General features: G+C 37.0%; 1 protein-coding gene across 1 annotated transcript; it reads left to right on the top strand.

The window, feature by feature from the left end:
• Positions 1 to 989: 989 nt before the first annotated feature.
• On the top strand, positions 990 to 48,386 carry LURAP1L (leucine rich adaptor protein 1 like). The gene is made up of 2 exons (XM_008689851.2): positions 990 to 1,965; positions 46,748 to 48,386. Exons 1-2 carry the CDS (start codon positions 1,663 to 1,665, stop codon positions 47,120 to 47,122), a joined length of 678 nt encoding a protein of 225 aa, XP_008688073.2. The 5' UTR covers positions 990 to 1,662; the 3' UTR covers positions 47,123 to 48,386.
• The last annotated feature ends 23,703 nt before the right edge of the window (positions 48,387 to 72,089 follow it).

Raw genomic sequence — 72,089 nt, forward strand, 5'->3', positions numbered from 1 at the left:
CCTGACATGAAATATTTCATTCTGAAGGCTTGTGTTCCCTATCTTTATCATTCCTAGATGAAGCTATACTAAGAACGGACTCTGAGATGTATCTGCCACGTGCTGAGTATGAAACCTGAGTGACGTTTGGGAACGGAGCTCACGAAGGAACAAGAACACAAATATTTATTTGTCCCAAAAATAGAGGAGCCCATATTTTCGAACATTCCAATGGAACCCCCAAATTAGAGTTTACTGCATTGAAAACAGTATCATCTACTTGAAGATTATTAACACAAACTCAACATTGAGTCAAACCTATAATCTGTGTAGCTCATAGTAACTTACTTGGTAGAAGTATCTCGTAAATAGATTGTATGCTTTGAGTCTCTTCTAAATGATCAAAAAATATATATATGGATAAAATATCAAAGACTACTTTTTCACTAGCTCTGTTCAATATTTTTTTCTTCGTAATTAAAAGTAGCTCAGCAACTTCCCCCCTTTAAAATCCACTCTTACCTCAGTAGTCATATAAATTATTCTGGCTATATAATTCTTCACTTCTTGCAGTGAAATACTGTAACATTTGGTAAGATAATTCTTTCTGGCTGTACGTTCCTACTGAAATTTTGGTGAGATAGTTTCATTTTTTTACTAGTGTAAAAGTAGGAAAGGCTTCTAAAGCTAGACTTTTGCTGAATAGGAAGATAGGGGGTGGGGAATGACACTACATTTAAAGTCAATCTTCTTCCTGCAACTTTTATTAACTGTTTTAAAGGTTGTGGCTATCGGGCAATTTCGTCCGGGAAACGGAAACTCTAACACCCATATTTAGGTACTTCCAACTAAAAGCAGTTCACGGAAACTGCTGCTAGCAACAGGGTGGGAAAATTTCTGTTGCTCTTCTTTCCTGTGATATACGGTACAAGGGTTGGCCCTGGTTTGGTCCACCTGCCAGCGGAGTTTAAAGTTTCCAAGGCTCGGAGGAACACAATGACTTGGATCAAACTGCCTAAATGAGAAGAAGGGCACTTCTGCTACAACAAGGAAGCCGTTAAACTCCTACTAAGCTAACCATCTCTTTTATGCGTCCATGCACACGACCGACCTCCTCTATCACTGACCAGGGATTATTTCTGACAATCCAGGATATTCCGAAAGCTTGGAGACATATGGCTGGAAAATGAAACGACCCTGGAGTGTGGCCACATCATTACTTTGTGTCGCGTGGTACCAGATGGGCAATCAGTGAATGATGCAGAGATGTGAACGGACAGTTTTATAATGTGAATTTTCCCCCCGTAAAGCCAAAACAGACTTCATTTCCCTCTCTTTTCTTTTGGTTTATAATACTTGGATTTTCTCCTTTCTGCAATATCAATTAAATCAGTTTGGCAGTGGGGTAGCCAAAAAGGAAGAGGATGAAGCGATCCCTAAAATCTTAGTAAGTGTCTGAGGAGCCACAGCACCCAGGAAACTGCGGCTGCGACCCGCCTGGTCCTGTGCGGATTTCAGGGTTGAGAACAGCGCAAGCGGTTATGGAGCGGACGGTGCACTCCATCCGCCGAGGATAGAGACCCAGACGCCGGGAGGGGTCCGCTCATTTCGCCGCAGCCTTGGAGGCCGCTGCTGCCTCTCATCCGCCGCGTTTCATTACCATTATCCTCGTCTGGAAAAGTCATGGAAGACGGCCCGCTGCCAGACCTCAGAGACATCGAGCTGAAGCTGGGACGCAAAGTACCCGAGAGCCTAGTGCGCTCGCTCCGTGGGGAGGAGCCGATTCCCCAGGAAAGGGACAGGGACCCCTGCGGGGGGAGCGGCGGCGGCGGCGGCGGCTGCAGTAGCAGCAGCAGCAGCTGCAGCTTCCCTCCCTCCTTGTCGTCCTCCTCTTCGTCCTCTCCAACCTCTGGCTCCCCACGTCGTAGCCACTGCAGCGCCCTGGAGAGGCTGGAAACCAAGCTGCACTTCCTCAGGCAAGAGATGGTGAGTGCGGTGCACCAGCTGTGGCAATGGGGCGGTCGGAAGATGGGCCCGCAGAGAGAGGGCGGCTGAGGCTGCAGAGCTGAGTGCAAGGCTCGTGGGAATGCGGGGTAGGGAAGCGCGCAGGGGGCGCGCGTCTGGAGGCTTGTTTACCCCGGACTTTGCTGGGTCGGGGTTTGCCAGGATAGGAGAGCCTGTTTTCCTCTGTGATAGCGCCGACTCGGTGCTTCAGACTCTGACCATTTAGCTGCTAGTCCGCAGCCTCTCGGGTACCCTGCCCGCCGGGGGTTTGCAGTCGCTAAGTCCATCTGGGGCCTGCTGTGTGCTGTTCACACTTTCGGTTCAAAAGGTGGCTCAGTCCTTTGCACTAAAGCAAAAATACTTCCTGGTTTGCCGAGAGGTGGCGAGGCAGTGTCCCTGCCAGCGATCCTTCCCAGCTCACTCTTCCACCTTCACCGCTGGTTACTCCTTTATAATGCAAAGCCCCCCGCCCCTTGGTGCAGCAGCGGCAGCTGTTCCAAGGCCACTGTTAAGCTGATTCTCCACAGCTGGCTCTGAAAACAATGGCCCATTCGTCCTTGATGGCTTTAGGAATAGCTTGTTTCACTGTTTTGATCCTAGTGAGCAGGTGATCTCCAGGCCCAGGGATTTGCTAATGACCACTTCCTATCCTTCCCCCCCTCAGTCCTCAATCTGCAATTGTTTTCTGTGTTGCTAGTAAACATTACTTTAAGATTAGGACAATGAGACTAGTACAGGGTCTGAGAATCCTTGTTATTCCGGATATACTTAAACGGAAAAAACTTATTTACTGGCCATGAGTTCTGGGGCGAGTCACTTGGCCTCTGTGAACCGCAGTTTATTTGTACAATAAACTGGTGGGAGGAAATAATTCCTTCCTAAATCCTTTGAAGAAAGTAACCACAAAGCAACAGCATTTTCTACCGGCCTGGAGTGGAGGAAAGTTGCAAGAGTGGTCTCAGTCAACCCAGAGGATGGTGAGGATTTTCTACATAAAAGATCCTGTCTACTAGGGCTTTGCATTATAAAGGAGTAACCAGCGGTGTTTCCCTCATTCCTCTCTTTCTGCATTTGGAACACTCAGGAGGTAATAAATTCCACAGCATAAAGTAATCTTGGCAAATAGATAAGTGTAAAAAGCCAGTCTTCAGAAATCATGTCCTGTGTTCAGAATTTTCACTGTGTTATCTACATAAAGGTCCCAGGATATCACTCTAAAAAAACCTATCTCAAGATCTTTAAAGTTGGTATACCTAAGGACTTTGGTTTTATATCTCAAGGATCCATTTTCTTCCTACTTGGAACGTTCAGATGTTGAAAGCAAATTACACACACATACAGCTCTACATGTATAGGTCTATATATATGTGTGCACGTGGGCATCTGTGTGTATACATTCAGCGTGTATAATGCAAACTAGTTTATTGTGTTCATGTTTCACTAAGTACACACAGGTGGTATATCTTAGTTGTTCAAAAAGTACCAATTAAGCATTTACTATGGGTGCTGAAAATACAAAATGAAAAAGTCAAGGAGCTTGTCTGTTCAGGGCTCTCAAATCTCTTGCACTCATTTGCCATTTATTATTTGTAGTAAATCAAATCAAGAGTGTGGAAGAACGCCAAGGGGAGGGGGAATCTGGTTATTTTCAACTAAGGACACTTTCTAGACTTACCTGTTTTTCTTAATGAAAATATCGTAGACGTGGTAAAAGTCTGTCTCTCCCAGCCAGATCTTGCCGTGTGTGATGAGGGTATATTAATAAATACATTTTAAAAAAGCAAAAGGAAACCCCAACAACAGCAGCAAGTTGCTAAATTGACTGTTTGTTATATCGTCTATGTGAAGCATCAGTAGCTACAGGAGTATTTATGCCAGCACAGATGTTTTGTGTTAAACTTTGTGCTCCACTGAAGGTCTCCAGGAAGAAAATAAAAACATTAGCCATGAGACTTTAGAGAAAAGATCGAGACAGGTATATTCCCCTGCTAGTGAGACCCGTTTACCCCATTTTACACAGCTCCTTTGGGTGCTAGAAACCCCAACTTTAGCATGACTGGGAAGCAACAGATTTGTTTGTATGTAGACTTGGCAGTTTTGTTATAAACACTGAACAGATGCAGTGTTGCAGTTCTTCCTGTCTCCTCCTCGGATCCCCACGTAGAGAAGTTAGGGAACCAGAGTGGAATATGACCTCTGCGTTGTGATCTTTCCGTTCTTTTCTGCCCTGTGCTGTGGGCACTGAGTTAAGCTGCTCTGTATTATGCATGAGTCCACATTTCATGTTTATTACTTTTAGTTGTCCACACATTGTTTTTCTGGATTGTCTGGAATTACCAGGTTTGGGGCCTGCCCTCGGAACTCCTTCTTAAGAAACACCTGAGCCAGGCACAAACCTTTCTGGAGACTTCCAGGAATTAAGCCTCCCTTCTTTTCTTATTAGTTAGATGTGTATACCATTGACATAATATTGCATAGGCTTGCAGGGAGGCCGTCTTAACACAAACTTCTGTACATACACATGATTTCATCATTGTCTCTCATCTCCTTTATGGCTTCATGGAGAATTCCCTTCACTCTTATTTGTGATGTTACAGTCAATGCTCTTAGAGGTCTGAGAGATGCAGTTGTAATAAAGGCAACTTGGAAGAGATTGAAGAGGGGGAAGAAACTCTGTTGCCAGACTTCTTAATGGTGAAACTCTTATTGACAACATAAATAGCACCATACATAATAAAGCTTGCGGGAGGGAAAATATTAGAAAAGAAAATCTGCAGGTTTGCATTTGGTACAGGAGGCCAGTTTAAGGTAATGATCAGGATGTTTGGGGGAGGAGGCAGATTTTCTAGTATGTAAGCATTTTTATTTTGAATTTAGAGATAAGGAAATTTGATAATACAAAAACAAATGCAGAGATATACATAGGAAACTTTTAACGAAATTGGAGAGATGTCAGGCTTCTTGTGTAAAGTCTGCCCAATATATGTTCACTACTTTTCCTTTCAGACTGTTTTAATATTTGTCATCATTTGAGTCTAAAGTTGTACGGGGAAAGAGGAAGTATTTTCATCCACATTTTGCAAGTGAGATCTTTGTGGCTTAACAGGCCAAGGTCACACAGCTAATTAGTGAATAGAGTCACAACTCGAACTCTTAACCTGACTCCGTGTACTGTGCTTTTCCCCTCATTCCAGTCTGCATACGGATCTGTGATAGCTCAGCACCCCCTAGAGTACTAAGGGACGAAGAAGAGAAGTTCTCAGGATGCATGGGAGGGGTTGTTTCAGATACAGGTTCATTCAATAATCAATGATTTATTGAGTGCCTACTATGTGCCAAATCTATCTCCAGACCTTGGTAATATACAACAAAATGGCTACTTTAAAAAGTTGATTTTTTTATCCCACATTCCCAATTGTTTTCATCCATGCAAAGACTGCTTTTACAAATGTTCTTAAGAATGGGACTTTCAGCATTGCTTATGAAATATTACTCTAAGTTTTCTAGTATCTCATGATATCCAAAATATTTTTCTAATAAATGTAAATAATCTCTGTCAAAACCTGGGTTTTATCATTTAGTAATAATTTTACATTACACTTTGTAAGATGTTCAGAGAGTTTTACTGTTATATCAATATGTCTGTGAAAATTATTTTCATCAGTTTTTCTCTGAAAGAAATTTCAAATTCGCCTAAGAAAAAGGCAATCACTAAAGGATCAAAATCTGGAATTGGCAGGGGTCTAATGCACCCTTCCTAGTTTGCCTTCCAGATAATTACTGTTCAGAAAATCAAAGAGGAGTTTGGCATGAAGTATATACTACCGGTTGATGCCACATTCTGGTTCCAATCGGTTCTGTATTATGTCGGGATGATTACTAATCTTTGGTAATACAACGCCATTATGAAAACTATGGAAACACTGTGTTCTGATTTCCATATTTTTGGCAATTGTTTGCACAGCAGCTGGGTAGTATATCTAATAGAATAAACAATCTCAAGCGAGTTACTTATCCTTTCTTACTATTAAAGCATTCAAATATCCCACCCAGTTCCTCCACTCTTGCTTTAATAAATTGTTCTGGGCAATTCCCAAACACACATACCCTCAGACAAATACTAGCACATGATACTAGCAGAACAGAAATCCCAATGTCACAGTTTTTATGAGTGGTAGATTTATACTTGGTTTTTGGTACTTTCTCTTATTGATCTCTTCTATATTTTGCCCCCCTGTTAAATGGCTTGCTGACTTTGTAATAAAAATGAAAGTTTTTTGGGGGTGCCTGGGTGGCTCAGTTGTTAAGCATCTGCCTTTGGCTCAGGGTGTGATCCCAGCGTTATGGGATCGAGCCCCACATCGGGCTCCTCTGCTGAGAGCCTGCTTCTTCCTTTCCCACTCCCCCTGCTTGTGTTCCCTCTCTCGCTAGCTGTCTCTCTCTCTCTGTCAAATGAATAAATTAAAAAATCTTAAAAAAAATGAAAGTTTTTTTATATTCCCTCAAAAAATATTTTCATTAGGGGCGCCTGGGTGGCACAGCGGTTAAGCGTCTGCCTTCGGCTCAGGGCGTGATCCCGGCGTTCTGGGATCGAGCCCCACATCAGGCTCCTCCACTATGAGCCTGCTTCTTCCTCTCCCACTCCCCCTGCCTGTGTTCCCTCTCTCGCTGTCTGTCTCTATCTCTGTCGAATAAATAAATAAAATCTTAAAAAAAAAAAAATTTTCATTAAATTAACTTCACAATTGCTTTGGATATGTTCCTGAGTAGGCTAGGAGGTTTCTATCCCTTGTTCTATCATTCGGTCATTTTTCATAGCTAGTTAGTTTCAGTAATATTTTTACTATTTTATCATTTGATGATTTTTTTTTTAAGTTGGATAAAAATCTAAGAAAAACCCTTAGGTATATAATTGAGAAGCTGTAAAGTGGAAAGTACCTCCCTTGATGAGTTCACAAGATAGTGGGAAAGATAAAATGGGAATATAATTTGGCCAGAGAAAGATTGCAAACTGACATGTCAGCAGGTGCACAATGCCATAGCAGAGGTCAGACATCAGTGTTGAGGTGCATAGGTAAAGCTGAGGAAATTTGTGACAGTGCCCTGGACAAGGACTCAAAAGTGCTGATAATGATGCAAAGGAAGGGCTTAATATTAGGGATAAAGACATCAAGGAGATGAGGAAACCGATTCCTAATAATGGCTTCTTCTGTTATTACGCACAGGGAGCGCTAATTATGCTCACTTAAATCTGACAAAAATCTTGTTGAAACAGGTTTCCTTACACCGCGGCTCCAGAACTGACAGCAGTGCACACGAAGGTAGTAATGTCATTTGGCTAGAAACACAGAGACACGATTTAGAGAATTTATACCTAATTTGAAAACAGTGACATTTCCAAATCTGAGGAGCCCTGCCCTGTACCTAGGAATGTCTGTTGAATTATTGGTGCATACTTAAAGAACACTTCCTGACCAAAAAGAATTCCTTTCCATTCCAGTCAAGTTGCACAACCATGCTGGCTTGATCTTGAGAGACCACAAATATTGTGAGATTTTTTTTAGACTGATTATGTTCATTTCCATGGCAGCACAAAAAAAACATAGTTTTAACCTTCCATTTTGTAATTAATAAATCACAATTAAACAAGAATTTGTCATATGTTAAGACTTTAGAGTTTTGTTTGTTTGTTTTTAAATACTACTTCTGAAACCAGCATTTATTGCTAAAGTCTCTGGGGTCCCTGATAACTTGTTACTTTTTTGTTGTTTTTCTTTGAAGGATGTTCCTCTTGTTCTTCTTTAATGGTTATTCTTCACTACTTAAGGGGTTGGGCTTCTGGTTTGGTGGACCCTTCATGGGTTTGCAGCTAGACAAGCTGAGATTCCAGTCAAGTCTAGAGCAAGTCAAGATACAAACCAGCAGGGCCCAGCAGGCTGCCAGGGCCCTGCACCCCCTCCCTATGGAGACTCTTAGCCCCTCTTCCCTGACCAGAGCCTGCCCGGCTCTCAGTGGCCCTCTTTCCAAACTTGGCTCTTTCACTCCTTGGTGTCTGGCATTGAGCAAGTTATATAACCACTTTAGGACTCAGCTTTCTTGTTAACATAGGGAGGAAAGTATCTCTATTAAGGCATTTTAAGAATTCAGTGAAATAATATAAGAAAATCAACTACTACAGAGGCATTCAGAAATAGTAAGGACAATGACAATAAGAGGTATTATGTCCATGGCACGGCTGTTCTGTTGATCTTACACCAGTAGCCGCAGATGGGCAATGTGGTTTCGGGACTGATTCAAATTTAAGCATTTCCTCTACTTGACTATTATAGCACCTCCCGTGTCATCACATGTTCCCCAGAGACTATGTTTCTATACAAAAGCAAAAAAAAAAAAAAAAAAGAAAAGAAAAAAAATGTTCGTGGGCTTTGCCTAGCTTCAGTACAACTGGAAATCTTGATTTTGATTTCAGACTTTGCATTTATGAAGCAGATACTGTGAGCCAAGCACTCTGCAGTGTATAGTAGCCTAGATTAAATTACTGTGGAACCAAATTTTTGGTTTAGCCTAGGAAGTCTGCAAACTGAGACTAGTATTTAGTTTTTTTACAATGAAAGCTTTCTATGGGAAAAGCACTATGTTAGTTAAACATTTGATATGCATTATCCTACTGAAACCTTATAATAATCTTAAGGAAATATAATTTTAGTATCTCCTTTATAGATAAAGCATTGCAGATTATTGTGAATGCCCAAGACTACCTCCACAGTGAGGGGGGGAGCGAGGGTGAAGTCAGAATCTGAGCTTTAAACTATGACTGTATGATTACTTCTCATGCTTTCGAATATCTTGATGCACATCTTGACCCATATCTTGATTAAATGTACATATCTGCTCCTCCAGATTTGCAGAACGTTAAACATGGTAAACTGTATGTTTATTTACTATAAGCCCTCCAGGAGGAAAAGGATCGAAAGACAGTCTCTGTCTTAGGAACACTCAAGATGTGGATGAACATACCCAAAAGTCACCTGGTCCCCAGCAACTGCACCCTTTCTTTTTTGCTACTGTCTTCAAGATCTTCATAAATACTTCTTCTCACTCCACAAAAGCTGCTGGTGAAGGATCCTCTCCCAGACCAGCTCAAGGCTCAGAACTCAGTAGTGGAGTTCAATAGTGTTCACGATCCAGAGTTTTACAAGCTTGCAACTGGTAGCATTTTGTTCCCTGAGAAATTCTGTTCGGGATAAGCTTGGATCTTAGATAACTCATAGAACTAGAAAACTGGGAATCTGACACCGTCTTGTGTCCATTTGAACAGCACCTTCAAGCCTGTTCTTCTAATAGGAACTCTATTATCCTATTTTTCAGTAGTGATACCAGTTGCACAGCACTGTGCTGGGACTTCCCAAATTGTGTGGTTGAAACACATTGATCCAAATTGAGCCCAATGTAAATCGTATTTATAGAATTCACAAAGAAAGGTTAAATTTTCAGACATATATTTCAAACATCTCAGTCTAAGCATTAAAAATATAATCCGAATAATTCATTTTTTAAAGGGATTAAACATTGAGCTAGATTTTTATACATAGCTATTATTGTGTTCATTTTACGGATAAGAAAACTATGGCTTATAGGGGTTAGCTAATTTGACGAAGTCACCGTAAGTTGTTTCTCAGCCATTCATTCAAACAACGACTTCTGTGAGCCTGGCTATATGCTGGATCCAATTTACTCCTAAACTGTACTATATGGACATACCATGGAGCATGCCCAGTTATTACGAATGGACATTTTTACAGTAATTTCATTATACCTACCAATGGACCTTTTGGTATTCCTTTAAAAACATTATTGTTTTCTTTTTAGAAGTTAAACGTATGCTTTCTCATTATAAAACTTCCAGAAATGTAGACACATTATAAAAAGAAAAACGAAAGTCCCGCTTCACCTGCCCCTGACACCACATCTTCTCCGTATTACTCCGTACCCCAAAGGAATCATTTGCTGACAGTTTGGTGTGAATCCTGTCAGGTCTTTCACTGTATTTTTGCTGGCCTATACATGGTACATACACATTTATGTAAATTTAGCATGTGTGGATTTCATCTTCCTTGTTTTACATAATGATATTTTATTTGTTACCTAATAATTATTGGATGTTTACAGTATGCCAGTTAGTATTCTAAACAGTTTTCATGTATTATTTCTTTCTCCCTCTTCGCTCACTTATGACATAGGCAGTATGGGATATTGGGTCATATAAACAGATTCCTGATGTATCTTCAGAAATGTTTACTAGTCAATTTTTATCTTATTCTGTCACTTCACCTATATGCAGCCTAATGACTTATAATTAAAAAGAAAAAGTAATTACTTCACTTTTAATAATAAGAGATTGTCCAACTTTTAACTGTTCTTTTAGAAAGCAAATTCTTTTCATAGATATCAGACTTAATCAGACCATTCTTTAATTCAAGAAATAACTAAATCTTCAAATTGGAGTATGCGTCTCCCCAGTCACGTACCACTTCAACATAATCTTCTTATTGAGTTTTTTTCTGGTAATAATAATAAAAATAAAAACTGAAAGTTGGACCAAAAGGCTAACATGGCGCAAGGTGGTCTATGCCACATGGAGAAGGCAGAATGGCATCCCGTGGATTTAGTGTGCCTTCAGTCTTCATGGCTCAAAAACATCTTAGTTTTTTTTTTTCCTCAGATTTTGGAATGCTCATGATAACAAAACAGCTTCTGTTCTTAGAGATGAGACATAATCAGAACGTCTGAGCTTTCGATTAAAGAAATAATCAGTATCTTTCAAATCGACTCTTACAAGAAAGTGATGTATAAACTAGAACTATACTATATCACTGACTAATAAGCCCTCTCTCTGCAGGCCCTTGGCAGTGGAAAGCTAGAAGATTGGGGAAGGAAGGAATCAGGGCGGGAGTGAGATGGGAATTTGATTGTGTCCTGGCTCAGCTGGACCCAGCACTTCATTTAGCAGCTTGGGGACAGCACCATCTCTTAACTGCCTTGGTTGGGTCAGCCAGCATGACCATCGCAATTCAGCCTGTATTCTGATACATTTTATTCAAAATGTTAATCCTATCAAGAGATAGTCATATTGGACTAAGTTCTCAAACGGACCTCTGATGTCTTATCGTTGACTTCAGATTTTCAGAGGATAATCATTTCCCTCATTTCTAAGTTCTAGGTGGCATGTCACAGTCGCAGGCATGTCCCCACCCCTCTACCGTCAGCATAGCATGGCTTTTCTAGAATAATTTTTAATTAAAAAATTTTTGTAGATAATATGGCCTGCTTATGTGTGAACTAAAAAATTATTAGCATTATCTACTTGTAATTAAAATTATGGAATGCTCTTTTCTTCCTTTGTATTTTAAATTAGGGCACCTGAAGCGAGCTAGAATTAAGTTTTTGACTTTCCGTATATTTGATGAGCAGAATAAAATTGTTGCTGTGTTAATACTCACCATCAGTAAATTCATAACATGTTGTAATACCAGCATCCCAAACAGTGAGCTATGTCTGTTACAACTCTGATTTCTGGCACAGGCTATTCTTCTAACAGGTTCCCTGATTTGTTTCTGTTGCAAAACTTGTCTATATCATTGTTGTTTTAGTGTTAACTAAACAAAGCTTGAGATCAAAGTTGAGAAGCAAATTTCTCTCCTCGTGGTGATGAAGTTCAACTTTCAAGGCTGCTAAATTCAGAGATCTACCTCCCTTTTAATTTTCACTCCCTAAGTTTTATGTATCCTAAAATTTTTCTGAACAAGTGCAAGCATACCTATAGTTTCTTTTCTACCTTTAGCTATAATTATAGACATATATTTGGAAAGGTATATGTTTGTATAATTTTAAAATTGAGACTTTTAGGATCTCATGTTGCAGCTGGTTTTCTAGCTACAGCATTGATACACACCACACGCACACGGCTTCAAAGCACAATTCACAGTGCTGCCACTTTGGACAGATTACTGGCGAAGACAGAAGTTAGACTCACTGTATTTGTATAAAAATATGGCTGTTGATGAGGTAGAGACAAGGTCAATAACCTCTAGAAATAGACAAGAGCATCATAGAATCCTAGGGTGGGAAGAAAATTCAGAGGTCATCTAGACCAATTCCAAGTGTCTTCCTAGCTAGTTGATCACGCCTCCTTTGCTGAAATTTCTTCAGTGGTACATCCTTCCCTGGATCCCAAGGCAGACCATTCTGTTTTCAGACACATCTATTCATTTATATCTGTTAATTCCAGTTGTTCATCAAAAGACACACTCTGTAATCATTCACTGTGGCGAGAAATGCTCCAGCACGTGTGCCTATGAGCCATGCGTTTATAATTTAAGATGAAAACTCCATCAGGTATGTAGTACAACAAAAGGTCAATGGATTTCTCATAGGTTTGTACTTATGTGGCTAACATAAAAGACTTTCTTGCCTTTCTTGCAAAATGAAAAAAGAACAGCAAAGCAGAGCATTGGTGAGGCTGGAGAGGAATGGGCATTCTCCTGCACTACAGCTGGAAGGGGATGTTGAAGGAAACTTTAGAGGTAAACGATGCCATATTAAAAGAAGAAGAAAAAAGATTCTTCTTGACATAGCAGTTCTGATGCCGGTAATACTTAGGATAAATATAGAAATCTACCCCAAAGAAACAATAATGAATTTGTACAAAAATATGATTTAAGTTTATACATTTGATATTATATATGACTGAAAAAATGGAATAATCTGAATGACAAATAATGGCAGGTTATTTATGTGCAAGGGATAGAACTTGATGTAGCTATTAAAATTATGTTGCAAAAATATTTATGGAAGAGAGAAAATGGTTATGGATATATTCACATAAACAACAAAAGGCTGAAATAAAAGACCTTACAGTGTTAACAGTGGTATCGTATGATGGTAGTAGGGTTATGGGCGGCTTTTTCTGTTTCTCTGTTGAGATCTTTTGCTTTACCCAATTTCTCTGCACAAAGTATATACTGTATTTTGATAAGAAAAAAATTATATGTAGATAGAACTTTTTAAAAACTAAAAGTCAGGATGTAGGCTTTAGAATAAGGTAGAGCTGAATTCAAGGGATCACAGATCTTCCTTTAACCAGCGATGTGTCTTTAAGCACATAATGAGTTTAATATATGTAAACTGGCTGGGATTCTGCCTGCTTAATTGTAGGCACTTACTAAACATGGACTCTTTTTGTCCTTCCATTTGATTAATGACTTAACTCTTTGACACTTTTAGGAAAGGATGAGACTAGATTTTTTCCTATTATTCATCTTTCATTTTCTTCCTTTTATTCTATTTCATAGAAGAAGGGACATGGCAATATGTAAAATAGCTTCTTATCTTGCACGTACTCCATCTGAGTTGCTAAATTTGGCATTAGTCATCCCTGCACAGAAATAATACCCAGAATGATTAGCGCCCACATAAGAACTGGCCACTTCAAACTCTGGAACATCCTCGCTGCAGAGTAAGGTGACTTAGTAACCAACTGGCTCCTCAGGATTTTAGTCCTAGTGGCTGATAGTAATCATGGACGAGTCCACGTTAAGAAGGTACTGGAACTGACAGCTCCTTTCAGAGATGTTTGCAAAGCATTCCACAGTCTCTTCGTATGAGCTTACAGGAACTTTATGCTTCTTGCCAGAAATAGGTAGGTAGACTATATTAGCACTCAGATACATGTTCACATAGGCTTTCGGGGAGCAAATTAGTCCTTGCCCAGAATGCAGAAAAGGATGAGAGATAATTGATTACAGACAAAGACCTTTTTAGGATTTCACAGGAAGCACAGGCAAGAACCTGAACCCGTGCTCTAGTCTTCTACCATTTAAAAATCTGATGATAAAATTGTAAGGAAATAATACACAAGGAGCCACCAAATATAACTTAATCACTTAGATCAGTGATTTTAGGCTAGGCACACTATAAAATTGAATGATTTAATGGTAGACTAAATATTGTGCATTGACAAGAACCTTTATTTTTTTAATTTTTTATTTTTTTTTATTTATTAGACAGAGAGAGATATAACGAGAGAGAGGGAACACAAGCAGGAGGAGTGGAAGAGGGAGCATCAGGCTTCCTGCCAAGCAGGAAGCCTGATGCAGGGCTCAATCCTGGGACCCTGGGAAGACCTGAGCCAAAGGCAGACGCTTAACAATTGAGCCACCCAGGCGCCCCTGACAAAAACCTTTCTGTAGTGAAAGCACACTATTATTTAAAATAGATTTATAAAAAATAAAATGTATTTGTAAGTCTCTGGGGCTAAAGATTTCCAAGGGTGAAAGTCTTGACAAAATTCTATACACATGACTTCATTTGTCACTTTCCTAAACTTTAGGCTGTGTATTTCAACGCAGTTAATACTATTGTTCACTGTCTTTTTTCCCCCCTCACTATAATCACCATGTGAATAGAGGCTATGACTAATCAATGCTTGTATTTCCCTAATGCCCAGCCAATTATTTAGGGACGCCCACGTGTTAAATGTGTGAATTAAAGTACACTTTAATCCTGCTTCTGATTTTTGTGTTTGGAATGCACTAGCAACATTTCCTTTTTGGACTGGAACATAGAACCTCAGTCCCTCCTCTGCATCCCACCAACGAAACCCAGTCACATGGAATGTAGGTTCTTGGTTAAAAAAAGACTAAAATACTTTTCTCCAGTCGGTTATTGTGATACCTGACGAAAGAAAGAAAGAAAGAAAGAAAGAAAGAAAGAAAGAAAGAAAGAAAGAAAGAAAAGAAAAAGAAAAGATAAAAGAAAAGAAAAAAGGAAAGAAAAGAAAAGAAAGAAACTTTCTGCCTGCTTAGTGGTGGGACAACAAATTTTCTTCTTGGTTGCATGACCTGCTCTATCCTTAGACATAGTCAGTCTCAGGAAACATTGTTCCCAGGAGTGCTGGCAGAACATAAAAATAAAAAGAGTTGTTTTTCTTCTCTGATAAGTTAGTGAAGAATGTACACATTTTAGGTTTTGTCATCCTCTTTTCCTGCTCTGGAGTGAGATTTTGAAGTTTCAGAGTGAAAAGAAAGAACTTAAAAAAGAAAAACATTATCGTAACATGTTAGTATAGTGTTGTATGCATACTGTATTGATATATGGTATGGTCCTATGTGGTTTTGGTTGAAAATAATAATCTTTGAATTTGACAGCCTAATTTAGTACATGGGTAGCATTAATCACGAGGGCATTAACTGTCTATCCTTGGCACAGCCCTTGGTATAGACTTGAAAACTTATGAGTACAATGTGACTTGTATCTGAGGTGTTTAAGATAGTTGTTCAGATTGGTACTGTCCAGATGGGTAAACTGGATGGACAGAATGAAGAAGACTAGGTTTCTTTCTTTTTTTTTTTTTTTTAAGATTTTATTTATTTATTTGACAGAGATAGAGACAGCCAGCAAGAGAGGGAACACAAGCAGGGGGAGTGGGAGAGGAAGAAGCAGGCTCACAGTGGAGGAGCCTGATGTGGGGCTCGATCCCATAACGCCGGGATCACGCCCTGAGCCGAAGGCAGACATGCCCAATGACTGCGCCACCCAGGCGCCACAGAAGACTAGGTTTCTTGCGTATCCTTCTAAGATTCTAGAATAGAAAGGAATTTTAATGAACCAAACCATTTTTCTGTTTTTAATTTGGAACTAGAATCAAAAGATAAGAAATGGCCACCAAATGTTCTGGCATTACTACCTAATCAGCAACTGGATGGGTTTCCTTCTGGATCTTTCCATCTTTACAAGAACGTTTAAAAATACTCTCCCCTTGGTTCAGTTGGTTAAGCACATGCCTTCCCCTCAGGTCATGATCTCAGGGTCCTGGGATCCAGCCCCAGGCGGGCTCCCTGCTCCCTCTTCCTCTACCTCTCTGCCTGGCTTGCGCTCTCTCTCTCTCATTCATTTTCTCTCTCAAATAAGTAAAATCTTTAAAAAAATTAAAAAAAAAAACTCTCCCCAAAGGTATTCATTTTACTACCTTCCAAGAAGCTACACTATATGGGCTTTTGCTGCTGTTAAGCTTGGTCTTTCTTATTTATATCATCCTCAGCAGGAGTACCAAATATGTGGCATTTCTTAAAACCTTTTTATTTTAAATAATTATAGATGTTGCATAAAAGCTACAAAAATCACTATATACCCCTCACCCAGATTCTCCCACATGTTAATATTTTACATGTCTTTTCATTCACTCTTTTCCTCCCACCTCCTCCTCCTTCCCCTCCTCTCCCCCTCTCTCTCCACACACATGTTCTTAAACATTCTTAATTTAAAAGTTGCAGAAATGATATTACTTTACTTCTAAATACTTCAGTGACCATTTCTCAAAATCACAAACAGTTGTGGGGCTTCAGTGGTGTCCTTCCTCCCTCCTGTATGCAGTGCAGTCATAATAACTTACATCACTGCTGAGTTCAGACATGTCCTAAGAATACTCTTCAGTAGAGCACTGTAAATGGCCACTCCGCACCAGTCAGAAACCTGCCTGAGGCTAGCACTCAGTTAGATCATAGAAGTAGCTCTCCCTGAATCATAGTAGGAGCAATTAGAAGAACACGCCCTCAATTTCTCACTTTCCTGTTGACTCAATGCTAGAAATTCTGTTGTCACAAGATTGTCTTTCAGCCAGAGCTCCAGATCCATATGAAAATATGAAATAATAAGTGGAAGATTTGGGACTGTAGGTGGTATTCAGTAAATATATTTTAAGCATTGGATACAGTTACAACACTATTGCCTTCTATTTAAATTGTATGCAAGTAAGGATTTGAGAGCCAGCTTTTTTTTTCTTTTTTTTAAGTAAGGAAAAAGAGAGATAAGGACACAGGAGAAGGAAATAATGTTTGGGCATTTTTGTCTAAGAAGGTATTTCTCCTGTGAGTCATTACCTTGCACTGTATACCATCATTTACAAAGCATTTGCATATATGCTATCCTCAGTCCTGGGGTCATGAGGTTACAGTGATAATACATGAATATAGCATTGGCTATATATGTTTCAATACAGTGCTTATAGTAATATTTGCTAGAATATAGGATTTGCCCAATAAATGTGACTATTAATAATAGCCTCTTGCCTATATTATAGTTACTCGGTCAAAGAAGTAATGAATCAAGCTATACTATTACCAGGAGCTATATTAAATTTAGTTTAAAAAACCCAGACAAACTCCTTTTGGGGATTATATTTAATAGTAAAATCCATATGTTGAATTCACTCTTGAAATATATCACTTCTTTTCCTTTAGTCTGGCCATGTTCAGAATTTGCCAGGAACTATGGCCCGGATAACCCTGATGAAATGAAATAGAATTTTAACTTTGCTATTCTGCCTCTTAACTTTGAGTTTATTTACTTCATTTTAAAAATTCATTTTTGTGTTTTCTTTGTAATGTAATACTTGTTTCAATTATTCCTTATTTGGAAGTTTCAAAAATTAGTTTGTAAATGCCAGAATAAATATGGGAAAAGAAAGTCAGGATAACTAAGAGATTTATGGTCTTCTCTATATGTGTGTTTTTGTTAGAGGGGGAAAATGAACTAGTATGTGACAAGGATTATTTTGGTATACATTGGACCCATGATGATGAATCTAGATTGCATGTTATTTTAATAAGGAACAGAGTTAAGGACTTAGAAATGGATCTTGAAATTTCCCCCACTTTGTCTGGTTCCCCTTCCTCCTATCACCATCCCCAGTAGCCTAGGAAATTATATAAATTACCACTGTGTGTCCAACATGCATCCTGCTAGAAGGTTAGTCTGGTACTATGGGGAAATAAAATCTGGATTCTCTACACAGTATGCTTAATACAAAATGAAACTACTTTCTTAGATGTCCGTTTTGGTATCATTTCTTTGGGTTGTCAGTCAAGTTGATTTTTATCAGCATATGTATTTGCTGTCTATGACCTTGGTCCGTACTTTGGAGGGGAGTGAGACTGATGAATATCCTGTCTGTCTTTTTGAACTTGTTTGGTTACTCAATGACAGTACTTTTTAATTTCCCTCCTTTTCCAACCGTGTTATAATTAACATTTAGAAGTAGGATTTAGAGATTAATTTTATAGACGATGGGGAGCTGAAGCAACTGACTACTTCCACTCTTTTGAAATTGAAATCTTAGATGGATTCATATATGATAAGATCAAGAATTTTGAGATCTTAATGGTTGTCATATAGTCTATTGATACATACTATAAACTTTAAAGGACAGTTTAAAAGACACAGGGAAAAAGATTCTTCAAGCAGTGTTCCTTCCAGTCATGATACAAAGCCATCTTTTTTAGTGAACCATATCTTTACTTGTCACCAGACATGGAAAATCAACATGCTTTGAAAGGCAGCACCAGCACAAGGAGCTGCCCAAACATTTTGACTTAATTAATAAATAAAATGAGTTCAGAAGATGGTTCTTAGCCATCGGTAAATAAATAACAAGGCTGAACTCATAAATGGATACCTCTTTGTATGTTGGAGCCTTTTAAGTAATCATAGCATAACCATCTTACCTTATCGACATTAGGAAGAAATTGAGTTGAAGCGATTATTGCTGGAGTCTGTACACTGTTTTATTTAAAACCCCAGCCATTAATTAGGTCTCCTAGGAGCGCTATCAAATGCTCACAGTGCTGAGTTGGAAGTGGAGATACAGAGACTGAGTGATTTACAGTAGATCAAGCCAAGGCCAGATTTCCTACTTTCCATACTGGTTGTTCAGGATACCGTGGAGCGGCCACTACAAAGAGGGGAAATGCATTTCCAGTTAAACTTTAATTCCAAACTTTAGAAGTCCAGACATCATTACTGAGAATGCTCAGCGATTTCATAACATTAAGTGTTAGGTTATTTTTGTTTGCTTTTAGTCTTAAGACAAATTGATTCTATTTGGATTTCACCCAAAATTCTTTAAGGAGAAAAACACTTTTACTTTTTTTTTTTTTTTTAACATCATTGAGTTGATTTTGGGCAATAGGATCAATAACTTGAAAAACTTATCCTCTCCATGGAAATAACCCAATGCCTTTTTGTAAGCATAATTCAGTGCTGCTCAAATGTTCTAACTCTTCTGAGAACAAATAAAATAAGTTAAGTATACATTAAGAATGTCACTTTGATTCACACACTTGAAAATGAGTCTAGCAAGAATCTATTTGCCATCTCTTGACCTTACACCTGAAATTAAATTTGCCCTGTCAAAAATCTTGGTTGCTTGAATTAAACACTGATGATGAATAAATATAAGCATTTCCAAATCCTCCCTCCTTGTTGGGCCTTACAGACAGATGGAAACTCTCAGCTGCACACTATTTGACTATGTAAATATCCACCTGGACAGAGCCCCCCTGAAGCACTGTCTTTCCTTTTTCCTATGAAAGAAAGAAATACTTCTTTCAAAGGAATCGAGTAAATGCAACACATAATTTTAAGAATCATCTATATCCCATTCCTGTATAAGCTCCAGAAGAAATACAAATAAGGTTAAAGACATGGATTTCAGGTTATTGTCAAATCCATCAGGTGAGTAAGGCGTGAGGTTATTCCTAAAACAGTAACATTTAACGTCCATGGTATTGAAAATTGTAGTTTAATCCCAAAGGTCCACAAACTTAATAAAATGTAATTTTTATAAGAAACACATTATATCATAAGCATTTAATACTGTGCCTAGGAACTGGTCATCTGCATCTTGATGTAGAAACCCAGCTCCATTTCCGATGTGTCTTGTATATATTATTGACTCTCAACATTTATACATGCTATTCCTTTTGCCTGTATCTTTCTTCCTCCCACTCCCATGCCTCGTATCTCATCAGTTAGCTCTACCTTGATATCCTTCAAGTCATCCCTTGATAACATAATATTTTATTTTCATTTTTTATTGTTTATTCTTTTTTTAAAATTTTTTATTATGTTAGTCACCATTCAGTACATCATTAGTTTTTGGTGTAGCGTTCCATGATTCATTGTTTGCTTATAACACCCAGTGCTCCATGCAATATGCGCCCTCCTTAATACCCACCACCTGCCTAGCCCAATCCCCCACCCCCCTCCCCTCTGAAACCCTCAGTTTCCCAGAGTCCATAGTCTCTCGTGGTTCATTCCCCCTTCTGTTTACCCCCCCCTCACTAAGCTATAATGTTCTCTCCTAGATAGAATCATGTCCAACATACATCTAGAATTTAGCAGAGTGTAAGAGCTCAATATTGGAGGAATAAATTAATAAAGCTATCTAGGAAATGACCTTCAAAGAAGTGATGGGGGGAACAGTAGGTAGAGATAATAGGTTGAGCAAATTTGGGGGTACTATAAGCACTTAGCGCCTAGGAATAATGAGAATGATTGAAGTAGATGGAGGGTTATGTTGGAGTTAATGAAAATAAGATTGAAAAGGTAAAATAATCCCAATTAATCAGAATACTAAGCTAAGAAATTTGAGTATGGTTTGATAGGCAATAAGGACCAATTGTAGTTATTATTTTAGGGAAGTTATGTAATGAAAGCTGTTATATTTTTGTACACTTAAAATATTTTTTTCCCTTACAGTTCTCTTCTTGAGAACTAAACAGTTTCCATGTGTTTTATATTATGGGATCCTTGAAGTATGTTGTACTTTTAAAATACTTATAAACAAGAAAGCTCACTGAAAGCTCACTGATTGCCAAGGAATGAAAATTTGCAATAAAATAAAAATTATAAAAATATTTTTGGAACAAGGAATGAGAGATTATACCTGTACAAGATATAAATATTTCAAAAATATTTGTTCCTATCAGATATAATTCCATAATTACACAGATATTATTGATTACAAAATATGCCTTCAATAAATTTAAGTTGCCTTTATTAGTATGGTGACATTTTCTAAATAAAAAAAAATTAAATGCTTTAATTATCCAAATGACATTATCCATGATTGGCTATTTATATAATTCTGTTTATAACTGTCTGATTTATTTTGTAATTAATGTTTTTTCTAATTAAAATGTAATATACACTACTGAATTATATTTTAAAAAGTACATGAAATATAAGAAAGGGAGGGGATAAAAGACACGATTACATTACTGAGGCTATTATTAACATTTTTGTCTTATTTTATTCTAGTATTTTTTTCTGTAATTTTTTCCTTTGCATTGTTGAAGTTATAATATATACCTTATATTTTTTATAGTATCTTTTTGCTTGACACTGTATCATAAATCTTTTCTTATATGATTTTCCTAAACCTAATTTGCACTGCATGAGAAATATTCCCTTTTATGCACATTTCCTTAATATTGGATAACTTGTTTCTTTTTTGTTGTGATGTTATAGTATTTAAGGTTATTTCTTTAATAATTCCTAGGTTGGGGGAATAAATGTCTTTCCTTTTCATTTCCCAACTCTTGATTTCTTTTTCCTTTGTCACACTGAATATTTGAGTAGTTTGGTTTTTTTAAAGAGGTGAATGAATGCTGGGTTTTTGAGCCCTTGCATAGGGAAAAGGAAGCAGGTAAGCACGTGGGCTTCAGAGCCAGAGAGATCTAAATCTGAGTTCCAGCTCCATTACTTTCTAATTGTGTGATGCTGGGAAGGTATAGATCCTCTCTGGGTTGCAATTTGAAGATAATAATATTTGCCATTTAGAGTATTTATGAAGTCTAGGTGAAAAATACATAAAGGGTACTTACAGTATCTGAAACTAGTGCTTTGTTAAAGGCTAGCTCTTATCATTTATGTTATCATTATTGTTGGTATTCTTTCCTGTCACTATGGAAGTTAGCAAGTTAAAGGGTTTAAATTTCTATGTGGAATTACAAAAATAATAAAATATTCAAAACAGCAAATGTGTTATCAACAACAAAAACCTACACTACCTTGAAACTACATTGCTCCCAAGACTCTTCCTATTTCTGCCTTCAACCAGAGGGCTTTACTTGGGGGCATTATGCTTATTTCCCAGAATTCAACATACCACCTCCACCTGCTCTTTATCCTACTTCCTGAGCAATGAATTCTGATAATTGCAAAACTAGCCTAAAAACATGCTATAGCTACCGAAGAGTGGCAATAGGAATCACACTCTGATAATTTATAAAAGCAGCACATACAGAGTGTGAGGAGGGACCCATGCCAAGTTGTAGTTGACTGCAAAAATCACGTTTCTGAATGAGGAGATAGACATTGGGGAAGAAGAACAGCCCTTTTTCTCACAACTTTTAGAGGAGCCTAGGTGCAACATAGATTATATCTTTAAGCTCCATCCATGAGGACTGTAATTAGTAGAAAATAATCTCAAACTCTAATGATAGTTTGAGTGAAAGCTTATGTTTTTATTGTAGTAACCTTGTCTTTTTTTCTGTATAACAATTTAGGATGAACCTTGAGTTTTATATTAATTTCAGAAAATTCCTTAGGGATTTTATTTGAATGAGAACTATATATATTCCTTTAATAGATTTCAAATCCAATACAAACATAGCCTTATTTGGAAAATTCACACTCAAGGGAAAATATGGCATCATCTTTGCTACTTATATGGCAAACAGCTACATCCATTAAAATCCATCTATTATTTGGTATAACCTGCACGAATATACTTTTTTTCATTTTTATCATTGGAGTTCAAGAATTATATTTATGAAACCAACTCCAAAAGGATAAAGAAATATCAAAGTTTTATCATAAGCATCATTCTTATTTCTAATTTATAATGAAAAGCATGCATAATTATGAAATTGTAAATTCTTCACAGATGAAATTTTTAGTGTAATGTTAGGATAAAGTGTCATGTGAGCAAAAAATAGTAAAAAAAAAAAAACCTGGTATGATTATGAAACTAAGTGTCAGGACATATCCTGATGAATTCATCATGTACCATCTGCTCCAATAATTCTTGCCACTAGCAGCCATATTTTGCCAGTGAGTATTGTAGGTCCCTACTATATTTGCTTGACTCTTTCTATTATGGATTTTTCTATGTGGTCATTATAGACAATACTATGACATGAAACTTACTAGCAAACTCAAGTCCTGTATTTTAACAGAACACTTAAAAACCATAGGAAAATTGGGACCTAATTGAGTCTATATTGTTTTGATTATTTCCTTCTCCATCCTTTTTATCTTATGTTGTAAGAATTGAGAAAAGTGAACCATCCTATTCCCAGTAGCTCTTTTTAAATGTTGTGACCCATCTGTTGCCATATGCTAGGCATCTGCTTTTATCACCCTCATTTGTGGTCCTTCAGTGCTCGAAGTAATGAATTAACTTTGAATTTATGCTAATTTTTACTATAAGAGAGCAGCTTATTTGCAAACCATTTAATCGGGCGGCAGTGCTTTTCACATGTAAGTGCATACAAGAAGATAAAAATAGGAATCAGCAGTGTATATTTATTCCCAGCTACCTTTTTGAATAGGTGTATAACTTTAAGGTAATTGTAATATCTTTAGAGCTCCATTTCTTTAATAAAAATGTGAGGAGTGATCCTTGATTATAAAATATGTATTGAATTTACATCAGAGAAAATATGACATCAAATATCATAGGTTAGAATTGTTCATGGATGCTTATTCAGGTCAGTGCCTGTTTAATCCAAGTTGTTGAATTCTTTTTCTTCTCTTTTAAAGATGATTTATTTTTATCCAGTCCTAAACTATCATCAGAGAGTGGTGATGTAATATTAAAGGCTGTTACCACACTGATCAAATAATAACGTAATATTTCTCAATTCTTTAGTTTTGGGGAAATATCAGTGAATTGGAATCAGACAATCAAGGTGTCAGTCCTCTTTCTTCCACTAACTAGGGATAAATTTGGGGCAAGTCATCAATCCTGAGTCTGCATGTCTCATACAATGGTCACCTGACTCGATTATTGACTATGGTATCTTTTAGCACTAACAATATGAGATCTTTATGCCCGTCTTTAGGGCATATTTTTTTTATTGAATGGAATTAATCAAAAATGAATTCATCAATCTAGTTTTTCATGTATACATTTAATTCTGAATGCAGTAGATAGGATATCAATGATATTAGATATTTAGATTAAAATAGCATTATCTTTAAAAGATGAAAATAAATGGGTCGGCTGGGTGGCTCAGTTAGTTAAGCATCCAACTCTTGATTTTGGTTCAGATCAGGATCTCAGAGTCATGAGATCGAGCCACACCCAGCACAGAGCCTGCTTAGGATTCTTTCTCCCTTTCCCTCTGCCTCTCCCCAGCAACCACCCCCCACCATCACTCATGCTCTCTCTTAAAAAACAAAAAAACAAGAAAGCAAAGATGAAAATAAAAATGACTTCATGTGTATTGTGCAGGTTTTCTAAGCAGAATCAACATATAAATAATCTTTTTGAACAAGGCAACAACCAGACTTATTAGAAACCAATTCTGTCAGTTTCATTGGCCTGCTTAATTACATTGAATTTCAGAACCATCTAATGTGGCAGGCGTTTTTTGTTTTTTCTTTTTTTAATTTAAGTATTTATTTATTTATTTATTTATTTATTTATTTATTTATACACACTTTGTATTTTGTTGTTATTGAGAAATAATTGACATATATCACTGTATAAGGCATACAGCATGCTTGTTTGATTCACATAATATATTACGAAATGATTACCACCATGGGTTCAGCTAATAACAATCTTCTCATATAGATACAATACAAAAGAAAAGAAAGGAGGAAGGAAAAAAGGAAAAACATTTTCTCCTTGTGATCATAACTCTCAGGATTTACTCTAACAACTTTGTGTATATTATACAGCAGCATTCACTATTGTCATCAGCTTATACATTGCATCCCTAGAATTTATTTATCTTATGACTGGAAGTTTGTACCACCTTTTGGCCACCTTCCTCCAGTTCCCCCTCCCACCACCCTCCGACTCTGGTAACCATAACTCTGATCTCTTTTTCTGTGAGTTTGGGGGTTTTGTTTGTTTGTTTGTTTGTTTAAGATTCCACAACGAAGTAAAATCATACAGTATTTCTCTTTCTCTGATTTATTTCACTTAGCAAATTCCTTCAAGGTCCATCCACGTTGTTGCAAATGGCAAGATTTTCTTGTTTTTTTTATGGCTGAGTGATATTCTATTATATATATCAGATATATATATATATCTATATATATAATAGATATATATAATAGATTTATTATAGTGTATACTGATGTAGTGTATGTATATATATATAGTGTGTGTGTATATATATAGTGTGTGTGTGTATATATATATGTATGTATATATATACACACATATATGTATATATATACATACATATATATATACACACACACACACTATATATATATACATACACTACATACATATATATATGTATATATATACATACACTACATACATATATATATATATACACACACACACACACACACACACTACAACTTCTTTACCCACTCATCCATCAGTGGATACTTAGGTTGTTTCCAACTCTTGACTATTGTAAGTAATACTGCTGTGAACATGGGGGTCAAATATCTTTTGAGTTAGTGTATTCATTATATTTCCAAAGGTGGAATTGCTGGATCATATGATAGTTCTATTTTTAATTCTTCAAGGATCCTCCATACTGTTTTCCATAGTGGCTGTACTAATTTGCATTCCCACCAATAGTGCACAAGTGTTCCTTTTTCTCCACCTCCACACCAGCATTTGTTATCTCTCGTCTTTTTGATAATGGCCTTTCTAGATGGCCAGATGTGAAATAATATCTCATTGTAATTTTAATTTGCCTTTCCGTAATGACTAGTGATGTTTAGCATCTTTTCATGTGCTTGTTGCACTTTCATATTTCTTTTTTGGAGAAATGTCTATTCAGACCCTTTGTCCATTTTTTTAATTGGGTCATTTTTTTAATTTGCTAATGAGTTGTATGAGTTCTTTATATGTTTTGGATACTAACCCCTTATCAGATACATAGTTTGCAAATATTTTTCCCACTCCATAGATTGTCTTTGTTGATGTCTTCTTTTGCTGTGCAGGTTTTTAGTTTCATTTAGTCTCACTTTCTGTTTTTTATTGGATTGGTGTTAATTCTTTTTTAAATGTTTGGGATAATTCTTCAGTGAAGCCATTTAATTCTGGACTTTCTTGTTTTGGGGAGGTTTCTGATCGCTGATTCAATTTTTCTAATAGTTCTAGGTATAGGGAAAGAAAAAGTTTTCCTCAACACTCTTAGGATCCCCAGCTGTGTCTGAAAATTATATAGACAAAAACATATTTGTGGGAGTAAAGCATACAAATTTATTTAGTATAAGCTTTGCATGACATGGGAACCTACATAAAAAAAATGGGAAGAGCTAAAGAAATGGCTAAATCTGAGTATTTTTATGTTAGGTTTGATGAAGAGTGGACAGTCATGGAGAAATATGACAGATCAGAGGGTGTGACCTAAGTGTAATAAACTGGGGAAACTTAACAAGGCCTGTTTGCTCAGCTTCTTCTCAGTGTTCCCTTGTTTTTGGAGATGAGAGTGTTTTCCTCTGGAGACAGGGAGGGCACCTCTCACATGAAAGTTTATGACCTGTTTGAGGAGAAGAATGAAGGAAGGTGAACAGTGACCTTCCTGCTTCTGCTGTTTCCTCAAACTAGCTCCTTCAGCGTAAAGTATTCAATATACCAAGGTTGGGGGGTAGCCTGTCCTAAATGCCATCATAGGTCTGTTCACATTTTTTATTTCTTTGTGATCCAGCCTTGGTGGGTTTTGTGTTTCTAGAAATTTACCCTTTCCATGTAGATTATCCACTTTGTTGGCATATAATTATTCACAGTAGTCTCTTAAAATCCTTTTTATTTCTGTGGCACCAGTTGTAATGTCTCCTCTTTAATTTCTGATTTTTGTTCTTTTTTTTCTTTTTTTTTTTCTTAGTATAGCCAAGGGTTTGTCATCTTTTTTTGATCTTTTCAGAAAACCAACTATTAATTTCATTGATTTTATTTTCTATTCTCTATTTCATATATTTCTGTTCTAATCTCTTTTCAAATGCCCTCTTTTCTGCTAACTTTTGATTTTTCTTTTTCTATTTCCTTGAGGTATAAAATTAGGTTGTTGATTTGAAATCCTTTTTCCTTTTCTGATGTAGGTATTTTGACAGCTGTAAACTTCAGGGGTAAACTGAATTTTATTGGGCACTATTGAACCAGGCTTTATGCTACGTGCATATACTTTACCTCCTATAGTTCTTCCAATCATACTACCCTACTAATTGAGTAGGTAATAAACACTATTTTATGGATTCAAAAATTGATGTAGAGAAAATAGTAAGTTATATGTCCAACTGATCAAAATACAATAGTTAATTAAGGGAAGAACTATATTTTATCCCTTGTCTTTCAAGATCAAACCCGTGTTCTCTCTGAGCTACCAATCTGTCTGGGAGACCATTTTCCTACAGTGTCATTTGGAACTTCATAAGGATATAGCAAATAAATTCCCAAACATGTCCAAAGGAAAAACAATATACAAAATAAAACAAAATCTATTGTCCCTTCATTGATTTTAGAGAAAGCATGTAGGTAAAATCTTTCTATAAAGTGGTATCATCCACGTGTGACCAACAAGCTGTTAAAATCATCTGAATGGCTAATTCTTTGTAATTTTTACAATGGAAAAGAAATAGTGTCTCTCTTCACAAGCTAAAACAGAAACTGGTACCACTAATTTTCATTTAGATTAGGCATAAAAGTAATTGAGAAACTTAAGGGGTGAAAGAAACTGAAAATATTTGGGACTTTTACATAATAAGAATCACATTCTTATTCTTGGTACAAAAATATTCTCCCTAGGAGTTGCATAAGCTGGGATGTGATGTCCTGATTATAATAATCACACGGTAGTCCCACATAGCACCTTTCATCCAAGAATATTGTTGATCCAAGAACATCTAATCACTCCACAGTCTATAACTAATTGAGTTTAGCTGCATCTCTCTGAAGTAGCATCAGGATGTTATTTTAAAGGTGGTTCAGTATATTACTTTTGGCTAATGCTGTTAAGAAACTTGCTCCTGGTGAAATGAATTAGGAGGTATTGGAAGTATTTCTTAGAAATCTGTATTCTTGTTCCTTAGAATGGAACAGCAGGCTACTTTTTTTTTTCTCTCTAAAAAGAAACATGAGATTCTCAAATTATCTATCATTTTAAGAAATTTTTACTACATTAACTTCATTAAACTGCTATAAGGATATAATTTAAAAAGGAAATCCTGCTTTAAGAACATGTTTAAATGGACTCACTTAAAACAAAGTGTGTTCAGTAATTAAGTTAGGAACATTTAATTTTATTGCACTGGAAAGGCATGTAGCAAATTTCCTTTGTGTCCAATTAAAAAAAGCAGAATAAACACACACTTCAGAAAAACTTAAGTATGTCCCCGGATAGGGAGAACAAGTCAAAACTAGAGAGGAAAAACATATTTGTCATGAGAATTTTAAAAACAATAAGACTGAGTTTATGGGTGGAAATGAGAGATCAGAAGCAGAATTTTGAGTCAAGGCCTCTGGGGCTTTCTATGTCATATACTTAAAAAGCATATCCTTGAAAAGCACTTCACCCCCATCCTTGCTTCTGGTTGAAAAAAAAAATGCAAAGCGGCCTTGCTTCACATGTACAGATGAACTCTGAATTCTCAGCCTGATTCCCCCTAAAACTGAATCTATCGCTTTGGATTCAGGAGAATGAAATAGTACTTTAGCCAAATTAATCCATTCCAGAAAGAGCTGTACAGAAAGTTGGCCTGCTGTCAAGAACCTGTAGTCCTTATCTAACTTCACTATACAGCCAAATTATTTTTTCTTTAATACTCTTTGCTGTTGCAATTAGCATATTTTTGTCCACACTAAAGAACAGGCCCAAGATGCTAATGAAACCCCTTAAAGCTCTTTGGAGGGCAGCTCAAAGTCAGTACCCACAGCAAAGCAGTGAGGCAACAGTCTCACAGAGCTTCTGTTTAATACAATGCAGTGAGATTGTCTATGGAATTGACTGTCACAGCATTTCTCAGACTTATCCTTGCTCAACGTTCCAGACACGCTATGCCTCCAAATTACCTCTCCACCTTCACCTCCCACCACGTTGTAAATCCTCAGCCCTTCTGATTGGTTTGCCACTTCTTCAGCATGAAATGAACTTTTACATCTCTAGATCTTTCCTTATTTTTTCCCATCGCAGGCTCAGATTATACCATCCTTCTTGGTATAGTCCACCCATACCCATCTCTCCATATCCAAACTGCCCTCTTTTTTTTTTTTTTTTTTTTTGTTATTTAACTGGCATGTCTTCCCAAAAGCAAATTAATCCATACTTATTCTCTGCTACATTATCTTATACATATGTCCCTGTTTTTTCCCTTTCATAAATTTTCCCGTTCAACGTGTTTATTGATTTGCCATATACTGATAAACAGTTAGAAATTAGGATTAATGGGCAAGATAGACCCACTGTGCTGGAGGAGTTCATGCTTACCACTTCTTTGTCATTTATCTTTGTGTTCTGTTGTCACGGATGTGTTTGTTTCTCCCATGTTTTGAAAAATTCTCTATCTTGAGAAATCCATTGTTGATGTGTAAACTCTATCAAAGCGGCCATCTCCCAGACTCAAACTCTGAGATCATCCCAACAGTACTCCATTGGCACATGGAGGAGCCTTCACCTTTCCTTCAAACTGTATACTCATCATACACTATGAGGGGCACCTGGGTGGCTCAGTTGGTTAAGACTCTCGATTTCAGCTTAGGTGTTGGTCTCAGGGTCCTGAGGGAATTTTAAAGATAGTCTCCAATATTCTGATCTAACAGACAGGAAAATGGAGACATGGGAAGGTTAGATGACTTGTTACAAACCACAGGTTAATAAGGAGACCAAGACTTGAACAGAAGTTTTAAGCGTCCTTGCCATTCTCACTAACACATGCCATCAATGGGAAGTTAGGTCAGAGGGAATCATAGGTGTGAATAAAAAAAAAAAAAAATCAGCCATCACCTCTCTTTTAAATTTTTTTTATATATTATTTTTGCTGGAAATGGATCAGTGTAGATATAAACATGACAAATTACATCACATTCAAAGGAGAACAAAGTCTCACATATCCAGGTGAAATCATCCACACTAATTAGAGTAAAATTGTAGGAGAAAACTGTATTGGAAAAATGAACACGGCATTTTAGACAACATTATTTCAATGACTGTAACTAATCTCATTTAAAATAAATGAAACAGTTTTTCAGAGTGGTATCATGCAAAGGGACAGTTTAAATCCTATAATTTCTGGAAGACTACAGTTAGAAGTACATAAATTTAGTTACTGGTAATCTGCTGTGCCAGAGATATCATTAAACTAATTGTAGAAAACAAAATGTAAGCAGGTCAGTAAGATTATGAGCATTAAATCATCACAATACTTGGTAGATGCTGAATCAAAGATAATCAGAGAGATAAATCTATTGGAAATAAAGAGCAAATCCATTCCTTCCTCATGGAATTCACCTTGGTTCACACTGAAAAGACAAAGATTATTTAGTCTAATTTGAAGTATTAAATTCAGGGTATGAGTGTTGTCGTATGCAATAAGGGTAATTTTTTCCCTAATAGGAGATAAGAAGTGATTAAATAAAAGTAAAGAGGAGTTGAAAACCTAGGGATGGATATTTAACAGAAACTTTCTCACAGCAGTGTCACATTTTTTAGTTCCTTTGTATTTATCTGCATTATACGGTTTTGGGCCCATCTGCATGGATGTTAGTTCTAACAAGATTTCTCTCTGTGGCTCTGTTATTTGAGTCTTTCCAAGTATATTTTTTAGGGAAAAAGTAAAAAAAAAAAGAAAGAAAAAGACTCCACAAATACAAAACAAGCATATGGCAAAGATTTATTTAACTCTTTAATGATGAGAACCATCAAGATGGAAAAGGTGGATAAAGAAAGAAACAGAGGAGCAGAAGGCAAATAGTCCATTAGGAAAGATATGCTGAGTTAAATTTACCAGGAATTGTCCTTCTTTTTTTTTTTTTTAATCAATACCTGTGAGACTGGGACCCTGACCACCTGCTGCCTAAATTCAGCTTGCCTGTTTTTGTAAAACTTTGGAACCCTTCTGTCCAGCAGGCTTCATCTAAAGCAATTGCCCGGAGGCCTCTGCAGAAACCCCCAAGAATAGCTTGAGTGTAAAAGACATCTCAAATTTTCTCTTTTGGGAAGGCAAAATTAAAAGGGTTCAAGTTTTATTAGAATAGATTGTTATTTGATTAAAACACTATCATATGTGCCTAGAAACAATAAATGGTTATAGTTTGGAATAAGAATACAACACAATTCTAAGTAACTCCCTTGTTTTTTGGATCAAGGACGTGCCAAAGTCAAAGCACAAAAATTTTTCAGGTTAGATAAGGAATCTCTACTGTCTGGGCAGATTACATAGAAGAATGGCCTTTTACTATTTCTTGGTAAGAGCAAACTAATTATTTCATAGTAATTTTTCATTCTAACAGAGGGGGAAAAAACTCCCAAAATTAGTCCTAGCTTTGCATTAATATGTTTAGCAGTAATTTATTCACAAGGTCTTTCAAAAATTTATCTTCTAATAAATCCATTCAAAACTCAGCCAAGTTTTCCAACATTTTTACACCTTTTACTGCTTTTCAGAATCATTCTTTGTACATGATATAATTCAGGGCAAATAAAGAGGTTATTATTATTATTATTATCATTATTTTGTATTTTACATCAGTTTTCTATATCAAGGTAAATTCTATCCTTCACAATCTTCTTTCACATTCTGGAACAGTTTTGACAACAAAAATATTCCCCTCTTTGATAAACAAAAAATCACATTTTAGCTATAGTTCTTTGCCATAATTATTCCTAGTGTAGTCTCAACCATCCCTATAAGCTGTAATTTTTATCAAATTTTACTAATTTTTCAGAGAAAAACTGGAAAGAGAGTGATCACTACCTTCCATATACCGGCATTGTAGCAGACCAGCAAAGCTTACACAACTACATTATAAAATCTCCCCAGCAGAAAATATAACTTTCACACCTTTATAAGATCTCAAAATAATATGTTCATTAAAATGACCCCAAAATACAGGCACTTTGTTATTGTTAAAATAAAAAGTGATATTCATAACAATTGGTGACCCATTCTATCAATATTCTGTCTTCCTTGCAAAATATATAGATATTAATATTTTTTATTAATTTAATGTTAGTCTAAGTTCTTAAATTAGTAAATATCTTGCAAATTATGTCCAAGCTGATACAGAAGGAACATAATTATGGTTGAATTAAAAAATATTAAGAATTCTAGGGGTGCCTGGGTGGCTCAGTCAGTTAAATGGCCGACCCTTGATTTTGGCTCAGGTCATGATCTCTGCATTGATTCCACGCTGGGCATGGAGCCTGCTTAAGATTCTCTGTCTCCCTCTTTCACTGCCCCTTCCCTCCCCCATTGTGTTCACTCTCTTCCTCTCTCTCTCAAAAAAATTAAGAATTCTAATTCAATATAGAAAATATACAGTATTTTTTTTTAATCTTAATAATATGGAAGAAACATGAGCTTATCTCATCAATAAACCAGTAAACCAGATTTAGGAAGTTAATATTAACTTACTCTTTTTCACTAGAAAATAATTCAAATCTTAAAAAATAAAATTAAATTATAGTTGGCCCTTACACAGCACAGGTTTGAACTGCAGAGGTCCATTTAATATGCAGATTTCTTACAGTATAGTACTGTAAATGTATTTTGTCTTCCTTGTGACTTTCCTAATTAACATTTTCTTTTCTCTAGCTGACTTTATTGTTAGAATACAGTATATAATACATATATAATATATGTGTTAATTGTGTTATTGATGAGGCCTCTGCTCAGTAGTAGGCTGTGCATAGTTATTTTTGAGGGGAGTCAAAATGTATACATGAATTTCCAACTGTGCAGGAGTCCATACCCCAAAACCTCCGCATTGTTCAGGGGTAAACTATATGTGTTTATTCTCCATACTGACAAAAGCAAGGAAAAGACATTTAGCTATTTATAACCTAAAATTACCAAACCAATTAATGTCAAAAGATTCACTTGGATTCTGCAATAAACATTCTTCTGAGTTAGCATTATCTATGAGAGATGTTTTTGTTTGTTTTTCTCCCTTAGAAAGGTCAGTACATTCAGTGTATCAGAGTTCAATTTCTTTATTTCCCTGAAATTCTGGGAATATTAAGTTTTTTTCAAGGATTTATTAGCCTCTACATTTAGAAAATACTCCTTTTTCTTAAGGGACTTTAAAATTATCCATATACTCTAGAAATAGGAATATATATTATTTCCTTATTAATGAGCAGTAAAATGTTTTTTTCTCAGTTAAATGCACAGCTTCCCACAGGACTTGAAACTTCAATTCTACCACCTCTAGAAGGCACAGAGCACTTTCTAGAAAACACAGGACACATGTTCTCAAAGGTTATCTTTCTATGCAGGGGAATTTGGAATATCTTCTACATGGATTTGAGCACACTAATAGACCAACAATGTAAATCAACTAACCGTAATCTGTGCTGCCTCTCATCCGACAGAGAATAGATTCACCTCATCCTAATAGAGATCCCCTAGTGATCCCATCCTGAAATCAGATTGCCCATTATTGCCACCCCAAATGTGGAATAACTTAGAGATTATGTGACCTTGACTGACCTAGTGGTTCAGTACCCACCAGTCCCTGAAATTGGCTGTTTGCACACATTTTATACATGAGGATTCAGTATCCAGTTGTGGAAATGGACATGACTTCAACAATGAGTTAAACAAAACACGTAAGTATTGACTAAGAATCTGAAACAACAGCAACAACAAGGCAAACAAACCAGAACGGGAAGTACCAAATCAGAGGAAAACACAGTCAGAAAAGGTAAAGTTCTTTTGCCATTTGTGACTGACTCCAGAAGCCTAGAATCAACTGGGCAACTTCATTTAACTAGTTCTAGCAGGTAAGCCACTTGGCCTTCAAATCTATTGAAGTATAATTTTTCAAGGAATTTTAAACATGACTCTCCTACAAACATACAGGGAGCCCATGCTGAGGATTTACTTAGCTCATTTAATGAGAACCAGCAAGATGATAATACTGGCTCAAAAGACTTGTGGGAATAGTTCATCAATTTTCTCAGAAAAGGCATATGAAATCATTTTAAGTTAGAGACAAATTGTTTCATGTCCAGTAGGACAATAAAACCATAAGCTTTGAATTTTTTTTCAACCGGAGAGAAGTCATTTTCATGTCTTCTAGACACAAATCTGCAAGTCAGCTAATAACTTTATGAGTCTGGGCCAAAGTAGTAGTAAATGGCAGGTCACACAAGGTATATCCCCATAGATAATTAAATAATGCTTTGGCTATGATTCAGCATATCTTTGAAGAGCCATTCAAACTGTGTTTATCTATCTTCAACTTTACCGACTCTTTCCTTAGCTATGTCCAGTCTATTGACAAATTGACCAAAGGCATTCTTTCCTTACATTGCAGTGTCTTTGATTTACAGCATTTCCCTTTGATTCTTCAAGTTTTCATTTCTCTGCTTACATTAACCTCCTGTTCTTGCATGATGTCCACTTTTTCCAGTAGACCCCTTAACATATTAATCATAGTTATTTTAAATTCCCAGTCTAATAGCTCCAAAACCTGTATCATATCTGAGTCTGGTTCTGACACTCTCTTTGTCTCTTCAGATTTTGGTTTTGCTTTTTAGCATGCCTTGTAATTCTTTGTTGAAAGCTGGATATAAGGTAAAGGAACTGGTATAGGAGGCCTTTAGTGTGAGGTGTTATTCTTATTTGACTAGGACTTAGACTGTTTATTGTTTGCTGTGGCCGTAGGTGTCAGACACTAAAGTTTCCTCTAGTGTTTTTGTTTTTGTCTATTCTGTTATCTTTGGGTTTTCCTAGAAACTCCTAGAGTCTGAGGCCTGTGATACTTTTAGCCGAAATCCCCTGTTAGTACCCAGGAGGCCTATGACATGGAGGTAAGTTGTGGGGAAGAAGAAGCTTTCTGTAGTCCATGATTATGTCCCAGAATTAATGAGCTTGATTTGGGTGTTTCCCTTCTCCCATGTTGGTTAGGCTCTGGTTAAACCCCAGTACATTAGGCTCTGGCAAAATAGTTTGCCTTGAGGACAGGCCTTGTTAAGGGGAACAGAAAGCTCTGGGCATATTTCAGAATGGTACCTTGTCCCTTCTCCCTGTCAGAAGCATAGGGAACAGTGAGAACCTGATGGGGCTCCCGGAGGTGATACTCATGAACACGTAGGGGACCCCCTGAAACTGGGCCTCTTGGAGTTTTTAACTCTCAATCTAGTCTACACTGAACCTCCAGCAGTTCATCAGTTAGGGATGAAAGTGTTTCTACTGATATCAGCTCCACTGGGAGCCTTCTGATTCTGGACTTAACAATCTTAGTAAGCCAGGAGTCGCTGTATCTACCTGTATATCTCCCAGGGGACAGCAGTTTGCCCCATAACCTCAGTTGTCTGAAGAATCTAAGAAGAGTTGTTGATTTTCAGTTTGTTCAGCTTTTTCCTCATTGTGAAAATAGGAGTGATCATTTCTAAGCACTTTACAGGTCAGACTGGAACCATAATGAGAATAATAACCAGCCTCATCACGTGTTTGTTATAACAATGACATTAAATTTATTAGACAAATTAAGGTGTAAGGCCATGGCATATAGAAAGCATTCAATAAATGGCAGATGTGTCTAATTCTTAAAACTAATGAACCAAATGAGACAAAATAAATCACTAGATAAGACAGTCAATGTATTATCAGCAAATGTTGAAATGTGACAGGTGTTTCTCACTGGCCACTCTTCAGGATGTGAGATCACTGCTCTAACTGGTGTCATCTGGAAAGCCCCACCCAAAGTTTCACAAATGAAAATAGTCATTGTTTAGGCAGCATATACAAAACAAAATGATCTTCAGCATCATGAAGTGAAACATTTCAAACATTACCAAATTACCAACATTAGGTAAAACTGAATGATTGCAGCAAAATGCCAGTGCCTCACTTATGTTTCCTATGCAAGAGGACCTTTCTACAGAAGACCCTTTTTTTTTTTTTAAAGATTTTATTTCTTTGAGAGAGAGAAAAAGAGCACGAGTGGGGGGGGGGAGGAAAGGGAGAAGCAGGCTCCCCACTGAGCAGGGATCCCAACACAGGACTCAATCTCAGGACCCTGAGATCATGACCTGAGCCAAAGGCAGATGCTTAACCGACTGAGCCACCCAGATGCCCCCAGAAGACCCTTTCTAAAGAAAAAAGGTTAACTTTTGGGGGGAAAAAAATCTGGCTCATAGGAGTCACTGAATAAATGTGACTATAATCCCTACCGTAATCTCTTCCCTACTTTCCCTTGGGGAGACCAAATTTATGGAAATTCTTCAGTTTAAATGGAGAATTATGAAAAGTAAGATTACAATTTGGTAGATTCCTCAGTACTGAAAATTCAGAGATGTCAGCTTTGTTAATCTCTTACTGTATTCTAAACTCTTACAATTATATCTGAATGCTATTATCTAAGTTTAGTTGATTATCTTTGTATACCCTACTTTTTATGACCCTCAAGATATAGGGAATATATTTATAAGGGACCTCCATTGAAAGCATCATGTGTCAGATACCAGAAGTATGAAATGTTTCTCCTTCAAAGTAATAAACCACCTTTTCTTTTGGGAAAAAAGATTGTCCTGTGGGAGATGCAGATGGCCCTCTCTTGAAGACCTTAACTTCCTTGAACATTTTCTGTCTCCATCAATAAATATTTAACTACTCTGCTTTTTTACTTTTTTTCAAACTATAAAACAATGAGTCAGTAGAGTAGCATTCCATGGACACCGTGGTCTGGCATGCATCACCCAAAATCATCCACAAGTAGAAAGATCTGTAGGCCCTTGGCACTCAAAGTGTCCATATACCAACAGCACTGGTGTATCAGTTGTTCGTGCTGAATAACAAATACCCCGAAACTTAGCAATGTAAACAACAGACATGTTTTATGTCACAGCTTCTGTGAGTCAGAAGCCTGGGCACAGATTAACTGAGTGTCTCTGGTTCAGGCTTTCCTCACAAGTCTGCAACCAAATGTTGCTGGGGATGCGATCATCTCAAGGCTCAATTCAGCGATGATCTGCTTCCAACCCCACTCGTATAGCTAGTAGCAGGTGACAGGCCTCGGCCTTGCTAGCTTTTGTCCAGTGATATCAGTTCCTTATCACATCGATCTTACTATAGGACAGTTCACAGCCTAGCAGGTGGCTCTCCTCAGAGCGAGCGGGAGAGTACCCCCAAGATAGAAACCACAGCCTTTTTGTAACCTTTTCTCAGAAGAGATAGCCCATTGTGTTTGCTCTATTCCGTTCCTTAGAACAAGTGAATAGAAACCAGTGCACACTCAAGGGCCAGAAACTACACAGGGATGTAGACACCAGGAGGGGGGTCCTGGGAGGTATCGGAGAGGCTGCCAGGTTCCCCTGGCATCTGCGGGGGACCTGTTCAAAATGCAGGATCATGGAACGAGTGAACAGAATCTGAATTTTAACAAGACTCAGACGTGATCTGTATGCGTGTGAAGGTTGAGAAGCACTGTGCTCAAGAGCAAGGCCCATGCTTTCTTCTGCCACAGGGGCTGCTTCCTCACTTAAAGTTCCTTACCCGCTCTTGCTACTTCCCAAGGAGTGCAAAGATCAGTTTTCCTCACAACTCAGTTCTCCCCTCCCCAGGAAGAGGGAAAAAGTGAGGTTTACTGCAATATTACTGTGTCGTAGACAGATTGGAAAGAGAGTCGGGAGCCTGAGGAAGAAACGGGGCACAGGGACTGTGACTCTCTTATTTACTTATTATAAAATGCAGTAGGTTAAGTAAAGCCCTTACTCTTCCTTTACCTTCAATTCAGTAACAAAAAACAATCTGATTTTTAAAATGGGCAGAGGAATAGCCATTTTTCCAAAGAAAATATACAGATGGTCCAGAAGTACATGAAAAGATGCTCAATATCACTAATCATCAGAGAAATGCAAATCAAAACCATAATGAGATATCACCTCACACCTGGTAGGATGGCTATTATCAAAAAGAAAATAAATAAGTGTTGGCAAGGATGTAGAGAAAAGGGAACCCTTGTGCACTCCTGATGGGAATGCAAACTGGTGCAGCCACTCTGGAAAACAATATGAAGGTTCCTTAAAAAATTAAAAATAAAACTACCATACGATCCAGCACTCTCACTTCTGGGTATATATCTGAAGGAAAAAAAAATCACTAAGTCTAAAAGATATCTGCACTACTTATGTTCACTGCAGCATTATTAACAATAGCCAAGGCATGGAAACAATCTAAGTGTCCATCGCTGGATGAATGGATAAAGAAGATGCATTGTATATATACACAATGGAATATTATTCAGCCATAAAAAGAAGGAAATTCTGCCATTTGCGACAACACGGATGAACCTTGAGGGCATTATACTAAGTAAAACAGAGAAAGACAAATAATGTATGAGCTCACTGGTATATGGAATCTACAAAAACCTGAAATCACAGATATGGAGAGCAATTTTGTGGTTGCCAGAGGTGGAGGGTGGGGAATAGGTGCAACGGGTGAAACTGGCCAAAAGATACAAACTTCCATTTACAAGATAAATACGTTCTGGGGATGTCACATACAGCATGGTGACTAAAGTTAACAACAATGCTGTAGTGTGTATTTGCCGAGAGAATAGATCTTAAAAGTTCTCATCACGGGGTGCCTGGCTGGCCCAGTCAGTAGAGCAGGTGACTCTTGATCTCAGGGTTGTGAGTTCGAGCCCCATGTTGGGTTTAACAGTAAAATCTTAAAAAAAAAAAAAAAAAGTTCTCATCACAAGAAAAAAACCCCTGTAACCCAGCAAGGTGATGAATGAGCACTAAACTTATTACGGTAGTTACTTTACAATATGTACATATCGACCATCATGTTGGATACCTAAAACTAACACAATGTTATATGTCAATCACATCTCAAGAAAACCTTAAATTGTGCATAGAAACCTACAAATGAAGAAGCTATGTAAAAAAACGAAGGTTATAAATGTTCAAAACTCATCACTTTTTAATTATTTTACTCTAGTTTACTATTAATATTTTTTTTGAGGTTATTTAAAACACTTACCGTATCTTTCGGGTGACAACATTACATCACGCTGTGCTCCTAAGCATTTCTTCTCAACCTCAGGTTTAATGGCATCACACTGGCCGCTTGAAATTACCCACGGTAATTACAGCAGTATTTACAGCACAGAAATTAGAAGACACTGTACATCAGAGCTTGATTTTTATTTTGTTGACTGTCTTAAGATATTGATGGAGAAAATGTTAATATTGCAGATTAAATTTAAAAGTGTGTCATGGGGCCCCTGGGTGACTCAGTCGGTTAAGAGTCTGACTCTCCATTTTGGCTCAGGTCGTGATCTCAGGGTGGTGGGATTAAGTCCCCGAGTTGAGGGAGATTCTCTCTCTCCCTCTGCCCCTTCCCCCTGTGCGCACACGTGCTCTCTCTCTCTCTCTCTCTCAAATAAATAAATCTATAAAAAAAAAAGAATTCAGCAAAGATGAACAAAAAGCATTCTCTGAGAATCAATGTTATATAAAATTTATAATAAAAAGTAACATACTTTTTTTTTAAAAAGATTTTATTTATTTATTTGACAGAGAGAGAGACAGCGAGAGAGGGAACACAAGCAGGGAGAGTGGGAGAGGAAGAAGCAGGCTCCCAGCGGAGGAGCCCGATGTGGGGCTCGATCCCAGAACGCCAGGATCACGCCCTGAGCCGAAGGCAGACACTTAATGACTGAGCCACCCAGGCGCCCCAACATACTTTAGTGTTATTTGTAAAGTGTATGCTGCATGTCTGTTCTATCAGCATGATTCCTACTATGTGTGTGTGTGTGTGTGTGTGTGTGTGTGTGTGTGGTTTTCCCAGGGAACCAGTTGTTAAACATTCATCAAAACGCCACGCCGCATCCTCCTTCCTCCCCAGCGTAAGCACAGCCACTGCATACCACAGAGGAGCCCATCATCATATCCTCATCTTCCACGTAAAAATCCCACTTTAATCTCTAAATTGGAAAAAATGTACATGCAGAAGGAATATTCATTATAACTTAGTGGAAACACTTCTTGTCGGGTCTTTGTTCTATTCACATGAGCTGCTTTGCTACAAATGTCTGAAGTCCATGTTTTTGTTCAGTCTTCCCAAATGAATTTCTACTGAGGTCATTTATAGTATCTTTCATTAGCCAATGACCCTTTGCATATACATATCGAGAGTACTCAGGGAAACAATTTTCACTATATTAGAGTGTGGACAAGAAATGGACATCACCAGCCTCTGAGTACTGACTGGACTAGCACCGGATGGGATGGGATTGAAAAGCTCCCTGGTCTTACTTCGGGGATCAGAGGATTCAGCAGCAGAAACTGTGCAGAACTCAGGAGCAGGCCTGGTGGCAGGAATTCATGGCCAAGATTCAGGGGAGCTGCCTGTGCTGCTTTCCAATAAACCAGATGCAGCTTTCTAATTTATCAAAACATCGGTTAGCTATGCTGATGACAGTGTTTTTATGTATGGAGCTTGCTTGGTCCTGGGGGAAATTACTCTTCTATCTATAAGGTTTTGGGAAAAGAGAGAACTATTTCAGTTATTGTTCAGTTCCACATATAAACAACACAAATGTAGGAAGACAAAGCTGACCAATAGAAAAATGGAATCCTCTTTTGCCCAATTAGAAAGAAATTTTGTTGTAAATTTTGAACCGCCTGAGAAAGCAGCAGAGACAAGCTCGGGCAGAACAGCACTTGTGAAGGGTACGTGGGCTTTTCTCCTGAAGCACTTGAAACCAAGAGCAGGGGGGGATGTGTTGAACGATGTCTTCTCAGACTGCAAAGAGACAATAATAGTCTTATGGATCCTCTGAGAATATAGTTAGAGAAGTGCTTTATAAATACAGTTCTTAATAAAACTGCTCGAAATTTTAAGGATGGGTAGGCAGAAAATCTGTGATCATCAGACTGAGGATGTGGTGAATTTAGAGAGGGAGCCGATTTGGACACGATTAGGTTATGCCAAGGGAATACACAAATAAACTGGGATGAACTGCTAGAAAAACAATATTCCAAGCATTGTTATAGCAGCCTTTTAATAAGGCATATAAAGATGCTGTTAATTTTTTGTAAGTTTGGAAATAAATATGGCTAGAAAAAAAGGCCTTCCATCTATTATAAATCTGAAAAATTTGTTCCTCTGAATTAGACATGACGATTAGAGCCTCACATGAAAAGACAAATCTAGGGACACCTGGGGGGCTCAGTTGGTTAAGCGTCTGCCTTCCGCTTAGGTCATGATCCTAGGATCCTGGGATTGAGTCCCGCACTGGGCTCCTTGCTCAGCAGGGAGCCTGCTTCTCCCTCTGCCTGCTGCTCCCCCTTGCTCATGCTCTCTCTCTGTCAAATAAATAAATAAAATCTTTAAAAAAATAAGTAAAAAAATAAAAGGCAAATCTAATCTGTTTTCCTTTCTTCATGTACATGATTATGAATTTATAAAGTAGTCTTTTTCCCTTCTAATTCATATTACAGTTTGCTGGACATTTGAGATTTAGGTCATGGATATTCTGGATTTTACGTAAGAAGTACATAATGCCTAGGAGATGGGCTGCTTTTATCTGACTAGTCAGTTCTCTTAAACAAAAGGATAAAAATAGTGAAGGAGAGGTTTATGAGAGACAGGAGTACATGGCTCCCGTATGCCAAGAGAGAGTGAACACTGCCCTATTTGGAAAATACATTTCAGAGCTCACGTACACGTTTCAGTTAATAAATAGGCATATGAAAGATGATATGTATGTTTATCCTGGAGCAGAGCACAAATAAAATTTTTATTTAAACTCAAAGAGCAAGAGCCAAAATTAAAAATTATCATTACCACACAATTTCTGATAAGGAGATTAAAATTCACAAAGAACTCCAGCTGCTGGCTTTGGCCATGAGTTTTTACTAGCTGAAGCTTTGGCTGGAGCTGTTGTGTGGCAAAGTTGATTGGTCTGTCTCCTGCATAGCCCACAGGATTTTCTCGAAGCAGAGACAATTTAGTCATCAAAAGAATCGAGACTATGTCAAAATGGAGGGAAATCCTGAGCCAATCTGATGGGTAGATTCTTTGTATCAAATAACATCTTAAGGAAGTCCTCGATATGAAAAGCAGGCAAGTGATAGGTGGTTCCTCAGTTGAATTAAATCTTCAATACTGGTAGAAATGAGCCTTTGTTCACAGTTTTACCACCTCCACTGAGACCTGTGGCTCACTGGAGCTGAGAAGAAAACCTCATCATTTATTTTCAAGGATAAAGAGGCTGAGATCCCGTGTGCCAAGCCACTTTGCCCAAAGGTCACACAGGTAGACAGTGACAGTGGCAGGCTAGAGCCCTGTACCATGTTCTTCGGAGAGCACCACGAAAAAAGTTGACTTGTTCAGCAACTCCCTGATGAATTGAAAATTTGACCACCTTCTCTCCTTCTTGGATTCCATTATGCTAATTTATAATGTTTGTCTTCTTTCAGCATTAAAATGATAGCCAGGAAGAAAATACAGATCTGGGAAAATTTATTATTAAGAATACTGCTCTTTCAGGATCCCTCGTTTCAAGTTCTGCCACAGACCCAGTTCACTACTTGTCCAAAAATGATTGGAAATTTCATCATTCACCCAGTCTGGACACCTGTTGTGTTACAATCCTAAAGCATGAGAGACCTCAGTTAAATATGAAGGTGAACCACACTGCAATACTGCAAGGACCAGAGTGGGGGATGGGAGTGGTGGGGGAAAAGAGGGAAGGGCATTCACATCTCTTTGGATCAATCGATGCAAACGTTTTCTTCCTTCCTCCCTTCCTTTTCTTTCTCTCTTTCTTCCTTTCTTTCTTCCTCTTTCTTCCTTTCTTTTTTCCTTCCTTCCTTCCTTCCTTCCTTCCTTCCTTCCTTCCTTCCTTCCTTCCCTTCTTTTCTTTCCTTCCTTCCCTTTTCTTTTTTGTAAATGTCCTGTTTGTTTGTTCCCTTTGTTTAACTCATTTCATCAAGTGTTTACAGAACCCTGTGCCTGTGCTAGGACCAGGACCAATTATCACCTAGGAACAAACAGAACAATGTTTGGAGTATGATTCACACCTTGAAGCCCATTTCCTTTCAGAGATACTATCTCGATGATCTGTACATTCAAGCTAGGAATATTGTGTTTGAATCCTGTGAATGAATCAGAATGGGGTTGCATGCTGGCAATGCTTTCTTGCTGAAATGCTCTTTCCAGAGCCGCCTCTCTCCTTCCTCTCCAGTCACATATCGCTGACCCACAGCAAAACCCAAGGGAGGGGTGCTCTTGACAATGGTGCAATCTGAAACAATTGTTCAACCCTTGAAGAAATACAAATCGAGCATCTACTATGTGCCAAGCACTCTTGCATGTCTTGGGCACAGAGTGCTGAACAGAATGGACCAAATCCCCTGCAGAACACAAGAAATACACAGATGAACAATAAGCAGGATGATTAGATTAGATTATACTGTGAAGGGAACAAAAAACCAAATGTAGTATTAAATTAGGCATGGAGACTGGATACCATGATCGATCAGGCAGGGGTTCTCCAAGAAGGGAAACTTAAACTCAGACCACGACAAGGGCCTCCCAACTGTCTATATCTTTAAAGTCACAGGACCTTATAAGACCTCAGGTGAAAGAACCAGTTTCCTACCAACAGGGTAGGCGACTGTCTCCTTAATAGATGGCCCTACTTCATAAACACTGACATGAATAACAGTGAGGAAAGGTGGGGCAGCTCCCAGAGACAGAAGCAACATTGTGATTTTCTTCTGTGGTGGATTGCTCAGACTTTCAAGGTTCGTTGGCAGCAGCATAACCACACCTTAGTTCCAGGAGAGAGTGGTGTGAGGCAGCCTGGAGCGCCAGGTAATGGACAGGCAGCCGTGTGAACGGGCTGGCCCCGCGCTCCCACAGTGGGCCGCTGTTTACTCTCTCCCCAGGAGGACAGAGAAGTCAAGTCTGTAATCATTATCAGCCAGATCAACGCGTTCTAACTGACTCGCTTTCGTCATTTTTTTCCCCCAGCAGTGGTTCAATGGCCTGTGAATGTTTGCCTTCAGAAGAAAAAGATTTTTTCTAAATAAATCATTTCATGGTCAAAGGAAGCTTTTGTTACTTCATAGTCTATTCCTCTGATTTGCATTGCTCAATAAGATTGAAAAAATTTGTGTTTGATGCAGCCAATTTTCAGATGAAAATTGCTGGAAAAAACTTGTCCTGAGTATGTTTTAACCCCAGAGTGACACCGTTATTGGGAATGTGCATTATTGCTGCCTTAAGAGCTGAACTTTCACAGATCTAAAATTATGCCAGTTTCTAAAAAAAAAAAAAAAAAACCAGCCGATGCTTAGGTTAGGCCTTAAGATATGAAAAAATCGCAAGAGGAGGCTGGAATCAGCAAGTAGTGCTTGATGGAAGAAGACGACTTCAGGAATGGGGAGGATTTGAAGAGAAAGAGAGGAAGCATTTCAAGTGAGGAGACTTAGTGAACAAACACACCACAGCTGGGCATGGACCAGAACGTTTTCATGCGACAGGGTGGGGTTGTGAACAAATGCAGCTGTGGTTCATTTGGGGCTGATGGGAAATGATCCCATTTCTATTGCACCATGCCGACAATGGGCACAGCATGTTTTATCAGCTACAGATGCCTCACAGAAGAATTTTGGAAGACTTTGGCTCATATTGATTTTCTAGGCTCCTCAGTGGACCTAGACAAATTGTTGATTTATAAATATTTGTTGTATTACTTGTAACCTGAACAGTATGTTGATGGCTCATGGGGTGTGGGGGTGAATTTGAACCTAAAGACTGCCAGAAAGCCTCCTTTCTCAGTGCAACATCACTGCATGTGAGGTCATTGATACAACAGTGTCACGGAGACACTGTGTAACAGAAAAACGTCTCCAAGTTTAATAAGTTAACATTTTTCTGTACATGGGCACCTCAGAGACAAATGATTTTCACAATTACCTTGTATACAGTTTTGTTTTTGGTGCTTTTCTCAGAGAAGATAAGGAAGTGACTCAAGTCACTTTATGTGATAGCCTAGCAAAATTAAGAGTTTTAAAATCGTACCTTATGCTTTTTTAATATGTATACATACGTAATCTGTAATCTTACATCTCTGAAGTCATTGGTAGAAATTCCATCTTCTCCTAATGTTTGTTCATCACATTCACTCAACCCAAAGTTCACCTTTGGTTATGGATTAACTCCTAACCAGGAAATATTTTTATAATATGAATGCATACATTTGAAGACAATAGACTGCTTTCTCCCTTAAGGCTTGAGTCACTCATGACTGAATGCCTTTAATAATTCTAGAAACCCACAAATCTGAATTAACCTTGGATCTTAAAGAAACAATTAGCAAGGCCCTGCCTTTTGGGTTAAAGACCCCAACTTAAAAAAAAAAAAATGGAAATCCATTTCAAACCATAATGAATGTGACCTCTGATGGCCAAATGTATCCCTGACTCCCAGTCCAGGTGCTAGAATCTTTTTAGGAGCCACATCTCTTCACTTACAACAAGAACATGAGCCATCATGAGAGTTCTTACAGCCTACCTCTCTCCACCTTCCACAGAACCACCACAACCACTTAACTGTAGGACCTACAGAGAAATTCTGCTTTGTGCTGTGAGGACAGATTTCTTTGAAGTAATTTAGAACTATCAGAAGGACTACACACTTAGAAGGCATCTAAGGGAATTCTGGAACTTTCTCAGAGTTTTATATACCAAATTCAATTGGGGCTTCCCCTGACATATCTGAGGCAAATAATCAGATCCACAGAAGGCATCTGAACGCTTCATCTTGAAAACTGGAACAGACTAGTGTGATGGCACCCTTTTGCATTCAAGGAATTTTAAAGCAATTTGGTTCTTAAAAATAACAGCATTATTTAGAACTAGATGTATTTCCATATAGTCATAGAGAGTGCAGACCACTTCCAGACTCTTTTCTGTAGATTTCACTGTCTTCACCTGTATAATGGGGATAAAAATAATACCCATGGTTCAAGGTTGCCACTGTGTAATGAAGGCTGGAATTTGCATAATGATGTCTGGTACATCGTCACTCAAAACTAGGAGCTGCTACAATGGTGGTGATGATGATAATTCCTTAATTACTACACATTTCTCTTTTCCCCACCTCATAGCATCTACGTACATATTCCCAATAAATACGGATAAACTATTAATCTGGCCAGAGAGAGAATGCACTTCTTAGCAGAGAACTCGACATTCAATATGGTATTTCCAGGCCTCTGAGTTAGGGTCAGGGATGCAGTGGGAGTTTTACGGTCTCCTTTGGAGCCTGATGCATTGGGCAGGAAATGAGTCATTTGATTATGACTTTTGCCATTGGCCAGCAGTTTTCAAAAGATCCTGAGATCAAGTGAATTTATATTTTACTCTTTGCATTCAAAGTTAGGGCCTGCAGAAGACAGAACCCAAATGAATTTTGAGTCTTTCAAAAATGTAGAATAACTGTCATGTCTTTGCTCTCTCCGCCTTCCGCACAGGTTAACCTCAGAGCCACAGACGTCAGGCTCATGCGCCAGTTGCTTGTTATCAATGAGAGCATTGAGTCCATCAAGTGGATGATTGAAGAGAAAGCCACCATTACCAGCCGAGGCAGCAGTCTCAGTGGCAGCCTGTGCAGTTTATTGGAGAGTCAGAGCACCTCCTTACGTGGCAGCTACAACAGCTTACATGATGGCAGCGATGGGCTGGATGGCATCTCCGTGGGGAGCTTTCTGGACACCTTGGCAGATGACGTCCCAGGCCATCAGACCCCATCAGACTTGGACCAATTCAGTGACAACTCCATAATAGAGGATTCACAAGCCCTGCACAAGCACCCCAAATTGGATTCTGAATACTACTGCTTTGGCTAATGACCCAGTTTTTTGCATGGGATTGTTGTGCAATTAACTTGTATTTGTCCTTCTCCGCTGCTATATTTTTGGTGTGATTTTTTTTTTTTTATATGACAACCTTTTTAAAAGAAGCTTATTTTGAAACTGCTTGATGGCAATTCTGTTGCTCCTAATATTTCTCATCTGGACTGATTTATCTTTCTCTCTTACATCTCTACTTTTATTTATTACAATGATTTTTCTCCCTTCTTTTACAGTGGCACAAATAAAGTAGGGGGAAAAAGAATAAGCAATAATTATGTTTTTGCTTTTGTTTTCAGAGCAAGGGGTCAGGGATTACAAAAAAATTTTTTGCTAAATTTTACAATAAACCAAAGTCTGATAATAGCTAATTTTGTTGTTTGTATTCTTAAGTGATTCAAAGTTTCACTTTACAGAAGATACTAAGGTTTATTATGGTTTGTATAGTAGGCAAAAACTTCCGGGTGTAAAGTCAACAATACTGTTAGTCACACACTTCTACACGGCAATTTTTTGGGAGCCACAACTATATGCAATCTGCTCACTTCAACTTTGAGGTCATACTTTAGATTGTACTGTTGTCATTAGTGATTCTAACTCAAATTATATAGGCTTACTTGTGTGGTAATATATATGATTCTCCAAAATTTCAAAGAATAAGATTAAGTATATACAGGTGATTAGAGGTTAAGGTCTCCTAAATTGTAATTTGAGATTTGGTTGATATTTATTTGTAGATGTTTACAATTCTGATATGACATATAAACATATAAATGCATATATACAGATGGGCGAATGGATGGATGATGGATGGATGGATGGATGGATGGATGGATGGATGGATGGAGTGGAAAGTAGAATCACTATTCATTTATGAAGTCTAACATGATATCCTTTCATCCTGGGGTAGATAAATAATCTCTTACTTTTCTGAAATTATGTCTGACAATATAACTCATAGTAAATAAACATTTCATTTTGATGTGATGTTATTAATCATCTTTTACCTTGATGATTCCTAATGAGTGAATCTATTGAGATTTCAAGCTGTTCTTTGTAAATGATATATGTTTCTGCACTAAACACTTTACAATATGAATCAAAAAGTCTTCCTATTTATAACTGAAAAATGTCCACACTCAAGAAATGGTGTCCCCAATATTTCCTATGTTAATATATACCTGTTATACTCTTGTCAAATGTATTGTTTGTTTCCAGAACATATGTTATTCAATTTCCAATTAAAATCTACAGGGTCTATATTTTACACTAGTCTGTTTTCATGAACTGCTTGCTATAATCTTCATCACAACAATTTCATGATGTGAGCATTGTCTCCCTTCTGTGTTTGAGGAAAGAGAGGCACATGGAATGTAGGTGCGTCAAATCTCCCAGTAAGTGTCAAAACTGGGATTTAAATTTGGGTCTGTCTTATCCATAATAACACTCAATATTCCCTTTTGTACATATTGAAGTTAAATAATAAACTATAGGTAAAAAAGGAAATTTAAGCCCATTACCTGCCCCCCCAAATGACCAGTATTTTCGTTCCAGTGAGTGAGAATCCACATTTCCCAATACTGAGCTTTCCAAGCCATTTCCTGAATTCACATGTCCAGAGTCAGTTTTGTGCCTATAGATGAATTGGGGAATTGGCCACTTGCCAACTGTCACTAATATATTTCCCCCTTTCTGCTTACTTTTACTTTCAAGTTAGTAAAGGCTGGTTGGTTGGCTATTCTGTTCAGTTTTAACCTAGAATTAAGCCAAGCAATTTTTAGCACAGATTGCTTACCACATTAAAATCTAAGAGTATGCATTATGACCAACCAGAGAAAACATCTGTAGAACCAAGACTGATGAATTTTAAGCAGAGGATAATGAAATATGTAACCGTATGTCTACAGCACTGCAAGGAGAACATCGTCAGTAAAAGGAAAGTGGGCAGACAGCAAGAGTATAAGAGGTATCAAGGGCAAATTCTCACCCCATCAAAACCCTACATTTGCCTAGAACAAGCCAAGTACATGAATGATGATTTCTGTCCTCAGATCCCAGTTGTAGGTTGTAAATTCCATGTGGCAAATTTCTTTCACATTCTCCCTTTCCTAATAAGCTTTCCCTGCTATTTGTCAATCCCTTGCCAAATATAGCTGTCCCACCTGTAAGAAGGAGATAAAAAAGCAACAGAGTATAATATGGGAGAAGGCTGTGGAATAGTTTTGATTTATGCATTGTATTTTAAGGAACCTGTAATGAATATTGGCAGGATACTTGAGAATTTTTTTGGCTCTATGAGTTTTTTAAATATTTTATGTGCTTTACAGTTATTCCTATTTATCTTTTTTTTTGCAAAATATACCAAATATACAGTCTATTATTTAGATAATAGAGTCATATATAAGCCAACAATGTTTTGATAGTTGATTTTGCTAAGAGGAGGGGAATATGCAGCTAGACAACACTAATTACTAACATATTTATTGGTCTCAAAAGAATGAATGCACTTTCAACTAAAGAATCCCCATAACTAATCTCTGACCTGGAGCATTTGATATTTGATCTCTGTCAGCACCATGAGGAAATGGGATAAAAAGTTAAAGCAAAAGTGCCTTTCAAACTATTCTGCCTGCACTCTGTTGTTGCTCTCCCAGAAAAATGGAAATTGTTCTAGTTATATAAATCTCTCCATTTTATGGACTTATCGGTCTTATAATGGAAAGGAAATAAATTCAAGTTAAGCAATTTAGAAAGTTTAAAGCTAATATATTTTAAGGGTATTGCAAATAAAGATACGCTAGATGACCAACTCAGAAACCTTTTAAAATTTTTTAAAGTAATCTCTATACCCAACATGGGGGTCGAAATCATGACCCCACGGTCAAAAGTCACATGCTCTACAGGCTGAGCCAGCCAGGCATCCTGACCAACTTAGAAATCTTAATTAAACTAAAAAAAAAACTCCAATAATTGTACTACCAGTCAGCCCCAAATCACATAACATGAAGTTTTAAGTATTTGTCAATGTTTAGAAATACAATAAGGATTCTCTGCTGTTGTGTGAATATAAAGGCACTTGAAGCTCCATGAATAACCTCAACTGGACATTTGTATCCCCAACTCATCAAAACACAATCACCTCCATTATGTCAAAAAATGGCTATTCTGAAGTCCTCATTTTACTGACATCTCCGTAGCAGCTGACACATTTGATTACTCCTTTCTTGAAAATTTGTCTTCATTTGGCTTCCAGGACATCACTCTGTCTTGGATCCTATCACTCTCCACTTGCCTGCTCGTTAGTACACTCTGTTGCTGGTATCTCTTCACATTCCTGACCTCCAAACACAAGAATACCCCTTTGCTCAATTCTGGTACCACCTCTTTTCTAAAATGGCTCCCCTGGGGATTTCATCCAGTTCTGCAGCTTTACATGGCATCCACATGCTGATTCCCAAAAGCATATCTCCTGCCCCAGTTTCTACCTTGAACTCCAGTCTCCCCATGTCTATCTGCCTCCACAGTATTTTGACTTAATGTCTGGTGAACATCAATCTAAACATACACAAAACTGAAATTTTGTCCTTGTCTTGAATCTTCTCCAGTTCAATAAATGCTGCCTACACTCATCAGATGCTCAGCCTCATCCAAGAAAGATAATTGCTTTCTTTCTCTCACACCATAGCCAAACCATCATGCAAATCATACAAGCCCCAACTTTTTCTTTATTATGTTCAGTTAGCCAACATACAGTACATCAGTACTTTTTGATGTAGTGTTCAATGATACATTAGTTGCCTGTAACACCCAGTGCATCACAACACATGCCCTCCTTAATACCCATCACCTGGTTACCACATCCCTTAACCTCCCTCCCTTCTGTAACCCTCAGTTTGTTTCCCAGAGTCCAGAATCTCTAATGGTTTGTCTCCCTCTCTGATTTCTTCCCATTCAATTTCCTTCTCTTCCTCTATTATCCTCTGTGATATTCTTTATGTTCCATATATGAGTGAAACCATATAATAATTGTCTTTCTCTGCTTGACTTATTTCATTTAGCATAATCCCCTCCAGTTCCACCCACATCGATGTAAATGGTAGGTATTCATCCTTTTTGATGGCTGAGTAATATTCCATCGCATATATGAACCACATACATATTCTTTATCCATTCATCTATTGAAGGACATCTCGGCTCCTTCCATAGTTTGGCTATTGTGGACATTGCTATTATGAACGTGAGGTGCATGTGCCCCTTCTTTTCACTACATCTGTATCTTTGGTCCCATCTTAAAAATGTGTCGAGAATGAGCTACAAATTCTTACCACTACCGCTGTTACCAGATTAATCCAGGTCACCATCACTTCTCCCTGGGACTTTTCCAATAGCCCTGTCTTGTCTTTTTGTTTCCTCCATTAACCTTCCCACAGTTAGTATTCAACATAGCAACCAGACTAGTCTTTTAAGATATAAGTTGGATATTTGCCAGCCTCTGTTCCAACCCCATAATGTACTTCCATCTCCCTCTGAATGTAATCCAAATCTTTACCACAGACTACAAAATCCTATGCATTCTGTCATCTGTCTACCTGTCTGACTTCATCTTATACCATTCTCTCCCTCTTTCATTGTAAGCCTCATTTGCATCCTTACTATTCCTTAAAAATCTCAAAATCCAAGCATGTTCCTAACTCAGAATCTTTGCACATATCATTTAATCTTTATATAATGTTATTCTCCCAAATATTCCTAAATCCTGGTTCTTCAGTTCTTTTTACTCTTTAGTCAAATGATCCCTTGTCTGAGAGGACTTCTTACATGGCACACCTAGAACATTCTCTCTCTATCCTGGGTTATTTTTCTTCATAGCATCACCTAATACATATTTTTGGTGTGTACTTTCTGCTTCCCCACACTAGAATGTAAGGTCTGTAAAAACTAGAACTGCATTTTGTTCACTGCCATTTCTTCCAGCACCTAGAAGAGTGTCTGTCACATCGCAAATACCAAATACATTTTTTCTTGATCAAAACAATTATTAAACGTTTGCTGAGTGCCTTCTAGGTGCCAGGCAATGACTGTGCTAGATTCTAATGATGTGGAAAGGAGGAAGGTATGATCTCTGCTCTCAAGGAACTCATTTTTATAGTATCTTTCTCTGGTAGGAAAAGTAATGCCCCACCGTCCTAAAGATGTCCATGTCCTAATCCTTGGAACCTGTGAGTGCTTTACATGGTAAAAGGGACTTTGCACATGTGATTAAGTTAAGCATCTTGAGATAGAAAGATGACCTAAATTATCTGGGTGGACCCAATGTAGTTATAAGAGTCCTTATTAGAGTGAGGCAGAAGTGTCAGAGGAAAAGTTATGCGTATGTTATACTTCTGGCTATGAGAGTAGAAAAGCCATGAGAAAAGAAGTCTTGCACTTCTAGAAGCTGGAAAAGGCAAAAGAATAGATATCCCCTAGAGGCCTATTGACATCTTAGCCAAGTAAGACCTATTTTGAATGTCTGCTCTTCAGAATTGTAAGATAATAAACTAATGTTTTAAGCAACCACATTTACAGTAGTTTATTAAAGTAACAATAGGAAATTAATACAACGCTTGGTAACTGGAAGTGGAATGCTCCTGTAACAAATGCCTAAAAATGTGGAGGTGGCTTTGGAATTGAGTAAAGAGTAGACACTGGAGCATCCTGAGGAGCATGATAGGAAAAGCCTAGACTCCTTTGAACAGACTGTTAGTAAAAAGATGGATTTTAATGACTCTGATCATAAGGACTGAGAAGGAAGTAAGGAACACGGCAGAAAAAACCTACATTGTTTTAGAGAATACTTAAATCATCATTAAGCTGACTAATGGTAGAAAGGATAGTAAATGCACTGCTGGTAAGGGCTCAAAAGGAAATGAAAAACATATTGGAAACTGGAAGAAAGATAATTCTTGTTATATAGTGGCAGAAAGTTTAGTGAAACTGTGTCCTACAGTTATATGGAACACAGAATTTGAAGTGATGAACTTGGACTTTTCTGGGAAATTCTCAAAGTGTTGAAAATGTGGCTTGGTTTCTTCTTGCTTCTTAAAATAAAATGGAAGGGGAAAGAGATAAGGAAGGGGGAACAACTTAATCAAAAAGGAACCTGGACTTGATGAAATGAGAAATGCTCAGCTACCCAGATTGCAGAAGACTCTAAAACCACAGGATTCACTGTCAAGAGTGTTCTGGAAAGACAGCCAAGAGTATGACTGGACAACCATCTTCTAATGCCTCAAAAGGGGCAAAAGGTCAACGTATTCAGTCACAAAGAGAGGTCTCTGAAGAGATTAAGCCTGTGACTCATGGATCCCCTCAACCATTTCAGTGGAAGCCAAAAATAGAGATGAGGTTATCTAAGGAAGCCCTATGAAGGGGCTTCTTTTCTAATGGAGTGAGTCCTTGTGACATACATAGGGGACTCATAAAGTTTGTAGTGACTTAATGCCAGCAGAAACACTGCCAATTTGGACTAAAAGGGATAAAGAGATCAAAATGAAAAAAAGGTTGTAGGGCCCCCAAAATTCCATAGGGAAAAGACAGGCTGGTAAAACTATTCAGCTGCAAATACATGCTATCAAGATAACAAGGGGGGGGGGGTATTACTCCAAGGGTGGAGATTTAACTGCAGAGGAATGAATTGTAAGCCCAGAGGGCAGAGCTGAAAGCTACAGAGGACTATTCCAAGGCTTTGAAACCTAATGTGGGTGTCTCAACTGCATTTTGGAATTTCTTGGGCTTCTGACCCTTTTTCCTCCCCCTTTCTCTCTTTTTGAACTGAGCTGGCTATTCCTTTTTTTTAATGCTTGTTCCACCATTGTATTTCGGGAGCAGATAACCTGTTTCTTGAGTTTCACAGATTTCAACATGGAGAGGAACTGTGTCTCAGAATGGATTATACCCAGAGCCTCACCCTTGCCTGATTTAGATTATTTAGATGAAGAAATGTGGAACTTTGGAGGTGATGAGATTTAAATGAGATTTTGGACTTAGAGTTGATGTCTCTTGAGACATTCGGGGATATTGGATGGGATAAACATAGTTTGCGTATAAAATGGATATGCATTATGGGGGGCCAGAGTCAACTCTGATACACAGTGCAATGGTCCCCCCAAAGATAGTCATCCTAATCAAAGATACCTCCTGATGTTTAAAACCTGTGACTATGTTACCTTATGTCACCTCACTAATACACCACCTCTACCTAAATCTTTCTCTGCTCTGGGGAAAGTGTTTTTGTTACTACCAAAGGAGAAAGTAGATACCTGTGCAAGGAGTGCTGGGCTAAATTATAAGAAAGCGGTACATTAAGATTTGACCAACAGCCCACAATTTTCACAAATCATGTCTTAAGACAATTCATGTGGGACTGAACTCCTATTCCTTCTGACTTCATGAATAAACATGTTGAATGCTATAACTATGTCTGAGCTCCTAACAACTAAAGTGACATCGCTAGCAGCCTCCACTCTGCAAGGAAGCCCTGAAAGTCCTATCTTCCTGAGAAGCGCACTAACACTTAGGAGGGTGGGTTGAATCCTATTATATGGACTGATCAGTTCTATGCTCTATAACCTCCTCCCCAGTACACTGGTTAAGTGGGAGATCAGCCATCTTTTAAAACTAGGTATTTTAATTTCCACAAGATCATCATTTTTATCTGCTTATTTCTTCAATGATTTTTATGGCCCATTCAGAGTTATCCATCATCTTGAAGTGTTTACCATTTGACCATTTGTCTGAGGAGAATTTGAGCTTCATATACACTTTCTGTGTTGTCAAAATGGATATTATAAAAGGACTTACAGGGGCACCTGGGTGGTTCAGTCAGTTAAATGTATGACTCTTGATTTTGGCTCAGGTCATGATCTCCCCCTGCCCCACCCAGCACGTGCACTCTCTCTCTCTCAAATTAGCAAAAAAAAAAAAAAAAAAAAAAAAAAAAAAAAAGGACTTTTAGTTATTAGTTTCAACAAAATGCATTTGTAACCAGTAACACAGCTTCCTTTTCTCTCTTTTTTAAATACCACCTGAACCACAGGCAAAAAAAATCAAAAATGTTCTAAAATATTTTTAGTCATTTATTTTGAAGAGACATATTTCTTGCCCATATGGAGCTTATAATCTAAGGAAGAGTGAAGAGAATGATAATAGCTGCTGAATAAGAAGCATGGTCTAATGTGGAAAGAGGTATCACTGAATTATGGCAAAATCACTGTGCAAGTGCGGACACTACTGACTCCATCTCTGGCCCCCCATCTTGTTTGTGCTCCCTCAAGATCTCTCTTAGGGTTATGTGTTTCTGGGCTGCTTGGAGATTAATATTCATACTTCAGAAACGCCCACCAAGGGATGCCGGCTGTAATGAAGGGAAGCTTGTGTTGGCCTCCCATGGATCTATTAGAGATAACATAGTCTTTCTCCTTCCCCATCCAGAGGTAGTGCTGCCACAAGATCTACTTAAAGGTTAGCTGTCAGTCAGGTGCGTGCAATCCCTCTGAGGTGCATGTTAGTCCTCTGTGTCATTACATACCCTTCTGCTTGTGCCCTTGCTCTATAAAGTCTGTGGACTAAGCTCTGGACTTCGAGGAGAATAATCGTGCAGACGCCATGGATCACCTCCCGCCTGACCCACATCTGCCCCCTCCATCAGCCAGTTATCTTGAATAAAACTCTCTAAATTGTATGGAGTCTTCGGCTTTGTTTTCTGGTCTCAATTTGCCTTCTCAGTTTGAGGGATACTTTATTGTCCTCCTCACCTTCCAACGATCAGTAAACTCTATCCTTGGGAAATACTAAAACCATATCTTAAGGGGGTTTATTTTATTAATTATTTAATTATTAAGATGTATACTTTGAGAAAATTATCTCTGCATAAATCCTACCACCATTAATTTCTGTTCTAATCAGGAATAATTTTCTGAGAGAACTATTTAAGATAATGCTAATAAATTGATAACTTAGAGTTTGTTAATAGATTCCTTGGTAAGATAGTACTTGTTTGTTACCTATTCCAAAGGATGGATTTATTGACCACAACCAATATAAGGACAAAAATGAATAAAAATACCTATTTCCTTGATTAGTACCAGATTCTGAATACCAGAAACTGCATTACATGGAATTGAGAACACTATTCTGCTAGAGGAGTCTGATGACCTCGGCTATAGCAGCAAACCCATGCTATTTCTATCCTAATACATTTCAAAGTAAATTACTCAAGTTTATTCAAATAGTAATGGTCAGATTTCAGATTCTAACTGAGGCTTTGCATACTCCAAAACTTCTTACAGCATGCAGATTATAGCACAAAAATATTATACTCAACTCGAAGTGTCTTTTCTTGGCCTGAGATGAACCAAGAGAAAACTTGTCAGCATGTAGTCATATTTATAACCAACATACTTTCGTAGTGGTCCAATGTCATGCTATCTAAGTCCAGTTTTGCAAAGCAGAAGGACTTCTCTGGGTAAGTGTGGAGATACAGTGGAGGTATGGTAGAAGGAGAGAGAAGGAAGTAGACAGAATTGGTTTTGCACAGAGTTTGAACTCCCTGCACAACAAGATACAGTTTCTATTCGGATGTTATTGACTAGAGCATCAATCTTACACTATTTCTATGTAATCACTACAATCATTGTCTAAATGTTTAGGAGAGCATTCCCTTTAAGCACAAACAATACTCTTTCAAGTCTTCTCACCTATCATTCCAGATTATTGTTGCATAGCATGCTTAACCCAAGGTCTGGTTGAGTCAAGCCAGAGCCAGTGCTGGGATCACATCACATCTACCTGTATTTATGAGTGCTAGTTAAATTCCAAACATTGCCCAAAGTTGGCATTCTTTCAAGTCATTAACATCATGCACAGGGCTTGTTTGTCTCACGTGGGAGGAAGAATTGTCAGAGCCTGCATTATTTCATTCTTTACTAATGAGGGATCATGTACCGAGAAATGCTGCATTCTTGATTTTAGATTATTCTCAGAGTAATTTATTGCAATTATTTTTACATCAGCTGAATCCACCTATAAATCAAATATAGGTCTCGTTATCAGCTCTGCATTTTTTCCCTTTCATGAAAACGAATATATGTGAAAAGTCATAATATTTCTTATTCCTTTAGTGTTGATGCATTCCAGCTTCTTGTCATTTTGCCTTCTCCTCAAAACAGTATCTTTGCATTTTTTATTGAAGATTCTTCGCAAATTTATTAGCAATGACTCTCTTAAGCAATCAGAAAAATTTGTCCACCATAAAAAATGGGCTGTGCTGGACCCTAAAAGATCTAAATTTTCTGAATTCAGAGATTATATGGTATTAAGTTTTCAAGATCTGCTAAAGTACACATAGAACAATCCATCATTCTGCAAATAAGAAAAAATGAGACATTCTCGGGCAACTTGTCTATATGATAGAAAATGCAGCCAAGTTGTCTTTCTAAATTATGTTTCAGAAAATGATCTGATGCACACTTGTATCTTAAATGAATAGCTCAAGTTTATTGTTGCAAAACAAACAAAATGATGAATTCCATCTAAAATATAAACAATGTAATATAAAAAAGAAAAAGAAGGACATTGAGAAGTGAAATGTCATAGTCATTAACCTATAACTGAAGGGTGGTGTAAACTGTAAAGTCACCGGTTTCAGAGTGTTTCTGTTCTGCCAAGTAGTAGATGCATAAACTTGAAATCAGTAACTTTACTTCTTGGTGTCTCAGTTTTCTCATTTGTAAAATGGGTGTAATGAAACCTGCCTTGTAGAACTGTTAAAGATATAACGAATATTTGGAAAGTGCTTGAAATAGTACCTAGTTCAGAGAAATGCCTAATAAATAATGTAACTACCATTACAATAAATAGTAAGGGAATCTGTTTTATATCTAAGAAAGAAAAAATGAAGACTGACCCATCATAGTGCATATAATTTAAGAGATATACGTACTGTTGAGTGACCAATCCAATAATTATTTCTAGCCATCTTCTCTATTGTCTCCTCCTCTAAAGAGGCTGTAGGAGTTAGTTACATTTGCAGCCACCCTTGTAATTAGCCATGGCTAGGAAACAAAATGTGGGCCAATAAACTGTAAGTAGAATTCTGACAAGGGTTTCTGGAAAACCTTTTGCTGACTCTGAGCTGTTTATATAAACCATTCCTGAACTCAGAATATTTTGAGCTTCTCACATCCTTATTTCCTATGGCAGTTGTAAAACTCTTACAAGAAAAGGCATTAAAAGTACAACTTGCATTTTAGGACCATTAGGACACAGTGCCAGAAGTGAATTAAACAAACTAAACACAGTTGTTTTTCTTCTGTCCTCAGGGTCACCATAATATAGCTAATAAATCTGGGAATTTTTTTTTAAAGCAAAACAAATTTTTGTCTTTACAGCACATGCTTTAGAATAATAGTCAAATCTTCAGAACAATGCGAAGATGCTAAGTTCAGATTCTGTTTTCTCAAATTTAGTTTCTGGAAACCAGCATAGGTGCCTAAAGAATTCTTCAGACATCAAGACTTTCTAAAACATTGTTAATTTGCTGTCTCAAATTTCACTTGGAGCTACGTTTAATATAATGGGAAAAATATGGATATAATATGACTCTTTCTTCTTTTAGGTCCCTTATAGATACAATACCAAATAAATGATGACTTACTTTGGTAGATTTATTACAGACTGAAAAAGCCAATATCAAAGACAGTTCAGTTAAAAATGTAGCTATACCTGACCTACTTTTCCTACTAGCTTTGTGAAATCAGTGAGAACATAATAGGTGACTAAATGATGGCTGGTGATACCATTTATTGTCACAGATACCATTTAACACAGACATCATTTTAATTCAATAGAAGCTTACCAAATGATTTATCAAAAATCCATCATGACTCTACCTTCCTCCGAATTTTTGCTACTTATGGAACTTTGGAACTTTAAAATTCTTGTGGATTTTCACTGGCATGACTCTAGGCTTAAATATTTGCCAGCAGAGCAAATTGTTGTTTGAAAGAATATATTTGCCAGGAGTTAGAGTGAAAGACCTCATCAAATTGATGACTAAAGGCTTCCTCTTGAGTTAATGATAGTCACAGTGCAAATACCCCCAAATTCCAAACAACTGGCAGGTCTATAAAAATGGCTGAAATCTCATGTCGTGCATTCTAAGAAAGCTGACTAATTAGGAAATACAAAACCTGAGTCTCTCAGTGAACTTGCAAAGTTAGACAAGTGGGGCCTGCTGAATGATATTTTGGAAAAATGAAAATATCACCATAAAAAAAAGTCTTTCTTTTTCTATTTGAGGTACTATGATGAGTAACATATATGAATTCCACAGGTTTTGAAAGCCTTAAGAATTCAATTTCAAGGTTTTGCTCAGGGATTTGGCAATGAAAAACAAACAATATGTACTTTTCTCTACAAGATTATATCTTAAGAGTGCTACAGTGAAATCCAAGTTATTAATTGCTGTTGTCATTGTGATTTGGTAACTGGGAATTACTGGGTTTGTTTTAAGTTAAACAATTCACTTTTAAATAAATACTGTGCTCCATTCTTTCTTTTAGCAATGCAAATACTTCCACATTCTTGCAGAGGCTTGTGTTCCTAATTATAAAAGTCTACTCTATTTCATATTTCACACAGCTTCATTTTGAACAAATAAGTATAAAACTTTTTTTTTATTTAAAACTTCCTTTCATCATAGTTACTCTGTAATTCTGTACTCTAACTCCCTGTACTCAAACTCCCTTCAAGAGCCTTCTATTGCAGAATTACTTCCTTATTTTAGCATTCAAACCTACAGCTTTATCTGCCTGATACTAGCTTCACAATGTCAGAGCTTTCTTTCTTCACAATGCAAGGAACAAAAAGACTAAAAATGTCATGAAGATTTAAAGATAAACCAGATGATAAAATCTTCACTAAAGATCTTCTTAACAAAAAAATTCAATAATAAAGCCAATGATAAGAAATTGCTACAAATTATTCTCAACAGCCAAGGTCTAGAGGCCAGGGAGATAAATAGAAAGAGACACATAAAAAAGTTAATTAGGATACAAAGCTAACAGTATGCAACCTTTTGACAAAGGAAACCAGTGAGAGAGGTTTGGGTTCAGATGGATAAACTCTCATCCACTATCTAAGACATTAGGCAGTTCTGAAGACCAGCAAAGGCATGGCTCATGGGTTAGTCAGCTAGATAAATGGGCCAGGGAAAAGCAAACACCCCTCCCCGCCCCCCCCCCCCGTTCTCTCCTTGAACATGAATCTGCCTATTTCCAGATGCTTTGAGAATACTATATTCATGTCTTTCCTTTTTCCTCCCCATGTTCAAGAATGCCTGTCCCAAAAGACAGTCTCTTCAACAAATGGTGTTGGGAAAACTGGACAGCCACATGCAGAAGAATTAAACTGGACCACTTTCTTACACCATACACAAAAATAAACTCAAAATGGATGAAAGACCTAAATGTGAGACAGGAATCTATCAAAATCCTAGAGGAGAGCACAGGCAGCAACCTCTTTGACCTCAGCCACAGCAACTTCTTGCTAAACACATCTCCGGAGTCAAGGGAAACAAAAGCAAAAATGAACTATTGGGACTTCATCAGGATAAAATCTTTTTCATAGCAAAGGAAACTATCAACAAAACTAAAAGGCGACCTATAGAATGGGAGAATACATTCACAAAAGGTATATCAGATAAAGGGCTAGTATCTGAAATCTATAAAGAACTTATCAAACTCAACACCCAAAAAAACAAAATATCTGGTCAAGAAATGGGCAGAAGACATGAACAGACATTTCTCCAAGGAAGACATCCAAATGGCTAACAGACATGTGAAAAAATGCTCCACATCACTCATCATCAAGGAAATACAAATCAAAACCACAGTGAGAAACCACCTCACACTAGTCAGAATGGCTAAAATTAACAACTCAGGAAACAACAGATGATGGTGAGGATGTGGAGAAAGGGGAACCCTCTTAACACTGCTGGTGGGAATGCAAACTGTTGCAGTCACTCTGGAAGAAGTATGGAGGTTCCTCCAAAAGTTAACAATAGAATACCCTACAACTCAGCACTGCACTACTAGGTATTTATCCAAAGAATACAAAATAGTGATTCAAAGAGGCATATACACCCCAATGTTTATAGCAGCAATTTCCACAATAGCCAAAGTGTAGAAGTATAAAAAGAGCTCAGATGTCTATCAACCAACGACCAGATAAAGAAGAAGTGGTATATACATATAATGGAATATTACTCAGCCATCAAAAAGAATGAAATCTAGCCACTTGCAATGATGTGGATGGAACCAGAGGGTATAATGCTAAATGAAATAAGTAAGAGAAAGACAAATATCATATGATTTCACTCGTATGTGGAATTTAAGAAATGAAACAGATGAACATAGGGGAAGGGAAGGAAAAATAAAATAGGATAAAAACAGAGAGGGAGGCAAACCATTAAGAGACTCTTAACCATAAGAAACAAACTGAGGGTTACTGGAGGCAAGGTAGGTGGGCGAATGGGGAAATTGGGTGATGGGCATTAAGGAGGGCACTTGATGTAATGAGCATGGGGTGTTATATGCAACTGATGAATCACTAAATTCTATTCCCTAAAACCAATAATACACTATACATTAACTAAATTGAATTTAAATAAAAAATTTAAAAAAAAGAATATCTTTCCCTCTGTTCTCTACCCATCCAAATCCATTCATCTTTGTTTATTTGCTTACTGATTTTTATTTTTTAGGTAATCTCTACACCCAACCTGGGGCTCAAACTCACAATCCCAAGATCAAGAGTCGCATGCTTTACCAACTAAGCCAGCCAGGCACCCCCAAATCCATTCATCTCTGAAGATCTATCTTCTCCAGGTAGCAGTCAGCTTTTCCATAAACCATTCATTGACCATACTATATGCTTTGGTACTTAAGAATTTGCTATAATATGATGTGAGTATATGTATACATGAGTGTATGTATGTATAAGCAATTTGAAGGGGGAAACGCAAATGTTCAGCTCCTCATTGTCTATAATGTTATATATTTTATAATATTCTTTCTCAGTAAGTGTTCAACAGGTAATTCTAGAAGCAAACTAGTTGAATTTCTTTTTAAGCCCTGCCAAATAAATAAAAGTAATTTCACAGCCATTAAAATCAATAGAAAAAAGTATTCATACCATCAACATACCATTATCATTACTACTTATACCACCAACATATTACAATAGTAATATCGAGGTTAGAAAAGTCAAACTGCCAAATTAAAATTTTAAAATTAATAAGAGTTAGTAAAATGAATAGATCATTGTTTTCAAATAATATGGTTTTGTTATATGCCAGGGTCATTTGAAAGATGTGCCAGGAGATAACATTCACAATAAGAAAAAATATATAAAATATTTAAGAATAATTTTAATGGGAAATGATTTGACCTACATGGAAAAAAAACAAACAAACTATGAACCTTTCAGAAAGATCTGATATATAATTTAGGAAAATAGATATTATAAATGTGTTAATTTTTCCAATTAATTTAGTTTATTGAACTAAATAAGAAGGAAATATAGATTACTATAGAAGAAAAGAAAAGAATTCGATCTAAACTTCACCTAAGGAGAAGACTGAGACAAATATAGAAGAATATATCCAGTAAGGAAGACTAAAAGGAGAAAAAAAATCTCTACCGAATAATAACCTTTTTAGAGCTATAATAATTCAACAACGTGTTGCTGATACATAAAAGAACTCCTGGAATAGAACAGATAAAATTATACATAAAGATTTAATGTTTATAAAAGAAGCATCTGAAAACAATAGGGAAATAGTTTATTTAATCAATGACACTGAGGTAACATGTTAGGAATTTGAAGACAAAAATCTGTTTTAGACCTACAACTCACACTATAAACCAAAGTAAGTCCCATGTGTATTAAAGTGTTGGTTTTTGAAATAACCATGAGAGCTAGAGAAGAAAGAGTCTTAAATTTTAAACATATTGGATGAAAATCAGATATTGAAACAAGGAAAACTTCTATATTTTGGTTAAAACTCTGAAATTCAGAAAAAAGGAAAAGTAGATTGACAAAAATAATTGTAGTGAATGGAATGATAAAAAGAATATAATTAGAAAGAAAATCATCAACATTCCAATAAATAAATAACATAAAAGTTTCAAAAAAGAGGAGTTCGGTTAATAAAATAGGAAAGTAATCCTGGCAGTAATTAAATAATAACCTAAAATAAGGTTTTATTTTGCTTATTAAATTCCACAAATCTTCAAAACTATATTGGTACACATAAATTGCTGATACACAAGTAAGTCTGTATTATTCTTTATAATTTGAAAGTATTTATATTTGAAAGCTTTGAGAGCAAAAAGTATAAGAAGTAATCTCAAAGGAAGAAAAAGCCATAAATACAAAACTGTTTATCATGACATTAGTTAAACTAGTGAGGTAGAAATAACCTAAATATCTAGCAATAGGGAAAATGTTAATACTACCTGCACTGGAACCGACATAGATACGATCATTAGTGCAAGTACTTATAATGATAAATATGAAGTTTACACAGTAAAACGAACAAATTTTATGAAATATAAAGTGACAAATACTCAGTCGGCACATAGGTGGCTCAATTGTTAAGCGCCTGCCTTCGGCTCAGGGCGTGATCCCAGCATTCTGGGATCGAGCCGGACATCGGGCTCCTCTGCTGGGAGCCTGTTTCTTCCTCTCCCACTCCCCCTGCCTGTGTTCCCTCTCTCCCTGGCTGTCTCAGTCTCTCTCTGTCAAATAAATAAATAAAATCTTAAAAAAAAAAAAGTGACAAATACTCAAACCTTTTTTTTTTTTTTTTAAAGATTTTATTTATTTATCTGACAGAGATAGAGACAGCCAGCGAGAGAGGGAACACAAGCAAGGGGAGTGGGAGAGGAAGAAGCAGGCTCCTAGCGGAGGAGCCTGATGTGGGGCTCGATCCCACAACGCCGGGATCACGCCCTGAGCCGAAGGCAGACGCTTAACCGCTGTGCCACCCAGGCGCCCCCAAATACTCAAACCTTTTATGAAAAAATGACTGCAACTTTCTAAAATATGTGCACTTGTGAAATTTATATTCATTATGGTAGTATTTTTTTCCACTTGTACTATGAAACACTATAATACTGCAGTTACATTTTTTTAAATTAAAGACAACATTAAACTAAGGTGTACCAATTAATTAGTATTCATTTAAGAGCCCATTTTTCAGCACTTTCACCATGTTTAGATATTATATTACTTTTAAAACTTTACTGGCTTAGTTTACAAATTATTTTCAATTGTTATTTTTTATTCTGTTTCTTTATTATTTCGTGTGGTTGGGCATCTGTTCATCTTCACTGGCCATTCATTTTTCTTCTATGACTAGACTGTTTATTTTTTGTCCATTGTTTAAATATTTTTCTTAGAGTTAAGTAGATGATGTTCTATATTAATGGTAAAAATAACTTGTAGTATCTATTTTAAAAGGCTATTTTAAGTGTGAAGACTTAGATTCTTTGTATGTTGATATCTTGGTCATCGATCCACATGTAGAAATGAATGTCTCTATTGCTTTGTAGTTTATAAAGCATTTTCACACACTATTTAATTTTATTTTTACAGATTAGAGTGAATGAATTTAAGCTTTAGCTTATTATTGGAAATGTCAAATTCATGTTGTTAAGTGTGAGGTTCCTATGTTCTAGTGAGAAGTTCTTTAGGCTCGTAGTCAACTATACCGGTTTCAGGGTGGAGATTCCACTTAGAAACTGCATGATCATTTATAAAACTGTCTTCTCAGACATTATTGAAAATATCTTTGAAAGCTGTGTGAGAAGTAAATCAGATAGCATTATTTAACTGTAAATCCTCTACAAAGGTTAGGGAACATACCTCCTGCTTTACCTACGACATGGTTCTACGGTATTCCATAAAAGACAGCTTACAAGGAAGTTCTTATCAATTATTTATTGTTTGATAATCGTGATGCTCATGATTCACTTGAAAGTCTTCTATATGAAATATTCTATAAAGCAAGATTACCTTGAAAATGCCACAATTTAACAAAAACTAGATAAGATAACCAACTATTATTGAAACCTAAGGTGTTGGTTTCATGCCCTGAGACTGTCACAAAAGAATATCTGACCTCTACCCGTGAAAAGACTTTTAAAAAACTAGTCAAAGCTATCAGCACTAAGAACTATTATCTATCAGAACTAAGAATTATTGAATCTGTTTAACTTAGTACCAAATACATTGTAGATACTCAATAATTATGTATTATATGATCAATAGCAGAAAAATATCCCAGTAACTAGTCATTTTCCAGAAAGCCTTTTAATGTTGTTTGGTTAGTTTTAAAACAAATTTATAATTTGATTCTGTATAATTCAATTTTATAATAATGTGTTTTACTTCTTAGACTGGCACAATTACCTTCTTGATTTGTACATTATTCATGTGTGGCTCTGCTTGGTTTCCTAATTAAACTCTGAGTAAAATGGATCTCACTGAAATGGCACTCAAATGAGAGTGTCTATATCCCACTGTTTATGCATGCATTCTTTCTTCTCTTAAGCTACTAAATTAACTGCTATTTTAGTTTCTAGTTTAGGCTAGGATTTAGTCTGAATCAAATTCTCACAAAAGAATTGAAAACCTCATTTTAATTCCAAGAGTTTAGTAGAATTCCTTGAATTTGCGAGGAGGAAGGTATGTTTATTTACATATAAAAGAAACTGTTGGAACCTAATCCAAATGCGCTTTTCTCAATTAACATTTTACACTATTTTAAGGTTTCTAATGAAACATAGAATACACAACTGACCTATTCTGGATCTACACTTACATGTTTGGAAGAATAGTGAGATAACATGAGAAGATGAGAAACAGTTTTTATGAAGGTGAATCTCATCTTTCAAGTGGTCATTCACCTAACAAACACATTCATGATGTGCTCTAACTTAGATGGGTGTTGTCTTGGAAGCAAAGTTAAAAAAAAAAAAAAAGGTTTAATTTGATTTTAAATAGTTCACAGCCACATAAAGAAGAACAATGACAAGGGATGATAAGTATGATAAAGATATTGATTGATAAGCATGATAAAGAGTATTCTTTGTAAGCAAAGCCTGATTCCATAGCTACCATTTTCCTAAAAAGAATCATGGCTGGACTGAAAACTGGTGAGTAAAGAGGTATTCACTAGCTATGAGGTTAAGATACAATAACCTGGGGAAAATATTTAAAAATTCATCAGAAGTTTGGAGGATTGATGACAATGACAGAAGAGAGACATGAGAAACGAATAGTCAAATTGCAATGCAACAGAGAAATGTGGAGAAAGACTGAGAGATGAAGAAGCTGCTATGAAGACTAGAGCATTAATTGGTAAAGAAAGAGAAAATCTACATCAGACTGCTAGAAAGTATTGGGTTCTATGTGGTGCAGTTTCTCCTCTGTGATATCAAAAATCCTTCTGTATAAATGAAGGCTGCTCTTAAGTGCTTTCTTTTTGAAGGATTTGTGTGCTTCTCCATATGTATCTATATTTGAGATTGGACTTAGGCTTACCTGAGTAGTTCATGATGCCCCACAACATTTGGTTGGAAATTATATTCAAAGTGTTATGGGAAAAGAGATAAAACAGTTGCTTATGCTGAAAATAGGCGAGTAGTATTAGGGGAAGACTTCACAAACTGTTTCGGGTTGAACGAAAACTTAAAGATGTCAAGAACAGAGAACATATGTAAACGAAGGCTGGTGAGTTTTCAGTTTAAAAGAAATGGATAAAATTCAAAAAATCAAACGTTATGAACCTGTTGATGGCATGGAATAGGAAGTGAATAAAGTTATCTAAGTTTTAATACCTACAAAGGCAGGAACCATTGTGTTCTAATTAAACCTCTAGATTTAACTGCCAGATTATAGGAAATACACAAGAGCTAGACAAACAAGTTAAGGTACATAAAAAAGCAGTCACCCAAAATTGGGATATGGACTTTCTGTAAGACAAAAGGCCAGGTTTCTCCAGACAAAGAAAGGAGGGGGGATTTTTGGTGAAAAAATAAATAAATAAAAGGCTTAAGATACCTAACACCTAGTACAATTTGTGGACCTTGTTGAAGCTAAATTGAAACAAACCAACTAGAAAAAAAGATTTCCTTGAGACAATCAAGAAAATTTGAATGTATCATTGATATTAGATAATACTAAAGAATTAATTAGGGGTGCCTGGGTGGCTCAGTCATTAAGCATCTGCCTTCGGCTCAGGGCATGATCCCGGCGTTCTGGGATCGAGCCCCATGTCAGGCTCTTCTGCTGGGAGCCTGCTTCTTCCTCTCCCACTCCCCCTGCTTGTGTTCCCTCTCTCGCTGGCTGTCTCTATCTCTGTCAAATAAATAAATAAAATCTTAAAAAAAAAATACTAAAGAATTAATGAGAATTCTCGTAGGTGTAAACATATTTACATTTTAAAAATTCCTTATCAGAGATTCATACTGAAGGATTTATGAATGAAATGACATGAATTTACTTTAAACTAGCTAGTTAAAAATGTAGAGGCAGAGAATAAAATGAAATGAAAAAAATCAGTTAATGTTGATCTTTTTCTGAAATTGGGTGACAAGTAGTACATGGTTGCTTATTATATAGTTTTTAACTTTTGTATAGTTTTTAAATTTTTCGTGATAAAAGGTTAAAAAATAAAATAAAAACAATAAAGTCTTCCCTGCTCCATTTTAGCTGTCTGAAATCTCAGTTTTAGAATTTCTAGTTGATTCTTATTAATGTTTTCTATTTCTCTGCTAATAGTTTCTATCTTTACATGAACATATTATCCTTTATATTTTTAAACACCAAAGGAATAGCTGCTTTACAAATTTTGAGAATTCCAACATCTCTGTTACCTCAGAGTTGGTCCCTATCATTTTGTTCTGTTTAGTTTTCTGGAGAATGGGTCAAATTTTCCAGTGCTTTGTATGTCAGGTACTCTTGAATTTTATGCTGGGCTTTGTCAATGTTACATTGTAAAGACACTAGCTTCTGTTATATTCTGAAGAATCCATTCATTTGTTAGTTTCACCAAATGGTTAATTTGGCTGGTCTCCAAAAGCAAACTTTGTACTTTTAGCTATTCCATTCGCATGCCAGCATTTTATCCCTGGCAGGATTTTGTTCTGTGCCTGGTTCAAAGACTTGGGCATAGTTTTACATGCCATTTAGGAATCCTCTTCCGTCACACTCTTCTTTCTAGAATCCTCCCTCACTTTTTAGTGATCTTGGTTGCCTTAAACTTGGTATTCTGGTTCCTCAAGCCTGTAAGTCTTATTAGAGTTTTAACCACTTCATATATAATCAACTTCAGCCTGCTTTCAGGCTAAAAGTCATTAAAGTGGCAAAATCTCCATGTACTATTATTTCCTTCTTCCAAATGTCAACTTACCTTTAAAATCTGCCTGCTTTTATTTTCTGTTCAGTGCTTCACATCATCTAAAAATTTTTATCCATTTGCTGTTGTTATCCATTGTAATGGCAGGTTTGCTTGGAGCTTTAGTTGACATAGTGTAAGCACGAGTGTGCACACATGCACACACACATACACAATTAAGACTGAAACAAAGTAGTGAGGGTGTAAGAATATTCAAGTGTGTAAGAATAACAGTAAAGAAACTGAAAAAGAGCACATAAAATACCATTGTAGTGGTGAAGAATGGATGTGGGAGGAAAGATATTATAAAAGTTTTTATTTGTTACAGATGTGATATTAATCCTAAAAATAATAACATAGTCAATATTCCCGGGTGGCTAATACATGGACTAGTGGATGAGAATGTTGCAGAGTAGCTGAAGATAAATTTCTAAAGTGAGCTAGTATCAGATTGTGACGAGCTTCAAGTGACCTACTAACATGCTTGAACTCTCTCCTACAGAGAGAAAAGAAAACAAGTTCCACAGGCAATGAGAAAAGCTATTCATATAACATCTGGAGTTCACTGGGAGAAGATTTGCAGAAGCCCAAAAATGTATGTAATGTATTTTCCTTAAAATAGAGACAGAGTGAAATTTATATCCAAAGTAAATTTGTAAATCGATGTGGACAAACCAAGGGTTCGAGTTTCAAGATCCATGTCTTTTAAGCAAGGAAAAGGAAAAATGCACCCTTAAGACATTGGACATATCTATCACCAGTGAGCCTGACAATAAATTGCCATTTATTAGGAACTTTGTTCATTTTAAAAATAAAACTAAATGTTACTGAGATATTAAAAGTATGACTTTCTCAAGATAGTTTTGGATTTACTATAGCAACAGTGAGCTGCAAACACTCCCATGAAACAAATAGCCATTCCACAGATGGCTAGGAATTTAAAAAGTGAGATTAATATTGCCCTTACCAAGCTTTCTTTAAATAAGTTTAAACATGTATCTTTAAAAATGAGTAATAAGAAGGAATGGTTTACCTCTGGAAGAAAATACAATTATAAAAATACAGATTGTGAGTACAGAGAATATATTATCTGGAGAACGTGACAAAAATTGACATATAGTAAGTATCTATAGACTTGTTACAACAGGCACTGCTGTTAACCCTTCCCTTACTTTCCCATGAATCCATTCTAAATCCCACTCTCCATACATAATAGCAATAATTTTAACAGCTACCATTATCAAACACTAATTATGTTTTAGAAACCACATATGGTATATTATTAATTTTATTTCATTCTTAACAGGCATTTCTAACTTAGATATCAATGTCTCATTTTTACAGATGAGAAAATTATTGGGGGGCGGGCAGGAAAATGTACACCATTGTGTAACCAAGATCATATAGCCAGCAGGCAGAAGACCTAGGGATAGGTATCAGCTGAGCTTAGCATGAGTCTTCTATGTCCTTTACAGTATACTGTGCTGCTATCTAAGCTATAACACTACTCTAATATTGCCTATATCATTAGCTGGCAGTCACCACTACCAACACCCATGTACCAGATTCATCACCGTCATCCAAAGCAGCACGTTGCCTTCAACCATCCATCCTGCTGTATTGCTAGCTGTATGAGCATCTGGGAGACTAAAAATACGTATGATTCCCCTTTCCGTTGGTGGTTTACTACAGCAAGGCAGAGAAAATTAACTCATAGTTTAGGTATCAAAAAGAAACGGATGTTTAAACAGCTGTATGCAGAGAACTGTGTATTCTGCAATGTCAGTATTCTGAAAAGAGAATCCTATCCATTAATTTATCAATTTTGTAAATCAGAAATTTGAAGTTATAGCCTTCCTTAAAGATAAGCATCTTTAGGGCCAAAGCCAATTCTTAATAATATTGTGGCTATTTAAATAAAGTTGGTTTTATTGCATGCCTAAGCTGTTTTCAGTAACACCAGTTAGCTTTTTACAACTAGTGATCTGGCACCCCAATAGCACCGTTTCTGCTGCAGGGTTTCATGGGACTCTGTCTTCCCACTCCCAGGGACTCATACTGTAGACTGGAGTTCTTTTGTTTTTAAAATAAATACAAGGTCTATTTTTGGTTAAAATTCAAATACAAAAACTACATCCTTTTTAAGTGTACAGTTTTGAGTTTTAATAAATGTATACACTAACATAAGTACCATCACAATCAAGATACACAACATTTCCATCACCCCAATAGGTTTTTCATTCCCTTTTGCAGTCAATCCCCACTACTACCACCATAACTGGGAACCACTTTCCTGCTTTCTATCATGATGGATTAGTTGATATTTTCTTGAATTTTATATAAATGAAATTTAAAAAATATACAGTTGCCCCTTGAACAACAGAGGGGTTGGGGTGCTGATAAACCACACAGTCAAAAGTCGGTTTATAATTTTGGACTCCTCCAAAACTTAACTACTAATAGCTTCACCAGAAGCCTTACCAATAATATAAACTGTCAATTAACACATATTTTATATGTTATATGTATAATGTGCTGTATTATTACAATAAATTAGCTAGAGAAAAGATAACACCATTTGGAAAATTGTAAGGAAGAGAAAATACATTTATAACACTGTGCTATATTTATTTTTTAAAAATCCACATATAAGTGGATCTGCACTGTTCAAACCTATGTTGTTCAAGCATCAATTGCACCTTTTTTAAAATCTTTTATTTAAATTCCATTTAGTTAACATACAGTGAAATATTAGATTCAGGTGTGGAATTTAGTGATTCAACACTTCCATACAACACCTGGTGCTCATCACAAATGCCCTCCTTAATGCCCATCACTTGTTTCACTCATTCCCCCACTCAGCCCCCCTCTGGTGACCATCAGTTTTTTCTCTATAGTCAAGAATCTGTTACTTGGTTTGTGCGTCTCTCTCTTCTTTTCTCTTTGCTCTTTTGTTTCTTAAATTCCACATATGAGTGAAATCATATGGTATTCGTCTTTCTTTGACTGACTTATTTTGCTTAGAGTTATACTCTCTAGCTCCATCCATGTAGTTGCAAGTGACAAGATTTCATTCAGCTAAACACACACACACACACACACACACACACACACACACACTGCATCTTCTTTATTCATTCATCAGAGGATGGACACTGGGACTGCTTCCACAATTTGGCTATTGTAAATAATGCTGCTATAAACACAGGGGTGCATGAATCCTTTGAATTAGTGTTTTTGCACTTTGGGGTAAATAGTAGTGCAATTACTGAATCATAGAGTAATTCTATTTTTAATGTTTTGAGGAACCACCATAGTGTTTTCCACAGTGGCTGCACCAGTTTGCATTCTCACCAACAGTGCAAGAGAGTTCCTTTTTCTCCATATCCTTGCCAATACCTGTTGTTTCTTGCATTGTTGATTTTAATTCTTCTGACAGATGGGAGGTGATATCGCAAT

This window comes from Ursus maritimus, unplaced genomic scaffold (assembly GCF_017311325.1).
Source record: "Ursus maritimus isolate PB19 unplaced genomic scaffold, ASM1731132v1 scaffold_17, whole genome shotgun sequence".
In the NCBI taxonomy this organism is placed as follows: Eukaryota; Metazoa; Chordata; class Mammalia; order Carnivora; family Ursidae; genus Ursus; species Ursus maritimus.

Coding starts and splice junctions, on each gene's coding strand:
- LURAP1L (XM_008689851.2), top strand. CDS start 1,663: ATGGAAGACGGCCCGCTGCCAGACCTCAGAGACATCGAGCTGAAGCTG. Junction 1,966..46,747: donor ACTTCCTCAGGCAAGAGATG/GTGAGTGCGGTG, acceptor CCTTCCGCACAG/GTTAACCTCAGAGCCACAGA.